At 35.6% G+C, this 72,089-nt stretch overlaps 1 protein-coding gene across 3 annotated transcripts; it reads right to left on the bottom strand.

Moving 5' to 3' along the window:
* Positions 1-19,674: 19,674 nt before the first annotated feature.
* Positions 19,675-38,802, bottom strand: LOC139886498 (uncharacterized). 3 transcript variants are annotated; one of them, XR_011772478.1, is made up of 2 exons: positions 35,574-38,802; positions 19,675-20,265 (listed from the first exon to the last, which is right to left on the bottom strand). XR_011772478.1 is itself a non-coding variant. In XM_071870336.1 (2 exons), exon 2 carries the CDS (start codon positions 38,137-38,139, stop codon positions 36,922-36,924), a length of 1,218 nt encoding a protein of 405 aa, XP_071726437.1. In that variant the 5' UTR covers positions 38,140-38,348; positions 38,579-38,802; the 3' UTR covers positions 32,894-36,921. The 3 variants fall into 3 exon arrangements, 2 of the variants coding, with proteins under 2 accessions (XP_071726437.1, XP_071726436.1); XM_071870336.1 differs by lacking the exon at positions 19,675-20,265 and having other exon boundaries at positions 32,894-38,348; positions 38,579-38,802; XM_071870335.1 differs by lacking the exon at positions 19,675-20,265 and having other exon boundaries at positions 32,894-38,466; positions 38,579-38,802.
* Between the last annotated feature and the right edge of the window lie 33,287 nt (positions 38,803-72,089).

The raw sequence follows: 72,089 nt of genomic DNA on the forward strand, positions 1-72,089 counted from the left end.
TGTTTCTGTAACCGTGTTAACACAAATGGTTTCATCTTTGCTCGACTCGGAACCTAAGCGTTGATCGAGGCGAATACCCCCACACTCAACACTTTGATAGATTTTATCCATGTCTATAGTATCCTCTACCATTTCTTCACTAACTACTTTATTTGTGTTAACCTCTTGTATCCCAAGCATCATACAATATCCCTCATCAAATTCTCTCTTCTCTATATATGCCGAAGGAAAACGCATATTTTCCGAATTACAAAATCTAAAAGTTCCGTTTCCTCCTTCAAAAGTGATAGAACCTGCACCCGGGTCTATTTTACAATCCGCGGTTGCAATGAATCCACGCCCGAATAGCAATGGAACATCTTCATCCGTAGGCATATCAAAAATGGTGAATGGTACTTCAAGGAAGACACCTTTCACACTAACCATCACATCACGAAGTACACCAAGTGCCTGACACTTAGTATTGTTGCCAAGTGTGATGACCGCATCGGATTTAGTCAACGAACATAAAGAACATTTGTCATGAAATAATCGCTTGTACATCACGTATGACATGATATTAATTGTAGACCCCGTATCGGTAATCACCTTGAATTCACGATGATCGTTAGCAAAATGGGGTAAGACCCCAATGAAACTCAATTCGAACAATACTTCCCCTGGATCTTCTTCTTGACGACGGAACTCCGGCCTTCCCTTAACATCTTCTTCCAATGACAACTTTTCATCAAACTCATCAAAACATTCATCTGAAATAACCTCAGACACCTCGTCCTCGGGCGCATCATCAAATCGCCCATCATCATCCCAAACGTCACAATTGGGCATACGACTAATATTAACATTTTGATCAAGCCACGCATCAATATTCTCTTTACTAACATAATTATTTGATTCATTAACCCGAATTGTTCTAAGTTGATGGACTTTCATTGGTTCAAACCGAATTGTTTCAACTACCCTAGCATCACCAAGCGACAAACCGGAAGCAATTTTCAATCGTTGCCCATTAACTAAGAACGGTTCCCCACCTTTTGGATCTTTTATTTCAATTGCCCCATACGGAGTAACCTTGGTAACCACATAGGGACTGTTCCACTTACTTCTCAACTTACCCGCAAATAACTTTAGCCTTGAATTAAACAACCACACACTTTGCCCCACTTCAAACATCCGCCTTACGATTTGCTTATCATGAAACGCTTTCATTTTCTCTTTGTAAATTATTGAACTTTTCTTAAGCATCGCGTCTCAACTCATCCAGCGCCAATAGGTCTAACTTTCTTGCTTTTCCTGCCTCATCCATGTTCATGTTCACCTGTCTAATAGCCCACTCTGCACGATGCTCAATTTCAACAGGTAAGTGACATGCCTTCCCATAAACAAGTCGATAAGGTGAAGTACCAATAGGGGTTTTATAAGCTGTCCGGTAAGCCCAAAGCGCATCGTCTAGTCTTAAAGACCAATCTTTGCGATTAGGATTTACGGTTTTTTCTAAAATCCTTTTTAATTCCCTATTAGATACTTCCAGTTGCCCACTTGTTTGGGGATGGTAAGGCGTAGCAATTCGGTGATTTACCCCATAATCCCTTAAAAGTTTAGCAAAGTGCGAGTTCTTAAAGTGCGAACCCCCATCACTAATTATAGCCTTCGGTACACCATGATGACAAAAAATATTTTTCTTAACAAACTTTAGGACAACTTTGTGGTCATTGGTCCGAGTAGCCTCAGCCTCCACCCACTTGGAGACATAATCAACGGCTACTAGTATATACTCAAACCCAAAAGAAGGTGGAAAGGGTCCCATAAAATCTATGTCCCAAACATCAAAGATTTCACAAACCAAAATCGGGTTCATAGGCATTTCATTACGCTTATAGATTCCCCCCATCCTTTGACACCTAGCACAATTTTTTACATACTCACACGCGTATTTAAAAATAGTAGGCCAAAAGAAACCTGAGTCGAGTACTTTGTACCCGGTTTTCTTGACTCCGTAATGTCCTCCACATGAAAAAGTATGACAATGAGCTAGAATGTTCTTATGTCCATCTTCTGCCACACATCTTCTTATGATTTGGTCGGGTCCAATTCGGTAAAGAATCGGGTCCTCCCAAATATAATGCTTAACCTGCGATAAAAAGTAATCCCTCTTGTGCTTGTTCCAATGCTCCGGTATTTTTTTAGTCACCAAATAATTAACAATATGCGCGAACCAAGGTACCTGCACAACACTAAACAAACACTCGTCCGGGAAATTCTCCTGGATCGGTTTAGCAGGGTCAAATGGTGGCGGGGGTATCCTAGATAAATGGTCGGCTACCACATTCTCTATACCCTTTTTATCCCTTATTTCCAAGTCAAACTCCTGTAGCAACAAAATCCACCTAATTAATCTAGGCTTAGACTCTTTCTTCTCAAGCAAGTGCCTTAGGGCACTATGGTCCGAAAAGACAACTACCTTAGACCCCCACAAATACGATCTAAATTTGTCTAAGGCAAACACTACTGCTAATAATTCTTTTTCGGTTGTGGTATAATTCACTTGGGCATCCGAGAACGTCTTACTAGCATAATAGATAACAACCGGTTTCCTATCAACTCTTTGACCCAAAACAGCCCCAGCTGCAAAATCACTAGCGTCGCACATAATTTCAAATGGTTTGGTCCAATCGGGTGATTGTAAAATGGGTGCGTCGGTCAACTTACGCTTAAGGGTATTAAAGGCCTCCTTACATTGGTCATCAAAGTCAAAAGAGGCGTCCTTTAATAACAAATTACATAATGGTTTAGAAATAACGCTAAAATCTTTGATAAACCTACGATAGAATCACGCATGTCCTAAAAATGATCTTACCCCCTTAACATTGGTCGGTGGAGGTAATGTAGCAATAAGTTGAACTTTTGCTCTATCGACTTCGAATCCCCGTTCGAACACAATATGTCCCAAAACCACCCCTTCCCTTACCATGAAATGGCTCTTTTCCCAACTAAGGACAAGGTTGGTCTCGGTACACCTTTTTAAAACTTTTTCCAACATATTCAAACACGACTCAAAAGACTTGCCAAATATTGAAAAATCATCCATGAAAATTTCTAAAGACTCGCCTATTAACTCTGAGAAAATACTCATCATACGCCTTTGAAAAGTAGCAGGTGCATTACATAAACCAAAAGGCATTCGTCTAAAAGCATAAGTTCCATAAGGACAAGTAAAAGTCGTTTTTTATTTGTCATTAGGGTGAATAGGTATTTGATTATATCCCGAATACCCATCTAAGAAACAATAAAATTTCTGACCTGACAACTTTTCGATGATTTGATCAATAAAAGGCAAGGGAAAGTGATCCTTTGAAGTTGCAGCATTCAACTTCCTGTAGTCAATACATACCCGCCAACCCGTCACGGGACGGGTTGTGATCTTTTCACCTTCCTCCGTTTCCATTACTGTTATCCCAGCTTTCTTTGGCACTGTTTGCGTGGGGCTTACCCACTGACTATCTGAAATAGGTGTAGTGACCCGAACTTTTCCATGTTTATATATATTAATTGAGATTGATATTTACATGATTAAATGTTTCCAACATGTTAAGCAATCAAACTTGTTAAGACTTGATTAATTAAAATATGTTTCATATAGACAATTGACCACCCAAGTTGACCGGTGATTCACGAACGTTAAAACTTGTAAAAATTATATGATGACATATATATGGATATATATATAGTTAACATGATACTATGATAAGTAAACATATCATTAAGTATATTAACAATGAACTACATATGTAAAAACAAGACTACTAACTTAATGATTTTTAAACGAGACATATATGTAACGATTATCGTTGTAAAGAAATTTAATGTATATATATATATCATATTAAGAGATATTCATACATGATAATATCATGATAATATAATAATTTAAAATCTCATTTGATATTATAAACATTGGGTTAACAACATTTAACAAGATCGTTAACCTAAAGGTTTCAAAACAACACTTACATGTAACGACTAACGATGACTTAACGACTCAGTTAAAATGTATATACATGTAGTGTTTTAATATGTATTTATACACTTTTGAAAGACTTCAATACACTTATCAAAATACTTCTACTTAACAAAAATGCTTACAATTACATCCTCGTTCAGTTTCATCAACAATTCTACTCGTATGCACCCGTATTCGTACTCGTACAATACACAGCTTTTAGATGTATGTACTATTGGTATATACACTCCAATGATCAGCTCTTAGCAGCCCATGTGAGTCACCTAATGAAATGTCCCGTTCTTATTGATTAAAAACGTTCCATATTAATTGATTTCGTTGCGAGGTTTTGACCTCTATATGAGACGTTTTTCAAAGACTGCATTCATTTTAAAACAAACCATAACCTTTATTTCATCAATAAAGGTTTAAAAAGCTTTACGTAGATTATCAAATAATGATAATCTAAAATATCCTGTTTACACACGACCATTACATAATGGTTTACAATACAAATATGTTACAACAAAATAAGTTTCTTGAATGCAGTTTTTACACAATATCATACAAGCATGGACTCCAATTCTCGTCCTTATTTAAGTATGCGACAGCGGAAGCTCTTAATAATTACCTGAGAATAAACATGCTTAAAACGTCAACAAAAATGTTGGTGAGTTATAGGTTTAACCTATATATATCAAATCATAATAATAGACCACAAGATTTCATATTTCAATACACATCCCATACATAGAGATAAAAATCATTCATATGGTGAACACCTGGTAACCGACAATGACAAGATGCATATATAAGAATATCCCCATCATTCCGGGACACCCTTCGGATATGATATAAATTTCGAAGTACTAAAGCATCCGGTACTTTGGATGGGGTTTGTTAGGCCCAATAGATCTATCTTTAGGATTCGCGTCAATTAGGGTGTCTGTTCCCTAATTCTTAAATTACCAGACTTAATAAAAAGGGGCATATTCGATTTCGATAATTCAACCATAGAATGTAGTTTCACGTACTTGTGTCTATTTTGTAAATCATTTATAAAACCTGCATGTATTCTCATCCCAAAAATATTAGATTTTAAAAGTGGGACTATAACTCACTTTCACAGATTTTTACTTCGTCGGGAAGTAAGACTTGGCCACTGGTTGATTCACGAACCTATAACAATATATACATATATATCAAAGTATGTTCAAAATATATTTACAACACTTTTAATATATTTTGATGTTTTAAGTTTATTAAGTCAGCTGTCCTCGTTAGTAACCTACAACTAGTTGTCCACAGTTAGATGTACAGAAATAAATCGATAAATATTATCTTGAATCAATCCACGACCCAGTGTATACGTATCTCAGTATTGATCACAACTCAAACTATATATATTTTGGAATCAACCTCAACCCTGTATAGCTAACTCCAACATTCACATATAGAGTGTCTATGGTTGTTCCGAAATATATATAGATGTGTCGACATGATAGGTCGAAACATTGTATACGTGTCTATGGTATCTCAAGATTACATAATATATAATACAAGTTGATTAAGTTATGGTTGGAATAGATTTGTTACCAATTTTCACGTAGCTAAAATGAGAAAAATTATCCAATCTTGTTTTACCCATAACTTCTTCATTTTAAATCCGTTTTGAGTGAATCAAATTGCTATGGTTTCATATTGAACTCTATTTTATGAATCTAAACAAAAAAGTATAGGTTTCTAGTCGGAAAAATAAGTTACAAGTCGTTTTTGTAAAGGTAGTCATTTCAGTCGAAAGAACGACGTCTAGATGACCATTTTAGAAAACATACTTCCACTTTGAGTTTAACCATAATTTTTGGATATAGTTTCATGTTCATAATAAAAATCATTTTCTCAGAATAACAACTTTTAAATCAAAGTTTATCATAGTTTTTAATTAACTAACCCAAAACAGCCCGCGGTGTTACTACGACGGCGTAAATCCGGTTTTACGGTGTTTTTCGTGTTTCCAGGTTTTAAATCATTAAGTTAGCATATCATATAGATATAGAACATGTGTTTAGTTGATTTTAAAAGTCAAGTTAGAAGGATTAACTTTTGTTTGCGAACAAGTTTAGAATTAACTAAACTATGTTCTAGTGATTACAAGTTTAAACCTTCGAATAAGATAGCTTTATATGTATGAATCGAATGATGTTATGAACATCATTACTACCTTAAGTTCCTTAGATAAACCTACTGGAAAAGAGAAAAATGGATCTAGCTTCAATGGATCCTTGGATGGCTCGAAGTTCTTGAAGCAGAATCATGACACGAAAACAAGTTCAAGTAAGATCATCACTTGAAATAAGATTGTTATAGTTATAGAAATTGAACCAAAGTTTGAATATGATTATTACCTTGTATTAGAATGATAACCTACTGTAAGAAACAAAGATTTCTTGAGGTTGGATGATCACCTTACAAGATTGGAAGTGAGCTAGCAAACTTGAAAGTATTCTTGATTTTATGAAACTAGAACTTTTGGAATTTATGAAGAACACTTAGAACTTGAAGATAGAACTTGAGAGAGATCAATTAGATGAAGAAAATTGAAGAATGAAAGTGTTTGTAGGTGTTTTTGGTCGTTGGTGTATGGATTAGATATAAAGGATATGTTATTTTGTTTTCATGTAAATAAGTCATGAATGATTACTCATATTTTTGTAATTTTATGAGATATTTCATGCTAGTTGCCAAATAATGGTTCCCACATGTGTTAGGTGACTCACATGGGCTGCTAAGAGCTGATCATTGGAGTGTATATACCAATAGTACATACATCTAAAAGCTGTGTATTGTACGAGTACGAATACGGGTGCATACGAGTAGAATTGTTGATGAAACTGAACGAGGATGTAATTGTAAGCATTTTTGTTAAGTAGAAGTATTTTGATAAGTGTCTTGAAGTCTTTCAAAAGTGTATGAATACATATTAAAACACTACATGTATATACATTTTAACTGAGTCGTTAAGTCATCGTTAGTCGTTACATGTAAATGTTGTTTTGAAACCTTTAGGTTAACGATCTTGTTAAATGTTGTTAACCCAATGTTTATAATATCAAAAGAGATTTTAAATTATTATATTATCATGATATTATGATGTACGAATATCTCTTAATATGATATATATACATTAAATGTCGTTACAACAATAAATGTTACATATATGTCTCGTTTCAAAATCATTAAGTTAGTAGTCTTGTTTTTACATATGTAGTTCATTGTTAATATAATTAATGATATGTTTACTTATCATAATATCATGTTAACTATATATATAACCATATATATGTCATCATATAGTTTTTTTACAAGTTTTAACGTTCGTGAATCACCAGTCAACTTGGGTGGTCAATTGTCTATATGAAACCTATTTCAATTAATCAAGTCTTAACAAGTTTGATTGCTTAACATGTTGGAAACATTTAATCATGTAAATATCATTCTCAATTAATATATATAAACATGGAAAAGTTCGGGTCACTACAGTACCTACCCGTTAAATAAATTTCGTCCCGAAATTTTAAGCTGTTGAAGGTGTTGACGAATCTTCTGGAAATAGATGCGGGTATTTCTTCTTCATCTGATCTTCCCGCTCCCAGGTGAACTCGGGTCCTCTACGAGCATTCCATCGAACCTTAACAATTGGTATCTTGTTTTGCTTAAGTCTTTTAACCTCACGATCCATTATTTCGACGGGTTCTTCGATGAATTGAAGTTTTTCGTTGATTTGGATTTCATCTAACGGAATAGTGAGATCTTCTTTAGCAAAACATTTTTTCAAATTCGAGACGTGGAAAGTGTTATGTACAGCCGCGAGTTGTTGAGGTAACTCAAGTCGGTAAGCTACTGGTCCGACACGATCAATAATCTTGAATGGTCCAATATACCTTGGATTTAATTTCCCTCGTTTACCAAATCGAACAACGCCTTTCCAAGGTGCAACTTTAAGCATGACCATCTCTCCAATTTCAAATTCTATATCTTTTCTTTTAATGTCAGCGTAGCTCTTTTGTCGACTTTGGGCGGTTTTCAACCGTTGTTGAATTTGGATGATCTTCTCGGTAGTTTCTTGTATAATCTCCGGACCCGTAATCTGTCTATCCCCCACTTCACTCCAACAAATTGGAGACCTGCACTTTCTACCATAAAGTGCTTCAAACGGCGCCATCTCAATGCTTGAATGGTAGCTGTTGTTGTAGGAAAATTCTGCTAATGGTAGATGTCGATCCCAACTGTTTCCAAAATCAATAACACATGCTCGTAGCATGTCTTCAATCGTTTGTATCGTCCTTTCGCTCTGCCCATCAGTTTGTGGATGATAGGCAGTACTCATGTCTAGACGAGTTCCTAATGCTTGCTGTAATGTCTGCCAGAATCTTGAAATAAATCTACCATCCCTATCAGAGATAATAGAGATTGGTATTCCATGTCTGGAGACGACTTCCTTCAAATACAGTCGTGCTAACTTCTCCATCTTGTCATCTTCTCTTATTGGTAGGAAGTGTGCTGATTTGGTGAGACGATCAACTATTACCCAAATAGTATCAAAACCACTTGCAGTCCTTGGCAATTTAGTGATGAAATCCATGGTAATGTTTTCCCATTTCCATTCCGGGATTTCGGGTTGTTGAAGTAGACCTGATGGTTTCTGATGCTCAGCTTTGACCTTAGAACACGTCAAACATTCTCCTACGTATTTAGCAACATCGGCTTTCATACCCGGCCACCAAAAATGTTTCTTGAGATCCTTGTACATCTTCCCCGTTCCAGGATGTATTGAGTATCTGGTTTTATGAGCTTCTCTAAGTACCATTTCTCTCATATCTCCAAATTTTGGTACCCAAATCCTTTCAGCCCTATACCGGGTTCCGTCTTCCCGAATATTAAGATGCTTCTCCGATCCTTTGGGTATTTCATCCTTTAAATTTCCCTCTTTTAAAACTCCTTGTTGCGCCTCCTTTATTTGAGTAGTAATGTTATTATGAATCATTATATTCATAGATTTTACTCGAATGGGTTCTCTATCCTTCCTGCTCAAGGCATCGGCTACCACATTTGCCTTCCCCGGGTGGTAACGAATCTCAAAATCGTAATCATTCAATAATTCAATCCACCTACGCTGCCTCATATTCAGTTGTTTCTGATTAAATATGTGTTGAAGACTTTTGTGGTCGGTATATATAATACTTTTGACCCCATATAAGTAGTGCCTCCAAGTCTTTAATGCAAAAACAACCGCGCCTAATTCCAAATCATGCGTCGTATAATTTTGTTCGTGAATCTTCAATTGTCTAGACGCATAAGCAATCACCTTCGTTCGTTGCATTAATACACAACCGAGACCTTGCTTTGATGCGTCACAATAAATCACAAAATCATCATTCCCTTCAGGCAATGACAATATAGGTGCCGTAGTTAGCTTTTTCTTCAATAACTGAAACGCTTTCTCTTGTTCATCATTCCATTCAAATTTCTTCCCTTTATGCGTTAATGCAGTCAAGGGTTTTGCTATTCTGGAAAAGTCTTGGATGAACCTTCTGTAGTAACCAGCTAGTCCTAAAAACTGGCGTATGTGTTTCGGAGTTTTCGGGGTTTCCCACTTTTCAACAGTTTCTATCTTTGCCGGATCCACCTTAATACCTTCTTTGTTCACTATGTGACCGAGGAATTGAACTTCTTCCAACCAAAATGCACACTTTGAAAACTTAGCGTACAATTCTTCCTTCCTCAATACTTCTAACACCTTTCTCAAATGTTCACCGTGTTCTTGGTCATTCTTTGAGTAAATAAGTATGTCATCAATGAAAACAATGACAAACTTGTCAAGGTATGGTCCACACACTCGGTTCATAAAGTCCATGAACACAGCTGGTGCATTAGTTAAACCAAACGGCATGACCATAAACTCGTAATGACCGTAACGTGTTCTGAAAGCAGTCTTTGGAATATCATCTTCTTTCACCCGCATTTGATGATACCCGGAACGTAAGTCAATCTTTGAATAAACAGACGAGCCTTGTAGTTGATCAAATAAGTCGTCGATTCTCGGTAGTGGGTAGCGGTTCTTGATGGTAAGTTTGTTCAACTCTCGGTAGTCGATACACAACCTGAATGTACCATCTTTCTTCTTGACAAACAAAACAGGAGCTCCTCACGGTGATGTGCTTGGTCGAATGAAACCACGCTCTAAAAGTTCTTGTAATTGGCTTTGCAGTTCTTTCATCTCGCTGGGTGCGAGTCTGTAAGGAGCACGAGCTATTGGTGCAGCTCCTGGTACAAGATCTATTTGAAATTCAACGGATCGATGTGGGGGTAATCCCGGTAATTCTTTCGGAAATACATCGGGAAATTCTTTTGCAATGGGAACATCATTGATGCTCTTTTCTTCAGTTTGTACTTTCTCGACGTGTGCTAGAACAGCATAGCAACCTTTTCTTATTAGTTTTTGTGCCTTCAAATTACTAATAAGATGTAGCTTCGTGTTGCCCTTTTCTCCGTACACCATTAAGGGTTTTCCTTTTTCTCGTATAATGCGAATTGCATTTTTGTAACAAACGATCTCCGCTTTCACTTCTTTCAACCAGTCCATACCGATTATCACATCAAAACTCCCTAACTCTACTGGTATCAAATCAATCTTAAATGTTTCGCTAACCAGTTTAATTTCTCGATTCCGACATATATTATCTGCTGAAATTAATTTACCATTTGCTAATTCGAGTAAAAATTTACTATCCAAAGGCGTCAATGGACAACTTAATTTAGCACAAAAATCTCTACTCATATAGCTTCTATCCGCACCCGAATCAAATAAAACGTAAGCAGATTTATTGTCAATAAGAAACGTACCCGTAACAAGCTCCGGGTCTTCCTGTGCCTCTACCGCATTAATATTGAAAACTCTTCCATGGCCTTGTCCATTCGTGTTCTCCTGGTTCGGGCAATTTCTAATAATGTGGCCTGGTTTTCCACATTTATAACAAACTACATTGGCATAACTTGCTCCGACACTACTCGCTCCGCCATTACTCGTTCCGACACCATTTGTTCCTTTCGTTCTATTAACCCCTGGTCCGTAGACCTCACACTTCGCCGCGCTATGACCATTTCTTTTACACTTGTTGCAAAATTTGGTGCAGAACCCCGAGTGATTCTTTTCACACCTTTGGCATAGTTGCTTCTGATTGTTGTTGTTGTTGCGGTTATTATTGTTGTTGGGATGATTGTTGTAGTTGCTGTTGTTGTTGTTGTTGTTGTTGTTGTTGGGCCGTTTGTTGTAGTTGCGATTGATGTTGCGATTGTTGGGATAATTGTTGCGATTATTGTTGTAATTGCTGTTGTTGTTGTATTGGTGATTCTTATCACCGTTTTCCTCCCACTTTCTTTTGACTTGCTTCACATTGGCCTCTTCAGCAGTCTGTTCTTTAATTCTTTCTTCAATCTGGTTCACTAGTTTGTGAGCCATTCTACATGCCTGTTGTATGGAGGCGGGCTCGTGTGAACTTATATCTTCTTGGATTCTTTCCGGTAATCCTTTCACAAACGCGTCGATCTTCTCTTCCTCATCTTCGAATGCTCCCGGACACAATAGGCACAATTCTGTGAATCGTCTTTCGTACGTGGTAATATCAAATCCTTGGGTTCGTAACCCTCTAAGTTCTGTCTTGAGCTTATTTACCTCGGTTCTGGGACGGTACTTCTCGTTCATCAAGTGCTTGAATGCTGACCACGGTAGTGCGTACGCATCATCTTGTCCCACTTGCTCTAGATAGGTATTCCACCATGTTAACGCAGAACCTGTGAAGGTATGCGTAGCGTACTTCACTTTGTCCTCTTCAGTACACTTACTTATGGCAAACACCGATTCAACCTTCTCGGTCCACCGTTTCAATCCGATCGGTCCTTCGGTTCCATCAAATTTCAAAGGTTTGCAGGCAGTGAATTCTTTGTAGGTGCATCCTACACGATTTTCTGTACTGCTAGATCCAAGGTTATTGTTGGTATGTAGCGCAGCCTGTACTGCGGCTATGTTTGAAGCTAGAAAAGTACGGAATTCCTCTTCATTCATATTCACGGTGTGTCGAGTAGTCGGTGCCATTTCCTTCAAAATAGTTAAATGGAACAAGTTAATCATACAGAATATTAAGAGTAGTTAATAGTATTTCGTAGCATAATATGAACTCATTTATAAAAGCTTTTTCTTCATATTAGCGTTTTATAAGTTTAAATTCGGGTAGTACCTACCCGTTAAGTTCATACTTAGTAGCTAATATACAATTCAACTACTACAATTCTATATGAAAAACTGATTGTAATAATATTTCGCGTTCAAACTTTTATACAATATTTTACAAACTTACAATACCGCTTATTTTACATAAAGCATGAAATATAGCACACAATAACTTTGATACAAGATAGTTGTGAAGACAATTCTAGCTAGTACACAAGTCGTTCGGCAAAGGCAATAAAGACACGTAATTCATACGTCCAGAAACAAGTCATGCATTCTGGTTTTACTAGGACTACTTCCCATCCTTGGTCTTGTGCAACATAACCGTTATGGCCGTTGATAAGACAGCGTGTTGTAACGTCATCAAAGGGACGAGGGTTACGTAATGTCCAACAGTCCCGTAATAATCTAAAAACCTCATTTCTTACCCCAATTACCGACTCCATCACTTGTGGAAACGTTTTGTTTAATAGTTGTAGCCCGATGTTCTTGTTCTCACTTTGGTGAGAAGCGAACATTACTAATCCGTAAGCATAACATGCTTCTTTATGTTGCATGTTAGCCGCTTTTTCTAAATCACGAAGTCCAATATTCGGATATATTGAGTCAAAATAATTTCTTAACCCGTTGCGTAAAATAGCATTTGGGTTCCCCGCAATATATGCGTCAAAGTAAACACATCGTAACTTATGGGTTTCCCAATGTGATATCCCCCATCTTTCAAACGAAAGTCTCTTATAAACCAAGACATTCTTGGAACGTTCTTCGAATGTCTTACAAACTGATCTCGCCTTAAATAGTTGTGCCGAAGAATTCTGGCCGACTCTAGACAAGATTTCATCAATCATGTCTCCGGGTAGGTCTCTTAAAATATTGGGTTGTCTATCCATTTTGTGTTTTTAAACTGTAAAATAGACAAGAGTTAGATTCATAAAAAAAAATACTTATTAATACAAGCAATTTTTACATATATCATAAAGCATAAGAACACTATATTCCATATATTACACCACACGAATACAACTATCTTATTCCGACTCGCTCGTTTCTTCTTCTTCGGTTTTGGTTCGTTTTGCCAAGTTTCTAGGGATATATGATGTTCCCCTAATACGAGCCGTCGTTGTCCACATTGGTTTAGAAAAACCTGGTGGTTTAGAGGTTCCCGGGTCATTGTTACAACTTAAGGACTTCGGGGGTTGACGATACATATAAAGTTCATCGGGGTTGGAATTAGATTTCTCTATTTTTATGCCCTTTCCCTTATTATTTTCTTTTGCCTTTTTAAATTCAGTTGGGGTAATTTCTATAACATCATCGGAATTCTCGTCGAAATCCGATTCATCGGAGAATTGGTAATCCTCCCAATATTTTGCTTCCTTGGCGGAAACACCATTGACCATAATTAACTTTGGTCGGTTGGTTGAGGATTTTCTTTTACTTAACCGTTTTATTATTTCCCCCACCGGTTCTATTTCTTCATCCGGTTCCGATTCTTCTTCCGGTTCCGATTCTTCTTCCGGTTCCGACTCTTCTTCCGGTTCCTCTTCGGGAACTTGTGAATCAGTCCACAAATCATTCCAATTTACATTTGACTCTTCATTATTATTAGGTGAGTCAATGGGACTTGTTCTAGAGGTAGACATCTATCACATAATATTAAACACGATAAGAGATTAATATATCACATAATATTCATATGTTAAAAATATATAGTTTCCAACAAAAATGTTAAGCAATCATTTTTAAAGAAAACACGGTCGAAGTCCAGACTCACTAATGCATCCTAACAAACTCGATAAGACACACTAATGCAAATTTTCTGGTTCTCTAAGACCAACGCTCGGATACCAACTGAAATGTCCCGTTCTTATTGATTAAAAACGTTCCATATTAATTGATTTCGTTGCGAGGTTTTGACCTCTATATGAGACGTTTTTCAAAGACTGCATTCATTTTAAAACAAACCATAACCTTTATTTCATCAATAAAGGTTTAAAAAGCTTTACGTAGATTATCAAATAATGATAATCTAAAATATCCTGTTTACACACGACCATTACATAATGGTTTACAATACAAATATGTTACAACAAAATAAGTTTCTTGAATGCAGTTTTTACACAATATCATACAAGCATGGACTCCAATTCTCGTCCTTATTTAAGTATGCGACAGCGGAAGCTCTTAATAATTACCTGAGAATAAACATGCTTAAAACGTCAACAAAAATGTTGGTGAGTTATAGGTTTAACCTATATATATCAAATCATAATAATAGACCACAAGATTTCATATTTCAATACACATCCCATACATAGAGATAAAAATCATTCATATGGTGAACACCTGGTAACCGACAATGACAAGATGCATATATAAGAATATCCCCATCATTCCGGGACACCCTTCGGATATGATATAAATTTCGAAGTACTAAAGCATCCGGTACTTTGGATGGGGTTTGTTAGGCCCAATAGATCTATCTTTAGGATTCGCGTCAATTAGGGTGTCTGTTCCCTAATTCTTAGATTACCAGACTTAATAAAAAGGGGCATATTCGATTTCGATAATTCAACCATAGAATGTAGTTTCACGTACTTGTGTCTATTTTGTAAATCATTTATAAAACCTGCATGTATTCTCATCCCAAAAATATTAGATTTTAAAAGTGGGACTATAACTCACTTTCACAGATTTTTACTTCGTCGGGAAGTAAGACTTGGCCACTGGTTGATTCACGAACCTATAACAATATATACATATATATCAAAGTATGTTCAAAATATATTTACAACACTTTTAATATATTTTGATGTTTTAAGTTTATTAAGTCAGCTGTCCTCGTTAGTAACCTACAACTAGTTGTCCACAGTTAGATGTACAGAAATAAATCGATAAATATTATCTTGAATCAATCCACGACCCAGTGTATACGTATCTCAGTATTGATCACAACTCAAACTATATATATTTTGGAATCAACCTCAACCCTGTATAGCTAACTCCAACATTCACATATAGAGTGTCTATGGTTGTTCCGAAATATATATAGATGTGTCGACATGATAGGTCGAAACATTGTATACGTGTCTATGGTATCTCAAGATTACATAATATATAATACAAGTTGATTAAGTTATGGTTGGAATAGATTTGTTACCAATTTTCACGTAGCTAAAATGAGAAAAATTATCCAATCTTGTTTTACCCATAACTTCTTCATTTTAAATCCGTTTTGAGTGAATCAAATTGCTATGGTTTCATATTGAACTCTATTTTATGAATCTAAACAAAAAAGTATAGGTTTCTAGTCGGAAAAATAAGTTACAAGTCGTTTTTGTAAAGGTAGTCATTTCAGTCGAAAGAACGACGTCTAGATGACCATTTTAGAAAACATACTTCCACTTTGAGTTTAACCATAATTTTTGGATATAGTTTCATGTTCATAATAAAAATCATTTTCTCAGAATAACAACTTTTAAATCAAAGTTTATCATAGTTTTTAATTAACTAACCCAAAACAGCCCGCGGTGTTACTACGACGGCGTAAATCCGGTTTTACGGTGTTTTTCGTGTTTCCAGGTTTTAAATCATTAAGTTAGCATATCATATAGATATAGAACATGTGTTTAGTTGATTTTAAAAGTCAAGTTAGAAGGATTAACTTTTGTTTGCGAACAAGTTTAGAATTAACTAAACTATGTTCTAGTGATTACAAGTTTAAACCTTCGAATAAGATAGCTTTATATGTATGAATCGAATGATGTTATGAACATCATTACTACCTTAAGTTCCTTAGATAAACCTACTGGAAAAGAGAAAAATGGATCTAGCTTCAATGGATCCTTGGATGGCTCGAAGTTCTTGAAGCAGAATCATGACACGAAAACAAGTTCAAGTAAGATCATCACTTGAAATAAGATTGTTATAGTTATAGAAATTGAACCAAAGTTTGAATATGATTATTACCTTGTATTAGAATGATAACCTACTGTAAGAAACAAAGATTTCTTGAGGTTGGATGATCACCTTACAAGATTGGAAGTGAGCTAGCAAACTTGAAAGTATTCTTGATTTTATGAAACTAGAACTTTTGGAATTTATGAAGAACACTTAGAACTTGAAGATAGAACTTGAGAGAGATCAATTAGATGAAGAAAATTGAAGAATGAAAGTGTTTGTAGGTGTTTTTGGTCGTTGGTGTATGGATTAGATATAAAGGATATGTTATTTTGTTTTCATGTAAATAAGTCATGAATGATTACTCATATTTTTGTAATTTTATGAGATATTTCATGCTAGTTGCCAAATAATGGTTCCCACATGTGTTAGGTGACTCACATGGGCTGCTAAGAGCTGATCATTGGAGTGTATATACCAATAGTACATACATCTAAAAGCTGTGTATTGTACGAGTACGAATACGGGTGCATACGAGTAGAATTGTTGATGAAACTGAACGAGGATGTAATTGTAAGCATTTTTGTTAAGTAGAAGTATTTTGATAAGTGTCTTGAAGTCTTTCAAAAGTGTATGAATACATATTAAAACACTACATGTATATACATTTTAACTGAGTCGTTAAGTCATCGTTAGTCGTTACATGTAAATGTTGTTTTGAAACCTTTAGGTTAACGATCTTGTTAAATGTTGTTAACCCAATGTTTATAATATCAAAAGAGATTTTAAATTATTATATTATCATGATATTATGATGTACGAATATCTCTTAATATGATATATATACATTAAATGTCGTTACAACGATAAATGTTACATATATGTCTCGTTTCAAAATCATTAAGTTAGTAGTCTTGTTTTTACATATGTAGTTCATTGTTAATATAATTAATGATATGTTTACTTATCATAATATCATGTTAACTATATATATAACCATATATATGTCATCATATAGTTTTTTTACAAGTTTTAACGTTCGTGAATCACCAGTCAACTTGGGTGGTCAATTGTCTATATGAAACCTATTTCAATTAATCAAGTCTTAACAAGTTTGATTGCTTAACATGTTGGAAACATTTAATCATGTAAATATCAATCTCAATTAATATATATAAACATGGAAAAGTTCGGGTCACTACACCTAACACACGTGGAAACCATCATTTGGCAACTAGCATGAAATATCTCATAAAATTACAAAAATATGAGTAATCATTCATGACTTATTTACATGAAAACAAAATTACATATCCTTTATATCTAATCCATACACCAACGACCAAAAACACCTACAAACACTTTCATTCTTCAATTTTCTTCATCTAATTGATCTCTCTCAAGTTCTAAGTGTTCTTCATAAATTCCAAAAGTTCTAGTTTCATAAAATCAAAAATACTTTCAAGTTTGCTAGCTCACTTCCAATCTTGTAAGGTGATCATCCAACCTCAAGAAATCTTTGTTTCTTACAGTAGGTTATCATTCTAATACAAGGTAATAATCATATTCAAACTTTGGTTCAATTTCTATAACTATAACAATCTTATTTCAAGTGATGATCTTACTTGAACTTGTTTTCGTGTCATGATTCTGCTTCAAGAACTTCGAGCCATCCAAGGATCCGTTGAAGCTAGATCCATTTTTCTCTTTTCCAGTAGGTTTATCCAAGGAACTTAAGGTAGTAATGATGTTCATAACATCATTCGATTCATACATATAAAGCTATCTTATTCGAAGGTTTAAACTTGTAATCACTAGAACATAGTTTAGTTAATTCTAAACTTGTTCGCAAACAAAAGTTAATCCTTCTAACTTGACTTTTAAAATCAACTAAACACATGTTCTATATCTATATGATATGCTAACTTAATGATTTAAAACCTGGAAACACGAAAAACACCGTAAAACCGGATTTACGCCGTCGTAGTAACACCGCGGGCTGTTTTGGGTTAGTTAATTAAAAACTATGATAAACTTTGATTTAAAAGTTGTTATTCTGAGAAACTGATTTTTATTATGAACATGAAACTATATCCAAAAATTATGGTTAAACTCAAAGTGGAAGTATGTTTTCTAAAATGGTCATCTAGACGTCGTTCTTTCGACTGAAATGACTACCTTTACAAAAACGACTTGTAACTTATTTTTCCGACTATAAACCTATACTTTTTCTGTTTAGATTCATAAAATAGAGTTCAATATGAAACCATAGCAATTTGATTCACTCAAAACGGATTTAAAATGAAGAAGTTATGGGTAAAACAAGATTGGATAATTTTTCTCATTTTAGCTACGTGAAAATTGGTAACAAATCTATTCCAACCATAACTTAATCAACTTGTATTGTATATTATGTAATCTTGAGATACCATAGACACGTATACAATGTTTCGACCTATCATGTCGACACATCTATATGTATTTCGGAACAACCATAGACACTCTATATGTGAATGTTGGAGTTAGCTATACAGGGTTGAGGTTGATTCCAAAATATATATAGTTTGAGTTGTGATCAATACTGAGATACGTATACACTGGGTCGTGGATTGATTCAAGATAATATTTATCGATTTATTTCTGTACATCTAACTGTGGACAACTAGTTGTAGGTTACTAACGAGGACAGCTGACTTAATAAACTTAAAACATCAAAATATATTAAAAGTGTTGTAAATATATTTTGAACATACTTTGATATATATGTATATATTGTTATAGGTTCGTGAATCAACCAGTGGCCAAGTCTTACTTCCCGACGAAGTAAAAATCTGTGAAAGTGAGTTATAGTCCCACTTTTAAAATCTAATATTTTTGAGATGAGAATACATGCAGGTTTTATAAATGATTTACAAAATAGACACAAGTACGTGAAACTACATTCTATGGTTGAATTATCGAAATCGAATATGCCCTTTTTTATTAAGTCTGGTAATCTAAGAATTAGGGAACAGACACCCTAATTGACGCGAATCCTAAAGATAGATCTATTGGGCCTAACAAACCCCATCCAAAGTACTGGATGCTTTAGTACTTCGAAATTTATATCATATCCGAAGGGTGTCCCGGAATGATGGGGATATTCTTATATATGCATCTTGTTAATGTCGGTTACCAGGTGTTCACCATAAACTAAAGTGCAGTTGAAAAGATTGAAATGTAAACAGTGAGAATAAAGCCTTTACCCTTTCACAATTCCAATTTCACATGTATTCATTCACACAAGCATTATGTTTATCAACTGTTGATCAAATCTCATAGACAAGACTTCTTGAGTTCATTAATTCTATTATCTTGGGATTAAACTATGTAATCTAGACAAAGTGTCTTTATCCCTAATCTAATTAACACTAAGTTGGATCAAGAACACGCTGTTAAATCACAATAATTTAACTTGCAATAACAAAATATAGAACTTGCATTAATCAACAATCAACTTGATTCATAACATCATAATCCAAAAGTATTAAACATTACAATTCACATAATCTTGCATAAAATCATACATGTTTAATTGTTCATGGAGAGGATAAAGATTAGAAAACTAGCCAAGCATGGTGGTGATGATAATCAATGAGTTTCTTGATGATTGCATGATGAATAGCACCTTGATCTTGACTTAAATCCTTGAGTAATGGTGATTAGATGATGTTGTTAGGTGTTGCGGAATGTTTTCTGCTGCCAAAACTGATGTGAAAAAGGTTTTGTTTCGTAAGCCTAAAGCTCTCCTTAAATAGGGGTTAGAAAACTTGATCCAAAAGCTAATTTCGTATTTCCCGCCATCCAAAATTTTGGCCTGGCGTAATTTACGCCAATGTAAATGTTCCTTGGCGTATTTTTACGCCTAAAATTGACCTTCTGAACTGCACGTATTTGAGACCTGGCGTAATTTACGCCAAAAGTGGCGTATTTTACGCCTGTACACTTTTCCTGCCCACTTTTTAAGCTCCTCAAATCTCATCAATAATCCACTTTAACTCGCCGTTTTGTACCATATTTCGCACCAACATCTTTTTACCTATAGAACACAAAACCACATCAAAGTATCTCCTTTTTCACTCACACATAGTTAATTTTGCGTATTTAATCATAAATAATCGTGACAAATAAGGAACGATCAGATGCCTATGGGTGCGAGTTCTGCGTTTATTTCTCTTATTCCAAAAGTTAGTAATCCGGTGATTATTAATGATTTTAGACCTATTTCGTTGATTGGAGTTGTGTATAAGATAATTGCCAAGATTTTGACTAATCGATTGACTGGTATTATTAGTAAAATAACAAGTCCAGTTCAGTCTGCTTTTATTGCTGGTAGACAGATTTTAGATGGCCCTCTTATTCTCAGCGAGGTGATTTCTTGGTTCAAGAAGAGAAATCAACAAATGTTGTTATTTAAGGTTGATTTTGAGAAGTCGTACGATTCCGTTAGTTGGGAATATTTGAATTTCATGCTATCTTCCCTCGGGATTGGAAATAAATGGTGCAGGTGGATAAATGGGTGCTTGGAGTCGGCCAGAACATCGGTTCTTATTAACGGGAGCCCGACCAAAGAGTTCCCGATCAAGAGAGGCTTACGTTAAGGAGATCCTTTAAGTCCTTTTCTTTGCATCATTGTCATGGAGGGATTGCATTTGGCGTTCAATAAAGCGGTTTCATCTAATCTTATTCATGGAATTAATATTGGTGGTAATATCAATTTATCTCATCTTATATATGCCGATGATGTTATTATCATGTCAAAATGGTGTAGTGATGATTTGGAGAACATTTTGCGTGTCCTAAAGGTGTTCTATTTGGTTTCGGGTCTAAAAATTAATGTGGTGAAATCTAATGTATTCGGTGTTGGGGTTTCTAATGAAGATGTGTCCACGCTAGCATCGATTACGGGTTGTCAAGTTGGGTCATTTCCAACGACTTATCTTGGAGTTACGATCGGAGTAAATATGAAATTGGCTAATTATTGGCAAACACTTGTTAATAGATTCCGAAACAAACTTTCTTCTTGGAAGGCTAACCTTCTTTCGATTGGTGGAAGGTTTACTTTAGTGACATCGGTGTTGGGAAGTCTCGCGATTTATCCTATGTCAATATTAAAAGTGCCCGGATACCGTTGTTAAATATCTTGAATCGCTTCGGGCACAATTATTTTGGGGTGGACATGGAGACACTAGAAAGATTCCTTGGTTGAAATGGGATAGCGTCTTATCATCTCATGACAAGGGTGGTCTCAATATCGGGAGCATTAAGGCTTTTAACTTATCGCTTCTTCATAAATGGTGTTGGAGATACCATAAGTCGGATGATTCCCTTTGGACACAAGTCATAAAAAGTATTCATGGCTCGATATTTGAATCGACTAGGATGAATGGTGCTTGGCATGATATAGTTTCAGTGTGTAAGTCGTCAATCAGCGATGGTTTGATACCTCCTGATTCTTTACGACTTGTTGTGGGGGATGGAAAAAAGGTTCGTTTTTGGCTTGATCATTGGATCGGAAATGCTACTCTAGCTTCTCGATACAATAGATTATTTCATTTAGAGTCACATAAAGAGGTGTTGGTGGCGGATAGATTGGTCGATGACATTTGGAAGTGGGAATGGAATCGTAATGGAATAGGCTGTAGGAATGAAGTTATTCTTCAATCGTTGATGGCCGAATTACAAAACGTTCATCTTCGTGATCAACCGGATACATGGCAATGGTTTTTGACTACTGACATAATGTTTCCGGTGAAGTCAATGCGTGATAATATTGACAAGGTTGTCTTGCCTTCGATTGAACCTTCTACTATCTGGTTTATGTCACTTCCTCGCAAATTGAATGTGTTATTGTGGCGTGTACGTCTTGATCGGTTACCTCATAGGATCAACTTAGCAATCGAAGGTATTTCTTTACCTTCTGCTGCTTGTCCACGATGCAATCTAGTTGGGGAAGACGTTCAACACGTGTTTTTCGAGTGCCAAAGTTCATTGGACCTGTGGCATTTACTTCGAATATGGCTTAGTTGTAATATGCCTAGCTTTGGTTCCTGGACTGAATTTGAATGCTGGTTCAATTCATGGTCGTCAGATGTTGACTCTAAGTTGAAGGTGATGGTTTCGGTGGTCTCCTTACTTTGGATTATTTGGCGTTATCGTAACTGCGTGGTCTTCAACGACACATCAGTTAATATGAGTAATTTATTTGATTTGATTAGAATGTACTCTTTTAATTGGCTAAAAAACAGAAGCAAATTAGTTTCAAATTGAAACTCTTGGCTTCTGAGCCCTTTGTAATTTTCTAGCTTCTTGCTAGTCTTTTTTTAATAAAATTTCTGCCGTTCAAAAAAAAAAAAAAAGCACTTCCCTCTTAATGATGATCCTTAATTTCAATTTCACTCAATAATCAAGAACAATAATTCACTAGCCACAAACAAATAAAATAAGAATGCACACGATTTTTTTTTATTTTTTTTTTTTGAAAAGCAAGTAGAAACTTTTATTGATAACTCAAAAAAGTACATGGACCTAAAATCTATACAATATTTTACCATGCGACGGAAGTAAATTGAAATTAATACAATCGGAAGCCTATACTAAACATGGTCGAGGGGCCACCGACACCACGGCACTTGTATAGTACTAGCTGAAAAGGGAGCAACCAACAGTACCGCACTTGCGATGACAAAGCTGGAGGCTGTAGCGACCCCGACAAATCGTCAAGTGACGGCGTCGGCTACGTGGGTCCCATTACCTGATTATAAGTCTTTAAGATAACGTTTGACCGAAATATGTCGCCTTCATTTCAAAATAAAGATTGTTTCAAAGTTTACAAGAATTGTTCAACCAAAAGTTAAGTTACAACGTTATAAGTACGATTGAAATCTAGGCGACACGGTTTAAAGTAAAGTCAAAAGACGCTCCATGAAATGCATGTATACTCGACATCCAATGCAAGTATCAAATAATGAGCGGAAGCATGTATCGCAAATCGTGCAAAACCTGAGAAAAACATAGAAATCTGTCAACGAAAAACGTTGGTGAAATCATAGGTTTAGTAAGTAAATTGTATTGAACCACAAGGTTCTTTAAGAATTGTTCAACCAGAATCGTTCACATCCCAAAATAGTATTTGTATCACGAGCACCCAATTATCAAGGCTTAACCGAATCTTCCCTCTGAATTTTGAATTTAGTGTTAGAACTTACACTATACATTGTTGAAATTATATTTCATTCACTAACGGTAGCGAACCGTCTGAATGAGGGTTTGTTAAACCCGTATGGCCACACAACATAATCACTCGCTTACACTTACACCCTGCAAGTGGAACTAATGATAATTGGATTGAGGACTTTTGTTCTAACTCGTCAGTATCTTTGCTCTTGTATTCGCATTTGTATCCAAAGTATGAAAGTATAAACCGTATAAATGTATATAAAGTATATGTTTCTCAGCCCACGATTTAAAAGTATAAAAGTATTTGCAAAGGTGGGACTATGATCTCACCTCGTGTGCAAGAGTTAATAAAGTACTTCAACAAGTAAACGCGTGCGAAGACAAAGCTAGTCTTGACCTAAACAATTAGGTTGTATCAAATAACGGTAAACACGATCGGTCAAAGTTGTTCAATTAGTCCTATGGCTCGTTACGACTCGATTAAGTAGCATGTGAATCAAATTGTCAAGTTTCATGCAAGATACAAGTAAATAAGCATGTTAGAAAGGTTGTATAAGTATTTGGTTAAGTTTGATTAAAAGTCAACTTGGTCGGGTCAAAGTCAACAGAAAAGTCAACGGGGTCGGGTTGGGTATCCGACAATTTTTCTAAGTTATAAAATCATATATGAGCATGTTGGCCAAGTTTCCTGTTAATCGGAGGTCCGTAGCATAGCAAACATTTTTATGTCAAATGACCAAAGTAACAGCCGGTTTTAGTGTATCAGGACGGCGTCCCAATTTCCAGGACGGCGTCCTGATATGAAGAGTGGGACGGCGTCCCAATTGCCAGGACGGCGTCCTGGTATAAAGGATGGGACGGCGTCTAGGTGTTTGGGACGGCGTCCCAAAAGACTTACAGATCCTGTTTGCAGAAAACACAAGACACGAGCCAAACTTCAATCAATCCTAGTTTATGATCCGCAAACAATCAAGACATGTAATTTATATCACCGGAAAGCTCTTTCGACAAGGAACACAACTAGATACATTTCCTAAATCAAATTTATCATTTTAGACAACAAAATCTCGTCGAAAGTTCGTTAAACGTTCCAAAACAAGGTTTCAAGTTCATCAATTGCAATTCAAGTTTCGGGAATCCAATTTATACATATGATATGCCGTTTTGAAGGTAATGAAACATGTAATACAACTAAACACTTACTAACAACATTTCATGGCATTCAAATCATCAAAAGTTCATTTAAAGTCTATCAACTCTAACGAACATTCACAAAAATCAATAGTCATGAGTTTGATGTTTCCTTAATCAACCTATACATCAAAACGAAGCTAAAGATACTAGTAACACTTTTAAAACATGCACTTTAACAATCTAACAACATTTGATCATCCAAAATCAAAGATTTAGCAAGCAATTTTCATAATGAACTAGTTACACCAAAAACAACAAATCGAGCATACAAATTACATACACGACATCACAATGAGCCATAGACACTAATGAACACACTTTTAAGTCAAGAACACGAATTTAAAGAAATCTAGAGTTTTAGAAATGTTACCCAAAATCAATGAAGTTAGTATCAAATCGAAGAGGATGATGAGAGGATCAAGAATATGTAGTCGGATTTGTTGTGAGCTTCCAAGATTGAATTTAGATGATGAATGAATGGAATGGGTTTTTGTGTGTGTGTTCTTGGTAGAGAGAAAGAGAGAGAGAGATGATGAAATGAAAAATGGGGTGACTAGTTGACCTAGTCAACTAGTTTGCCCATTTGGCAACTCCGGTCCCTCGAGTTTCAAAGCGGGTGCGGGATTTAACCGATCGAATATTTTAAGTTACACGGGAGTACGGGAGATATTGAAATTCGATAACGAGAATATTTAAAACGTTACATAACAAAGGATACGAATCTAGATACGAAGGGCATTATTTAGAAAGAAAAAGACGGGCGTTAAAATAGTTTAACGGAAAAATGCGGGATGTTACATTATCCACACCTCAAAAGAAATTTCGTCCCGAAATTTAGTTGGAAGTAGTAGTCGATATCTCTTACTCGAGACTTAGAGTAGTAACTCTACGAATGAGTGAAGGTACTTTCTTGGACATTCCACGAATCCGGATAGTCGGGGTGTTACGTTGTATTAAGGTTCGGTTTTTACGATACCTGGTTTCAACTGGTTTTCCTATGAAGAGAAGTTTGTCATCGGTAGTTGATGTATCTAGTAGGATTGCACGTTCCTGTTCCACAGGACACGTTTCTAAGTTTGTTACATGGTACACAGGGTAAGCGGAAACTTAATTGAGTCAGAAGTTCCAAATACGCCCCAAGGTTTCAAAAGGGTTAACGTGTCGCGAGTTTAACTTTCCCTGATTCCCGAAACGGATTACACCTTTCCAAGGTGCGGGTTCTCAATATTACACTGTTACAGGGATTTTGTGAGGTTTTCATCTAAGTTTGGTATAACTCTTTTGGGCGACTACGGGTCGTCTCGAGCCCTTCTCGGACTTGAACGATCTCAATTGTTGTTTCCTGATGTAGTTCAGATTTCGGTGTTTGCTTGCCACATGCGTTGGTCCAACGAATAGGGGTATGACATTTGCGGTCATATAGGGTTTCGGAAGTGCGGCGTTAGTACAAGAACGGTAACTATCGTAGTATGAGGGATCAACTAAAAGCGACCATGCAAGTTTGAAACATGCCTTTCGAAGACGTAAATCGTTCGTTTGTTCGGTTCGTCTGTTTGTGGGAGATACACGGTACATGTGTCTAAGCGGGTTCCCAAGGTCTCTTGTAACGCTAGAAGTGAAACGAGTATTTCGATACAGGATAAATGACGAAGATACACCGTGTTGGAATAGAATCTCTTAAGATACGTTTGAACAAGTTAGTTAGGGTTCGAAAAATGTTCGTTAGGACTATTCACCCTCATGGCGAATACTAATGTAATATGAGGAATTTCTCTATCCATGGAGAAATGTTCAAGGAGTTTCTTTAAACGAAAATGCGAGCGATAAAGATAGGAGTGAAATGAGGACTTAGAATAGGATGAGCTTGCATCTCGAGGTTGCCATAACGTGCCTCTAGTTGTCAAAAGTTGAAGTCTGAAAGAGAAACGAGGTAGTACACGTAGTTGTATAGTTCGGGGTTGAATAATAGTTGACCGATTATCAGAAACACAAGGGCGTTAAGTCAAAGAAGAGTGAAGTATCGTTGGATTGTGTGTTATCTTAAATTCCAGTAATATCAGACGGTAATGGTGAAATATCAGAGGTATGTAGTGTGGTACGTGATGACGAGAAAATTGATCGGATCCACAATTTAGTATTCGACTTCTTCGTGCAAAATAACGAATTTAACTAGAAATGTTGGTGTGAAGAATCACGCTCATGATTCGGGCACGTAGAGGTTTATGGTTTTTCCTTAGTGAGTTAACAAGTTTAAAAGTCGTGTAACACGAGAAAAGTCAGAAATGAGTCTTTGGTAATAACAGACGAGGTCTAAGATTTTACGAATACAAGTCTGAGTGGGGAGAGTTTCCTGATTACATGTGGCTTGATCTCGAGATTGATTGAAATGCCTTGACCATTAACATTATGGTCTAGAAAATTGGACTTCGTTCAACAGAAATTCTCACTCGGAGAATTTGGTATAAAGTTGCTCTTTTCTCAAAAGTTCGAGCGTAAGATAGTGATGTTGTTCGTTTTCCTTCTTTACTTAAATAAGTTAAGACGTCATCTATAAATACGATAACAGATTTGTCTAGATAAGTTGCATACGTGATTTAGGAGGTTCATGAGTACGGACGGAGTCCTAAATAACTCAAACGGTACTAAGAGAGATTTACAACTAACGTTGCGAGTTCGGAAATGGCTTAGGAGACATCGTCTCCCTTAACCCCCAATTGATGATAACCGGAACGGAGGTCGTTTTGGAATACACACGGGATTCATGCAAGAAATCATGAGGTCACGGATGCGAGGGAGAGGGTATCGGTTTCCAACCGAAAATTACTCAGTTCACAATAATCTATACAAGATGATGGGGAAACATTTTTTTTTTTTTTTTTTTTTTTTTTTTTTTTTTTTTTTTACGAATAGGTTTCGAGCTCCCTAGTTCTATAGGTGTCAAGTCAAAAGTCTTAACGTATATCCTCCAATAAAATTTATAGGCACACAATATTTTCCGTTGGTCACTTAAATTGCCTAAGTAGTGTCTAGGGGAAAAAGGTGGAGTGCAAAGGGTACGAGTCAAAGTCTTGTTTATAAAACGTCTAACGGTAATCGAATCAAATAAGTATGAAATATACGGTTTGTTGTGAAGAAACGTACCCGTGACTAGTCCATCGTCGTCTCGGGCATCCTAGGTGTCGATGTTGAAAGTTCAACGGCGTGCGTTGGGGTTGATTTTCTTATTTGGGCACGCACTCCTAAAATGTCCCGGTTGGCCACATTCAAAACAAACACCCGTCTTGGGTGCATTGTGCTCCTTTTGGGCGACGGGAGTGGTATTCCTACAATCGTGGGCTACATGGCCACTCCTTTGACACTTCAAGCAAAATGGTTTGCCACATTCGCCTAAATGATGTTTGTAGCACTCGTTACAATACGGTAGGTGTCCGGTATAACCCCTCTTGCCGTCGGAGGTGTAAGGCTTCTTAGCAAAGTTGTTGTTGCTTGATTGAGAGGGTTCCCACTTTCTTTTGTTGCCGCCCGATTTATCCTCGGCCTTAGGTGCCGGAACTACGATTTCGTCAACCGTTTCAATTAGTTGGCGAGCCATGTTCATAGCGGCTTGATGAGTAGTGGGTTTGGATGACATCACCCCTTGTTTGATGCTTTTTGGAAGACCGAGCATGTAGAGCTCAATCCTTTGAGATTCGGGGTTAACAAGATTAGGACACATCAAGGATAGTTCGGCGAAGCGTTGATTATAAGCCTTAAGATCGTTTCCGACCGCTTTCAAAGCTCTTAGTTCTTCCTCAAGCTTTCGGGTTTCTTCGCGCGGAAAATATTCAACAATCATCTTTTCCTTTAGATCGGCCCAAGAGAGGGCATGAGCTTCATCGGTACCCACCGATTGAACATAGGTGTTCCACCATGTTAGAGCAATTCCGGAGAAAGTGTGAGTGGAGTATTTGACCTTGTCTTGGTCCCGACAACCGCTTATGCTAAAGACGGCTTCCGTTTGCTCAAACCATCGGGTGAGCACGACCGGTCCCCCGGTCCCATCAAAAGTGTGAGGTTTGCACCCCATGAAAGCTTTATAGGAGCATCCCTCGTTTGAGTTTCCGGCTCCATTGTTGTTGTTGTTGTCGTTGTTGTTATTGTTATTATTGTTGTTGGATGAGTGACCGGCCATGGCCGCATCTACGGCGGTAGCTATCATCCGTTCGAGAGCTTGTTCGGGAGTTTCATTGCGGCGTACACGACGAGGAGCCATTGTTCCTTCAAGACACAAGAATATCGTTGGTTAGTATTTTCAACAATACTAACCGGAGTATGGATTAAGGATAGAGAGAAAATTTTCCTTGACTCGCCCTAAATTCTTTATGTCATAATGTCGGAACGTCCATGTGAATCACCGTAATATAATCCCGGAAATTATATTACCCTGATTCTCATGTGCATTTAACATTACTTCATAAAGTCAAGGTGGCGCATCAACAAAATTTATCAACGTAAGATCAAGATCGAATACGAGTTAGATATGATAGAAGAGTTCGAGTATAAATGCACAAATAGTCAAGTAATTCCTACTTCAGTCTATATGCCGGTTGTAGTCTAGATTCACCTATGTACCCTATGACTCGGGGTGGACACAAATGAACTCTAAATCCCTACAACCAAGGCTCTGATACCAACTGTAGCGACCCCGACAAATCGTCAAGTGACGGCGTCGGCTACGTGGGTCCCATTACCTGATTATAAGTCTTTAAGATAACGTTTGACCGAAATATGTCGCCTTCATTTCAAAATAAAGATTGTTTCAAAGTTTACAAGAATTGTTCAACCAAAAGTTAAGTTACAACGTTATAAGTACGATTGAAATCTAGGCGACACGGTTTAAAGTAAAGTCAAAAGACGCTCCATGAAATGCATGTATACTCGACATCCAATGCAAGTATCAAATAATGAGCGGAAGCATGTATCGCAAATCGTGCAAAACCTGAGAAAAACATAGAAATCTGTCAACGAAAAACGTTGGTGAAATCATAGGTTTAGTAAGTAAATTGTATTGAACCACAAGGTTCTTTAAGAATTGTTCAACCAGAATCGTTCACATCCCAAAATAGTATTTGTATCACGAGCACCCAATTATCAAGGCTTAACCGAATCTTCCCTCTGAATTTTGAATTTAGTGTTAGAACTTACACTATACATTGTTGAAATTATATTTCATTCACTAACGGTAGCGAACCGTCTGAATGAGGGTTTGTTAAACCCGTATGGCCACACAACATAATCACTCGCTTACACTTACACCCTGCAAGTGGAACTAATGATAATTGGATTGAGGACTTTTGTTCTAACTCGTCAGTATCTTTGCTCTTGTATTCGCATTTGTATCCAAAGTATGAAAGTATAAACCGTATAAATGTATATAAAGTATATGTTTCTCAGCCCACGATTTAAAAGTATAAAAGTATTTGCAAAGGTGGGACTATGATCTCACCTCGTGTGCAAGAGTTAATAAAGTACTTCAACAAGTAAACGCGTGCGAAGACAAAGCTAGTCTTGACCTAAACAATTAGGTTGTATCAAATAACGGTAAACACGATCGGTCAAAGTTGTTCAATTAGTCCTATGGCTCGTTACGACTCGATTAAGTAGCATGTGAATCAAATTGTCAAGTTTCATGCAAGATACAAGTAAATAAGCATGTTAGAAAGGTTGTATAAGTATTTGGTTAAGTTTGATTAAAAGTCAACTTGGTCGGGTCAAAGTCAACAGAAAAGTCAACGGGGTCGGGTTGGGTATCCGACAATTTTTCTAAGTTATAAAATCATATATGAGCATGTTGGCCAAGTTTCCTGTTAATCGGAGGTCCGTAGCATAGCAAACATTTTTATGTCAAATGACCAAAGTAACAGCCGGTTTTAGTGTATCAGGACGGCGTCCCAATTTCCAGGACGGCGTCCTGATATGAAGAGTGGGACGGCGTCCCAATTGCCAGGACGGCGTCCTGGTATAAAGGATGGGACGGCGTCTAGGTGTTTGGGACGGCGTCCCAAAAGACTTACAGATCCTGTTTGCAGAAAACACAAGACACGAGCCAAACTTCAATCAATCCTAGTTTATGATCCGCAAACAATCAAGACATGTAATTTATATCACCGGAAAGCTCTTTCGACAAGGAACACAACTAGATACATTTCCTAAATCAAATTTATCATTTTAGACAACAAAATCTCGTCGAAAGTTCGTTAAACGTTCCAAAACAAGGTTTCAAGTTCATCAATTGCAATTCAAGTTTCGGGAATCCAATTTATACATATGATATGCCGTTTTGAAGGTAATGAAACATGTAATACAACTAAACACTTACTAACAACATTTCATGGCATTCAAATCATCAAAAGTTCATTTAAAGTCTATCAACTCTAACGAACATTCACAAAAATCAATAGTCATGAGTTTGATGTTTCCTTAATCAACCTATACATCAAAACGAAGCTAAAGATACTAGTAACACTTTTAAAACATGCACTTTAACAATCTAACAACATTTGATCATCCAAAATCAAAGATTTAGCAAGCAATTTTCATAATGAACTAGTTACACCAAAAACAACAAATCGAGCATACAAATTACATACACGACATCACAATGAGCCATAGACACTAATGAACACACTTTTAAGTCAAGAACACGAATTTAAAGAAATCTAGAGTTTTAGAAATGTTACCCAAAATCAATGAAGTTAGTATCAAATCGAAGAGGATGATGAGAGGATCAAGAATATGTAGTCGGATTTGTTGTGAGCTTCCAAGATTGAATTTAGATGATGAATGAATGGAATGGGTTTTTGTGTGTGTGTTCTTGGTAGAGAGAAAGAGAGAGAGAGATGATGAAATGAAAAATGGGGTGACTAGTTGACCTAGTCAACTAGTTTGCCCATTTGGCAACTCCGGTCCCTCGAGTTTCAAAGCGGGTGCGGGATTTAACCGATCGAATATTTTAAGTTACACGGGAGTACGGGAGATATTGAAATTCGATAACGAGAATATTTAAAACGTTACATAACAAAGGATACGAATCTAGATACGAAGGGCATTATTTAGAAAGAAAAAGACGGGCGTTAAAATAGTTTAACGGAAAAATGCGGGATGTTACAGAGGCTACTTTTCATTTAACCAAGTGAGAGTGGAGACCCTAAACTAGTTTAAAATAGGCATGTGGATAAACCTGTATGGTCCGATATTGACGAAAAGATCTTGAGTTATCCAATTCCCGATCTATATACGTTTGGGGGATGTGTAGTAGGATGGGTTAATTAACCATTGGTGCCACACTATTGGTGATTTTTTTGTTCTTTTTGATATCCATTCGAATGTTTGAGTTTGGATCTCGGATAGTATAGTGGTGGCGTTCCATTCCTTTTTGTTGAAGACTTTGATGTTACGATATTTCCAAATGATGTAGATCGATGCCCACTTAGTGGCTTGCCAAATACGTGCACCGATTTGAGTTGTAGCAAAGGGTTGATCGCCTAGTGTAATGTCGTGGAATGTGATGAAGGAATTAATGGGTTGATTCCACCATTTTAATATAGATGTCCAGACGGTTGTAGTAGATGGACAATGATAGAGAATGTGATCAATGGTTTCGCTGTGCGAGTTGCAAAGTGGGCAAAGAAGAGAGTCAAGATCTATGTTGCGCTTGTCGAGTTCTGCGCGCGTTGGAATTCTACCGCGAATTATACGCCACAAAAAGATATTGATTTTTTGTGGTATTAGTTTGTTTCTAGGTGTCGCTATATGGTTGGTGGGGTTTTGGAGTTTTAGGTTGTCGAGGAGTGAAGCAAGAACTTTTGTTGTGAAGATTCCGGATTGGTCTAAGTTCCATTTCCATGTGTCAGGTTTGTCAGTTAGCTTAATGGAAGTCAGGAGATTATTTAGTTCCGTTAATTCGTTGAGAGCCCTTCCGTTTGGTGGTCGTGTCCAATTCCATGAGATGGTTGTCGAAGATTCGTTTGATGTGAGTCGATCCGATACCTTTGCTACTTTGTTGGATTCAAGCATGAAGAGTCTTCGAAATTGTGTACAAAACTTTTCCGTTCCGCACCAGTTATCTACCCAGAAATTTGTTTCTTTTCCATTACCGATGCTTTTGGAGATCGAAGAGGAGAAGTTAGCTCCAAGGTTGTCTGCTATTTTTCCGGCTTTAATGATCTCGTTCCAAATTGTGCGACCTGTAACATTTCTGGATAAAACATTAGTACAAACCCCGCCCCCACCCCCCTCCCCCCCGTATATGCTTGATATGATTTTAACCCAAAGTGCATTCTTCTCATTGTGAAATCTCCACCACCATTTGCATAGTAGGGATAAATTTTTACAAAAAAGCGACCCGATGTTTAACCCCCCTTTATCATATGGCAATAAAGCGTGTTCCCATTTAATCCAGTTAATTTTATTTTCCGTACCCGAACCACCCCAGAAAAATAATCTTCTCTTAGATTCAAGTGAGTTAATGATTTTGATAGGCGCGTGGAATAACGAGAAATAGTACAGGGGGTACTGGATAGGATAGATTTGATTAGGGTGAGACGCCCTCCATATGACATGGATTTGGCTTTCCAGTCAGAGAGGCGTTTATCAAATTTTTCAATGATAAGCTGCCAGGAGGAGGCTTTTGTAGTGGGGGCGCCAACTGGGAGACCGAGGTATGTAAAGGGGGTTGAACCCGCTGAACACTCGATGTAGTTGGCCATCTCCGCAACCTCGTTATGTGAGACCCCGATTCCATATAGGTTACTTTTTTTAAGATTAACTTTTAGGCCGGATATATTTTCGAAACATTTTAAGAGTTTGGATATATTTTTTGCGTTTTGTCTACTCCATTCGCCAAAGAAGATAGTGTCATCCGCATATTGGAGGTGGGATACCACAATCTTGTCGTGACCAATACAAATACCACGGAGTCGATCATTTGCGATGGCGCGTTTGGCGAGGATATTTAGACCTTCCGCCGCGATGATGAAAAGGAAAGGAGAGATTGGATCTCCTTGACGAATGCCCCTACCAGGAATAAATTCCGATATCGGGGAACCGTTGATGAGAATGGATATGGAGGAAGACGTGAGGCATGCATGGATGAATTTGATCCATTTAGGACCGAATCCCATACATTTCATAGTTTCAAAAAGGAAATCCCATTCGATACAATCGAATGCCTTTTCGAAATCTACTTTAAAGATGATGCCTTTTTGTTTTTTTTCTTTTTAGTTCATCAATAATTTCATTTGCAATCAGGATGCTATCAAGAATGTTTCTACCTTTTAAGAAAGCGGTTTGTTCAATGCCGATTATTTTATGGATAACTTTTGAAAGTCGATGGGAAAGGATTTTAGTGAGGATTTTATAATAGCTTCCGATTAAACAAATGGGGCGATATTCGTTGAGACCGGTTGGGTTTGACTTTTTCGGAATTAAAGTGAAAAAGGAGGCATTGCAACCCTTAGAAATTTCGGAGTTGAGCCAAAACCATTCTAAGGCATTTATGAGATCCTCTTTAATTAGCCACCAATATTTTTTGAAGAATTTCATGTTGAATCCGTCAGGACCGGGGGATTTTGAGCTATCACAGTCTTGAAGTGCATTCCATACTTCGTCTTCCGAGAAGCGGGCTTCGAGGATAAGGTTGTCATCTTGTGTGATATATGAACGATGAGGATCATTATCGAAGGGGAAACAACCTTTACGTTTTTTGGATTTGAAGAGTGTTTCAAAATATTTGAGTGCTTCAGATTTAATTGTAGCTGGGTCTTCCGACCATGACCCATTGTGTGAGATTCCACGGATATTATTTTTATTTGCTCGTCTTTTGATGGAGTTATGGAAGTATTTAGAGTTTTCGTCTCCTTCTAGGTTCCATTTAATACGAGCCTTTTGTTTTAACATGTTTGCTTTCTTTTTTTCTTTTTCGATGTGTAGCATTTTGTCGTTAACCCAAGTATTTCTTTCGGATTCGGTTAGTGGTCTAGACTCGGCGATTTTTTCCCATTCATTAGAAGTGTTGAGATGTGATTTGATTTCAGTGTCGAGATTATTTAGATGGAGACTACATTTTTTAAGTTCAAATTTGACATTTTTTAGTTTGTTTCGGAGGATACAGTCAGGACAATTGCCACTAACAGGTAAGCACCATGTTTTTTTTATGATTTCGTCTGCGTTTTCTAGTTTTAGCCAAGCGTTAAAGACACGTGTAGGTTTAGGACCAAAGTCAACGAAAGAGTTTTTTAGGATGATTGGGCAATGGTCGGATAGATCTCGGTCGAGAGTTTTGGAAGAGACATCAGGCCAGAGGTGTAGGATATTTTCAGAGACAAGGAAGCGATCTAGTTTACTAAATTTAAGTTTGTTGAAGCAAATTCTTGTATACTTTTTCCCGCCAAGTGGGAGTTCGATGAGATTATTGTTGTTTATGAAATTATTAAAGTTATCCGCCCATGTTTGTTTAAAGATGCAATTAAGACGTTCAGATTTCGTTCTTACTTCGTTAAAATCGCCAAAGATAATGTGGGGGACATCGATGGAGTCGATAAGTTTTGAGAGTTCGGATCAAAATCTAAGTTTTTTCTGATGATTATGTGGACCATATACATTAATGATGACCATATCGGAGGCATACCCCGACCATTTGCCTTTAATGGCAATAAAGAATTCCCCCTCAATGGCAAGGTCGAAAATAAAAGTGGATGGATCCCAAATTAAAAGTAACCCTCCCGAGGCACCAATTGCATCTTTTTGGACAAATTTAAGGTTTGAATTATACCAAAACGCTTCAATTAGCGAATCAGGTGAATTACCGCATTTGGTTTCTTGTAGTCCGAGAACTATCGGATTTTCTTTATTACAAATACTTTTGAGCCAACTGATTTTACCCGATTGACCCAAACCCCGAATATTAAGTGAAATGCAACTCATTAGAAGACTTACAATGCGATGGGATGAAACGGAGATCAGTGATCGGAGTTCCACTGGATGCCGAGAAAATCACCAAATTCCTTTGTGTTGATGGAATTGCTTTGGCCTATGTTTGCAGTAGTATCATCAACGCTTTTTGAAGATGTCTTTGAAGAATTGCCCGAGGTTTTTGGATGAGATGTTCGTTTTGCGGTTAAGTTGAGAGAATTTTAGCTTTTGACCGCTTCTAGCACAATGTTTGATGTATAAAAATTTAGATCTTGTTCCTGTTTTTGATGTAATCGAAGGAGGTTTGGGGATGGTTGTTAACTTCGAAGGTGAATTAGGAGCAGGTTGGTCACGTGTACTTTGTTTGAAACTTTTGTCGTAGGGGTAGACGTTGGTCTTTTTCTTATAGGATGCAGGTTTCGTTATCTTTCTTTTGGTCTTGAGATTAATAGATGATGGAATATTCTGTGATTCTGGAACGACATCAACATCGGTTTTGGACGGTATCAGATCAGCATCGTCGGTAACAGAATTAAGGTTTTGTGTCGAGGGCATATTGGGGTGTTCATGGTCTAAAGTTTGAATGTTGCTAAGAGGAGCATCATTGTTGCACTTTTTAGATAGGATCGAGCTTATGATATCGTGTGGGCTTGGAGGTGGTAAATTGATAGGAGTAGATGGGTCGACATTTTCAGTTTCGGTGATGTCATGTGAGTTTGGAGGTGAGAAACAATTGTGAACAGGAGAATCAATTTTTTTCTTGTTCGTTGGTGACCGATGTGCTAGGGTTCGACACATTGATAGGTACAGGTGTTTCGATATTTTCAGACACGTGCGAGTAGTTTGATGTATCGATAGCATGGGGAACGGGTTCTGTGGTAGCAACATGTTCGACATGGTTATTTGGCGTTTCTGAAATATGACAATCAAAATCAGTTTGTCCATTGGAATTATGACAATCGTTATGGCAAGATGGAACACTAACTGTTTCGATTCGCTTAGATAATGAGGATTGTTCGTGGACATTATGGTATGAATCGTTGTCGGGTTTTGCACGGTGGTTTGCTGAATTTTGTGGCCCGTTGGAATCGTTATGATCAACATCGTCCATGAATGAGTCAACGTCGGAGCCGTGGTCATCCGATTGGTAATCATCCTCCCAGACAGAGGAGTTATTATCCGTGGAGTTGAAATCCACAGTTTGATCAACACTTTCAGTCACAAAGGCAGAGGCAAATTTGGAGTCGTGAAAAATGTGTACGTGACCGATAATGGGAGCAAAAGACTTTGTATTAATAAGGATCTTACCCACAGAAAAGTCTTGTGATTCCTTATCTTCGAAAGAACAATTTTGTGTTACGATGACCTCGTCTCAACACTTAGCAATTTTACAAAATGTAGATTCAAACCAACATGTAATAGGAACCCCTTTAACGTCAATCCAAACTAGTCGACTGTGAATGGAGTTTTCCTCCGGGTCCCATGATTTTATATCGTCGAACCAATTCCAAAGGGGATGTTTTTTACCAAAACCTTGCGGGTTAAGGACATCAAGACCGTTACGGATGTCATCGAATAAGAGTAGGACTTGCTTGCCCCCTAAGTACTTGGGTACGAATCCTGTAAGGTTTTCGGATTTACAAATTTCATCGAAGTATTCTAAGTGTTCAATGTTTTTGATTACTCCGATGAGGGCATGACCAAGGAGATCGATAAGCTTGTCGTCCTTTGGTATTTTAATCGAGAATTCTTTGTTAACATTGTTTATAGCAAAAACAGGAGATGGTTGTGGTGTATGGGTACCGTTGAGAATGTCAGTGAACTTTCGGTTATCAACAAAGCTATCGGAACCATGTTTAGGCGTATCATTAGACATGTGTGGTTTGTTGTTCGATGGGTATGGGTCAGGAGGGTTATTACGATGAGTATTACGGTTATGAGCCTTATAAACGACAAGAAGTTTACCTTCAATCTCAATCATACTAAGTTTGCGTGCCATTGTATCCACGAGATGATTCGGAATGTTTTTGTATCGAACAAACCCAAAGCGACTTCCGTTCTTCAGCCTTTTTTTAGGAATATACACCTCTGAGATATCGCCATATGTTTTGAATAACCCCCATAACTTCAATGAATTCCATGAATCAGGAAAGTTAAAAAATAGGAAGGAGGTTACCGATTTATTTTCTGGTTTGAGCGAGGAAGGAGAGGCTGCTGATATTCCGAATTTATTGATGAGTTTTCTGGCATTTTCCTGGCTTTTGAACCGTTGGTATATAGAATAGCTTGCAGCATTAAGGTTCGTAAAAATTGAAGGTTTGCTATTAGGGATTGCAGACTTAGGGTTGCTGTGTAAGGGAGGATTAGGGATTGAAGATGACGGGTTCAAAAGTGGGAATTCTTCTGCGATAGGTGTTGCTGATTGGCGATCAATCTGACGTTTCCCGTTTCTATCAACCTTAACCCAGATCCCGACGTTATCGGGTTGATATTTGATGCCGTTTATCATATTATTAGATCTAGATTGTGTATAGTTTTTCTTCGATGATGGTATACCAGGTGTGAAAGGGGAAGTGGGAATAGAATACATTATGATGATGATGAAAAAGACAGCAAAGAAAACAAGAAAAGAGGAAAACAGTAAAAATAAACAAGATCGGCGAGATTGATTACCGGAATTTGGCCGGGAATTGTAGCAGTTGCCGGAGAGAGAAAGAGCGAAGAGAGAGCATTTTTTTTTTTTTTTTTTTAAAACTATCGAGCATAAAACAATTACGCATGAACGATTAACAACAAGATCTGTAATATAACAGAATGAATTTCAAGTTTTACTAAAACAATAGCATTAATTGATCAAGTTGCTAAACAATTAGAGCTACAGGACACCAGATCGAAGCAAATAATTCATCAGATCTAACTGAAATATGCATGGACTAAACGAATCAAAAGTATAACAAGTTTATAACTGAACAGATCTGTAAAATGGAATCAATAATAATAGTAATGAATATATGTGAATTTAATCGTACCTTTTAACTGCAGCGAAGAAGAAAATGGAATCGGAAAAGAGATGGAGTTGTGATTAAACCCATGACGTACGTACCTGATCTAATCATACATGTCTTCACGAAGAGTCGATTCAAAAGTTTGATTAAAAAAAAAGATATTAAAGTTTGGTTCAAAAGTTTGGAGGACCAAATAGTGAGGTGAAATTCGTTGGAGGAAGTCCAGAGGAGAGAGAATATAAAACGTACGTATTGGGGAGGTTTAAGAATGCACACGACTGCAATCCCATTCACTTATTCCCATTCACCAACACAATTATAACATAATTTACTAGTTCCCTTGATATTTTGAATGTATATAACCATATAATCTAAAAATAAAAATTAAGAGAGATTAAGTGATGTACAAGAAACGAAGTGTTGAGCAATTGAGGGCAATTGAGAGAGGATCAAATGCCTAAACGAAAATTAGGTCAAAAGACTTGTGAGTTTAAAGATGATGAAAGAGGGTTAAACAAAAACAATTATAAATAAGGGCAATTTGGTAAGTTAAATTAGAGTGAGTTTATATAAGTGAAAGTAAAAATATCAATCATTTGTTAAATCCTCTTGCTATGCACATGAAAGGTAAAATCGTTTTTTTCTTTTACTATTCTCACATTCACCTTCTAGCTTCTTCCCATCCTCTTTTTTAATCCTCAAATTCATAAACCGTGACGTCAATCTAAAACAACACATCCAATTTTACCCAAATTGAATTTACATCGTAAATCGGAAAAAACTTTACCGTAAATTCATTAATTTGTACATATTAAATCACTTTCACATAAGTGGTATTCTAGAGTTACGAAAATTTTACTAAAAAATGCTTATGAAATGAAAGTATAAACAAAGCGAGGGTCAAAAAAAATTAGCGAGGATGCTTTGTCTGGTAGCGGTGGAGGTCTAGCTTGCCGTTTACCCCGGGTTTACCAACTAGAGGGGAGCCATTATGGCTCGTCGCTAGGGGGTTCCTTGTAAAAAAAAAAAAAAAAAAAATTAGCGAGGGACAAAAACTTCATGTGACCTGTAACCGGTTGATATTGCATATATACCACCTCTCATTTTGTACAAAAGTTTTTGTATGTTTTTTGTAAGTGTAGAATTTTCCTTCACATAAGCCTCACAATTAGGGAGGTTTAAAACAACAAGTATCGATTTATTGTCTATTTAATTGTTGTTTAGAGGCTAAATTGAAACTTCAGACATGTTTAATCTCATGTAAATTTAATTCTATCATTTTCATGGCGTCTCACACTTTTTTTAACCTACTTATTGACCGGAAGTTCATTCGAAAGCAATCTCCCTATCCATAGAACATTGAGAGAGAAGATTTTCTCTACTCTTGGGGTTTTTTACTCTGGGTGGAGAATTGACTCATCTTTATTTTAATAATTATCTACATTTTACCTCTCTCATACTCACTTATCTGGGATTGAATTTTGTTTTTTGTTTGTTATAAACCTCACATTCGTTCCACTACAAGATCTTAGAAACTTAAGAATTCACTTGTTCAACGATCGAATCTTGACCACAACGGTGTAATAAATGTTTTTATGAACACTAAATGCCCAAGTACTATTTTCCCAAACTACTGAAAAGATTGAAGAACATAAGTAACAACAAATGCCGAATATCTTCCGTTCACCATCGCTTCCGGCTACTGCAATCGTACTTATCTCCGAAAAAGGACAATGGTAATTATAGTTTTATACTAGTCTTCGATATGCGTATTGTAATTGTAAACTTTTAGAATAATGTTTAATATATAATATATATTATAAAATTATTATGTATTGCTGCAAACGATTTTCATAACACGTCATATTTTTTAACTAGTTATAAACTATCCGTTTAAGTCTCATCATGTGCGATGAGGATGTTTTAGTCTTCTATAGTTCTTCCCTTCTCATACTTTTACTCCATCAAATACATTAACTAACTAATATATTAAATGAGATTTACTCTTCATGATGACAATATGGAAAATACCTCAACTTTGGGGGTATTTTGATAAACATTTTTTTTTTACTTTTTTAATTATACTTTTATTACTTAAAACATTTTTTAATTATACTTTTATTACTTTCTTTTTACCATTTTTTTTACTCATTTACTTTTTTAAACATTTAGTAGCCTGACGGTTAACCGTTTTTTACCGTTCAATTAATCGAGCGTTCACCGACCCGTTAACCTTTTTTTAACCGACCAAAACTACCCCGCAGTGAAGCGCGAGCTCGATCTGTATCCTCGTTTTCATCAAAGTTGATGTGAATCACCACCACTTCATGGATATACCTATAATTAATAAATGCATACCTTTCATTAATTATTTACGGAGTGGCTTTCATTTAACTTCCTGGATATTTTCATAAGGGTGATGATATGTACACAATCACTTTTTATATATACACAACCAAACATGCTTTACAGTGTTGTACAGTATAACACTGTAAAACATATTTAGTTGTATATGTGTAAAAAGTGATTGTGTAAATATCACTCCCCTTTTCATAAAGAGGAAAATAACATGCAACACAAATTAATTTATTTTGCATAATGTTAGGGTTTTGTTATTGTTTTTTTTTTTTTAAGCAAAATTTTTTTAGAAAACCTGGAAAAAATTGATTGTGATTTTTAGGTCTGACATAAAGAAATAGTACTCCGTCCCAAATCTATTGTTCCCAGACAAAAAACACACAGTTTAAGAAATAGTACCTGACGCATGTACTTTTCTGTTAACTTTTTTACCCTTTACTTTTTACATACTCCCTCCGTCCCATATTAATAGTCCAGTATTCCATTTCGGGATGTCCCAAATTAATAGTCCACTTACATAAATAGAAAAGAATAAGAAGTTTAAGTTCTATTATGCCATTAATGTATGTGGATAGGATTAAAGGAGAAAGAAAAGGTAAGGGTAAAACTGGAAAGTAAACAGAAAGTACAGTACTTTTATGACATTTTCTTAAACTGTGTGTTTTTTATCTGTGGACTATTAATATGGGACGGAGGGAGTATCTTTTAGTCTTACATATATAAAGTAGGGGCACAAAAGAATTTTATCACATTATTATTTTTTTATTTATAGATAGAAGTGAACAATTAATTTGAGACATTGAAAAAATGAATACCGAACGATAGATATGGGATGAAAGGAGTACCTAGCAAAAACTAAAGTAGGAGTGAACAATACGATATGATTGTATCGACGGGTGATATTAAGAGCATGCTGAGTGGAATGGGCTCCAAATAAAGTTATAGTCCGAAACTTTGCCGTATTAGCTTTATCTATTCAAAACTCGATGTTTATTTTTTTTTTATTTATTTATTTATTTATTTTTTTATTTTTTTCACATTTTATGATTAGCTTTAAACCTTGTTATCATGTTTTAATAACTAGTGAACACTTTTGACAAATTTTTTTTTTTTTTTTTTTGGGAAAAGAACACTGTCTTGACTGTTGACCGATGTATCCGTGGTGTATATATTCGTATTAGTATTAGGTGGGTGTGTGAGTTTACCTTTTAAAAAAGTGTAATTTAAAATAAGAGTTGTTCTAAACATAACCCTAAGAGCTATGCTTAAGAAAAGATTGCATGCATGAATACTAGTACAAATTTTGTAGGGAGGTAGTTATTAACTATTTACAACTGTGTAATACGTCTTTTTTTTTGGACAGCGATTGTGATCACTCGAGGGGGACTAAACCACCTGTTGCGATCATCTCCCGTTTCGACTATGTCGATGTAGCGATAATAACCCCGCCCCCATCGCTGCCCGGGAGAAAACCTTGAAACCGATCCAAGGGCACGGCCAAGTAAAACCCCCATCCCATTTACCCCCCCAAACGATATGGGAAAGGTGCCATGGTTGGATACTTCATGACAGTGATGAAATTGTGTTTTTAATATGTAGTCAACGGGGGTCGAACTCCTGACCTCTCCTAAAAGAAGCAGGCCACCAACCGCTGGACCACATCACAACTTCTGTAATACATGTCTTAAAGGCAATATATGTAGTGACCCGAACTTTTTCATGTTTATATATATTAACTGAGATTGATATTTATATGATTAAAAGTTTCCAACATGTTAAGCAATCAAACTTGTTAAGACTTGATTAATTGAAATAGGTTTCATATAGACAATTGACCACCCAAGTTGACCGGTGATTCACGAACGCTAAAACTTGTAAAAACTATATGATGACATATATATGGATATATATATAGTTAACATGATACTATGATAAGTAAACATATCATTAAGTATATTAACAATGAACTACATATGTAAAAACAAGACTACTAACTTAATGATTTTTAAACGAGACATATATGTAACGATTATCGTTGTAAAGACATTTAATGTATATGTATCATATTAAGAGATATTCATACATGATAATATCATGATAATATAATAAATTAAAATCTCATTTGATATTATAAACATTGGGTTAACAACATTTAACAAGACCGTTAACCTAAAGGTTTAAAAACAACACTTACATGTAACGACTAACGATGACTTAACGACTCAGTTAAAATGTATATACATGTAGTGTTTTAATATGTATTTATACACTTTTGAAAGACTTCAATACACTTATCAAAATACTTCTACTTAACAAAAATGCTTACAATTACATCCTCGTTCAGTTTCATCAACAATTCTACTCGTATGCACCCGTATTCGTACTCGTACAATACACAGCTTTTAGATGTATGTACTATTGGTATATACACTCCAATGATCATCTCTTAGCAGCCCATGTGAGTCACCTAACACATGTGGGAACCATCATTTGGCAACTAGCATGAAATATCTCATAAAATTACAAAAATATGAGTAATCATTCATAACTTATTTACATGAAAACAAAATTACATATCCTTTATATCTAATCCATACACCAACGACCAAAAACACCTACAAACACTTTCATTCTTCAATTTTCTTCATCTAATTGATCTCTCTCAAGTTCTATCTTCAAGTTCTAAGTGTTCTTCATAAATTCCAAAAGTTCTAGTTTCATAAAATCAAGAATACTTTCAAGTTTGCTAGCTCACTTCCAATCTTGTAAGGTGATCATCCAACCTCAAGAAATCTTTGTTTCTTACAGTAGGTTATCATTCTAATACAAGGTAATAATCATATTCAAACTTTGGTTCAATTTCTATAACTATAACAATCTTATTTCAAGTGATGATCTTACTTGAACTTATTTTCGTGTCATGATTCTGCTTCAAGAACTTCGAGCCATCCAAGGATCCATTGAAGCTAGATCCATTTTTCTCTTTTCCAGTAGGTTTATCCAAGGAAATTAAGGTAGTAATGATGTTCATAACATTATTCGATTCATACATATAAAGCTATCTTATTCGAAGGTTTAAACTTGTAATCACTAGAACATAGTTTAGTTAATTCTAAACTTGTTCGCAAACAAAAGTTAATCCTTCTAACTTGACTTTTAAAATCAACTAAACACATGTTCTATATCTATATGATATGCTAACTTAATGATTTAAAACCTGGAAACAAGAAAAACACCGTAAAACCGGATTTACGCCGTCGTAGTAACACCGCGGGCTGTTTTGGGTTAGTTAATTAAAAACTATGATAAACTTTGATTTAAAAGTTGTTATTCTGAGAAAATGATTTTTATTATGAACATGAAACTATATCCAAAAATTATGGTTAAACTCAAAGTGGAAGTATGTTTTCTAAAATGGTCATCTAGACGTCGTTCTTTCGACTGAAATGACTACCTTTACAAAAACGACTTGTAACTTATTTTTCCGACTATAAACCTATACTTTTTCTGTTTAGATTCATAAAATAGAGTTCAATATGAAACCATAGCAATTTGATTCACTCAAAACGGATTTAAAATGAAGAAGTTATGGGTAAAACAAGATTGGATAATTTTTCTCATTTTAGCTACGTGAAAATTGGTAACAAATCTATTCCAACCATAACTTAATCAACTTGTATTGTATATTATATAATCTTGAGATACCATAGACACGTATACAATGTTTCGACCTATCATGTCGACACATCTATATATATTTCGGAACAACCATAGACACTCTATATGTGAATGTTGGAGTTAGCTATACAGGGTTGAGGTTGATTCCAAAATATATATAGTTTGAGTTGTGATCAATACTGAGATACGTATACACTGGGTCGTGGATTGATTCAAGATAATATTTATCGATTTATTTCTGTATATCTAACTGTGGACAACTAGTTATAGGTTACTAACGAGGACAGCTGACTTAATAAACTTAAAACATCAAAATATATTAAAAGTGTTGTAAATATATTTTGAACATACTTTAATATATATGTATATATTGTTATAGGTTCGTGAATCAACAGTGGCCAAGTCTTACTTCCCGACGAAGTAAAAATCTGTGAAAGTGAGTTATAGTCCCACTTTTAAAATCTAATATTTTTGGGATGAGAATACATGCAGGTTTTATAAATGATTTACAAAATAGACACAAGTACGTGAAACTACATTCTATGGTTGAATTATCGAAATCGAATATGCCCCTTTTTATTAAGTCTGGTAATCTAAGAATTAGGGAACAGACACCCTAATTGACGCGAATCCTAAAGATAGATCTATTGGGCCTAACAAACCCCATCCAAAGTACCGGATGCTTTAGTACTTCAAAATTTATATCATATCCGAAGGGTGTCCCGGAATGATGGGGATATTCTTATATATGCATCTTGTTATTGTCGGTTACCAGGTGTTCACCATATGAATGATTTTTATCTCTATGTATGGGATGTGTATTGAAATATGAAATCTTGTGGTCTATTATTATGATTTGATATATATAGGTTAAACCTATAACTCACCAACATTTTTGTTGACGTTTTAAGCATGTTTATTCTCAGGTGATTATTAAGAGCTTCCGCTGTCGCATACTTAAATAAGGACGAGATTTGGAGTCCATGCTTGTATGATATTGTGTAAAAACTGCATTCAAGAAACTTATTTTGTTGTAACATATTTGTATTGTAAACCATTATGTAATGGTCGTGTGTAAACAGGATATTTTAGATTATCATTATTTGATAATCTACGTAAAGCTTTTTAAACCTTTATTGATGAAATAAAGGTTATGGTTTGTTTTAAAATGAATGCAGTCTTTGAAAAACGTCTCATATAGAGGTCAAAACCTCGCAACGAAATCAATTAATATGGAACGTTTTTAATCAATAAGAACGGGACATTTCAGTTGGTATCAGAGCGTTGGTCTTAGAGAACCAGAAAATTTGCATTAGTGTGTCTTATCGAGTTTGTTAGGATGCATTAGTGAGTCTGGACTTCGACCGTGTTTTCTTTAAAAATGATTGCTTAACATTTTTGTTGGAAACTATATATTTTTAACATATGAATATTATGTGATATATTAATCTCTTAACGTGTTTGATATTATGTGATAGATGTCTACCTCTAGAACAAGTCCCATTGACTCACCTAATAATAATGAAGAGTCAAATGTAAATTGGAATGATTTGTGGACTGATTCACAAGTTCCCGAAGAGGAACCGGAAGAAGAGTCGGAACCGGAAGAAGAATCGGAACCGGAAGAAGAATCGGAACCGGATGAAGAAATAGAACCGGTGGGGGAAATAATAAAACGGTTAAGTAAAAGAAAATCCTCAACCAACCGACCAAAGTTAATTATGGTCAATGGTGTTTCCGCCAAGGAAGCAAAATATTGGGAGGATTACCAATTCTCCGATGAATCGGATTCCGACGAGAATTCCGATGATGTTATAGAAATTACCCCAACTGAATTTAAAAAGGCAAAAGAAAATAATAAGGGAAAGGGCATAAAAATAGAGAAATCTAATTCCAACCCCGATGAACTTTATATGTATCGTCAACCCCCGAAGTCCTTAAGTTGTAACAATGACCCGGGAACCTCTAAACCACCAGGTTTTTCTAAACCAATGTGGATAACGACGGCTCGTATTAGGGGAAAATCATATATCCCTAGAAACTTGGCAAAACGAACCAAAACCGAAGAAGAAGAAACAAGCGAGTCGGAATAAGATAGTTGTATTCATGTGGTGTAATATATGTAATGTAGTGTGCTTATGCTTTATGATATATGTAAAAATTGCTTGTATTAATAAGTATTTTTTTTTATGAATCTAACTCTTGTCTATTTTACAGTATAAAAACGCAAAATGGATAGACAACCCAATATTTTAAGAGACCTACCCGGAGACATGATTGATGAAATCTTGTCTAGAGTCGGTCAGAATTCCTCGGCACAACTATTTAAGGCGAGATCAGTTTGTAAGACATTCGAAGAACGTTCCAAGAATGTCTTGGTTTATAAGAGACTTTCGTTTGAAAGATGGGGGATATCACATTGGGAAACCCATAAGTTACGATGTGTTTACTTTGACGCATATATTGCGGGGAACCCAAATGCTATTTTACGCAATGGGTTAAGAAATTATTTTGACTCAATATATCCGAATATTGGACTTCGTGATTTAGAAAAAGCGGCTAACATGCAACATAAAGAAGCATGTTATGCTTACGGATTAGTAATGTTCGCTTCTCACCAAAGTGAGAACAAGAACATCGGGCTACAACTATTAAACAAAACGTTCCTACAAGTGACGGAGTCGGTAATTGGGGTAAGAAATGAGGTTTTTAGATTGTTACGGGACTGTTGGACATTACGTAACCCTCGTCCCTTTGACGACGTTACAACACGCTGTCTTATCAACGGCCATAACGGTTATGTTGCACAAGACCAAGGATGGGAAGTAGTCCTAGTAAAACCAGAATGCATGACTTGTTTCTGGACGTATGAATTACGTGTCTTTATTTCCTTTGCTGAACGACTTGTGTACTAGCTAGAATTATCTTCACAACTATCTTGTATCAAAGTTATTGTGTGCTATATTTCATGCTTTATGTAAAATAAGCGGTATTGTAAGTTTGTAAAATATTGTATAAAAGTTTGAACAATATTATTATAATCAGTTTTTCATATAGAATTGTAGTAGTTGAATTGTATATTAGCTACTAAGTATGAACTTAACGGGTAGGTACTACCCGAATTTAAACTTATAAAACGCTAATATGAAGAAAAAGCTTTTATAAATGAGTTCATATTATGCTACGAAATACTATTAACTACTCTTAATATTCTGTATGATTAACTTGTTCCATTTAACTATTTTGAAGGAAATGGCACCGACTACTCGACACACCGTGAATATGAATGAAGAGGAATTCCGTACTTTTCTAGCTTCAAACATAGCCGCAGTACAGGCTGCGCTACATACCAACAATAACCTTGGATCTAGCAGTACAGGAAATCGTGTAGGATGCACCTACAAAGAATTCACTGCCTGCAAACCTTTGGAATTTGATGGAACCGAAGGACCGATCGGATTGAAACGGTGGACCAAGAAGGTTGAATCGGTGTTTGCCATAAGTAAGTGTACTGAAGAGGACAAAGTGAAGTACGCTACGCATACCTTCACAGGTTCTGCGTTAACATGGTGGAATACCTATCTAGAGCAAGTGGGACAAGATGATGCGTACGCACTACCGTGGTCAGCATTCAAGCACTTGATGAACGAGAAGTACCGTCCCAGAACCGAGGTCAATAAGCTCAAGACAGAACTTAGAGGGTTACGAACCCAAGGATTTGATATTACCACGTACGAAAGACGATTCACAGAATTGTGCCTATTGTGTCCGGGAGCATTCGAAGATGAGGAAGAGAAGATCGACGCGTTTGTGAAGGGATTACCGGAAAGAATCCAAGAAGATATAAGTTCACACGAGCCCGCCTCCATACAACAGGCATGTAGAATGGCTCACAAACTAGTGAACCAGATTGAAGAAAGAATTAAAGAACAGACTGCTGAAGAGGCCAATGTGAAGCAAGTCAAAAGAAAGTGGGAGGAAAACGGTGATAAGAATCACCAATACAACAACAACAGCAATTACAACAATAATCGCAACAATTATCCCAACAATCGCAACATCAATCGCAACTACCACAAACGGCCCAACAACAACAACAACAACAACAACAGCAACTACAACAATCATCCCAACAACAATAATAACCGCAACAACAACAACAATCAGAAGCAGCTATGCCAAAGGTGTGAAAAGAATCACTCGGGGTTCTGCACCAAATTTTGCAACAAGTGTAAAAGAAATGGTCATAGCGCGGCGAAGTGTGAGGTCTACGGACCAGGGGTTAATAGAACGAAAGGAACAAATGGTGTCGGAACGAGTAATGGCGGAGCAAGTAGTGTCGGAGCAAGTTATGCCAATGTAGTTTGTTATAAATGTGGAAAACCAGGCCACATTATTAGAAATTGCCCGAACCAGGAGAACACGAATGGACAAGGCCGTGGAAGAGTTTTCAATATTAATGCGGTAGAGGCACAGGAAGATCCGGAGCTTGTTACGGGTACGTTTCTTATTGACAATAAATCTGCTTACGTTTTATTTGATTCGGGTGCGCATAGAAGCTATATGAGTAGAGATTTTTGTGCTAAATTAAGTTGTCCATTGACGCCTTTGGATAGTAAATTTTTACTCGAATTAGCAAATGGTAAATTAATTTCAGCAGATAATATATGTCAGAATCGAGAAATTAAACTGGTTAGCGAAACATTTAAGATTGATTTGATACCAGTAGAGTTAGGAAGTTTTGATGTGATAATCGGTATGGACTGGTTGAAAGAAGTGAAAGCGGAGATCGTTTGTTACAAAAATGCAATTCGCATTATACGAGAAAAAGGAAAACCCTTAATGGTGTACGGAGAAAAGGGCAACACGAAGCTACATCTTATTAGTAATTTGAAGGCACAAAAACTAATAAGAAAAGGTTGCTATGCTGTTCTAGCACACGTCGAGAAAGTACAAACTGAAGAAAAGAGCATCAATGATGTTCCCATTGCAAAAGAATTTCCCGATGTATTTCCGAAAGAATTACCGGGATTACCCCCACATCGATCCGTTGAATTTCAAATAGATCTTGTACCAGGAGCTGCACCAATAGCTCGTGCTCCTTACAGACTCGCACCCAGCGAGATGAAAGAACTGCAAAGCCAATTACAAGAACTTTTAGAGCGTGGTTTCATTCGACCAAGCACATCACCGTGGGGAGCTCCTGTTTTGTTTGTCAAGAAGAAAGATGGTACATTCAGGTTGTGTATCGACTACCGAGAGTTGAACAAACTTACCATCAAGAACCGCTACCCACTACCGAGAATCGACGACTTATTTGATCAACTACAAGGCTCGTCTGTTTATTCAAAGATTGACTTACGTTCCGGGTATCATCAAATGCGGGTGAAAGAAGATGATATTCCAAAGACTGCTTTCAGAACACGTTACGGTCATTACGAGTTTATGGTCATGCCGTTTGGTTTAACTAATGCACCAGCTGTGTTCATGGACCTTATGAACCGAGTGTGTGGACCATACCTTGACAAGTTTGTCATTGTTTTCATTGATGACATACTTATTTACTCAAAGAATGACCAAGAACACGGTGAACATTTGAGAAAGGTGTTAGAAGTATTGAGGAAGGAAGAATTGTACGCTAAGTTTTCAAAGTGTGCATTTTGGTTGGAAGAAGTTCAATTCCTCGGTCACATAGTGAACAAAGAAGGTATTAAGGTGGATCCGGCAAAGATAGAAACTGTTGAAAAGTGGGAAACCCCGAAAACTCCGAAACACATACGCCAGTTTTTAGGACTAGCTGGTTACTACAGAAGGTTCATCCAAGACTTTTCCAGAATAGCAAAACCCTTGACTGCATTAACGCATAAAGGGAAGAAATTTGAATGGAATGATGAACAAGAGAAAGCGTTTCAGTTATTGAAGAAAAAGCTAACTACGGCACCTATATTGTCATTGCCTGAAGGGAATGATGATTTTGTGATTTATTGTGATGCATCAAAGCAAGGTCTCGGTTGTGTATTAATGCAACGAACGAAGGTGATTGCTTATGCGTCTAGACAATTGAAGATTCACGAACAAAATTATACGACGCATGATTTGGAATTAGGCGCGGTTGTTTTTGCATTAAAGACTTGGAGGCACTACTTATATGGGGTCAAAAGTATTATATATACCGACCACAAAAGTCTTCAACACATATTTAATCAGAAACAACTGAATATGAGGCAGCGTAGGTGGATTGAATTATTGAATGATTACGACTTTGAGATTCGTTACCACCCGGGGAAGGCAAATGTGGTAGCCGATGCCTTGAGCAGGAAGGACAGAGAACCCATTCGAGTAAAATCTATGAATATAATGATTCATAATAACATTACTACTCAAATAAAGGAGGCGCAACAAGGAGTTTTAAAAGAGGGAAATTTAAAGGATGAAATACCCAAAGGATCGGAGAAGCATCTTAATATTCGGGAAGACGGAACCCGGTATAGGGCTGAAAGGATTTGGGTACCAAAATTTGGAGATATGAGAGAAATGGTACTTAGAGAAGCTCATAAAACCAGATACTCAATACATCCTGGAACGGGGAAGATGTACAAGGATCTCAAGAAACATTTTTGGTGGCCGGGTATGAAAGCCGATGTTGCTAAATACGTAGGAGAATGTTTGACGTGTTCTAAGGTCAAAGCTGAGCATCAGAAACCATCAGGTCTACTTCAACAACCCGAAATCCCGGAATGGAAATGGGAAAACATTACCATGGATTTCATCACTAAATTGCCAAGGACTGCAAGTGGTTTTGATACTATTTGGGTAATAGTTGATCGTCTCACCAAATCAGCACACTTCCTACCAATAAGAGAAGATGACAAGATGGAGAAGTTAGCACGACTGTATTTGAAGGAAGTCGTCTCCAGACATGGAATACCAATCTCTATTATCTCTGATAGGGATGGCAGATTTATTTCAAGATTCTGGCAAACATTACAGCAAGCATTAGGAACTCGTCTAGACATGAGTATTTCCTATCATCCACAAACTGATGGGCAGAGCGAAAGGACGATACAAACGCTTGAAGACATGCTACGAGCATGTGTTATTGATTTCGGAAACAGTTGGGATCGACATCTACCGTTAGCAGAATTTTCCTACAACAACAGCTACCATTCAAGCATTGAGATGGCGCCGTTTGAAGCACTTTATGGTAGAAAGTGCATGTCTCCGATTTGTTGGAGTGAAGTGGGGGATAGACAGATTACGGGTCCGGAGATTATACAAGAAACTACCGAGAAGATCATCCAAATTCAACAACGGTTGAAAACCGCCCAAAGTCGACAAAAGAGCTACGCTGACATTAAAAGAAAAGATATAGAATTTGAAATTGGAGAGATGGTCATGCTTAAAGTTGCACCTTGGAAAGGCGTTGTTCGATTTGGTAAACGAGGGAAATTAAATCCAAGGTATATTGGACCATTCAAGATTATTGATCGTGTCGGAACAGTAGCTTACCGACTAGAATTACCTCAACAACTCGCGGCTGTACATAACACTTTCCACGTCTCGAATTTGAAGAAATGTTTTGCTAAAGAAGATCTCACTATTCCGTTAGATGAAATCCAAATCAACGAAAAACTTCAATTCATCGAAGAACCCGTCGAAATAATGGATCGTGAGGTTAAAAGACTTAAGCAAAACAAGATACCAATTGTTAAGGTTCGATGGAATGCTCGTAGAGGACCCGAGTTCACCTGGGAGCGTGAAGATCAGATGAAGAAGAAATACCCGCATCTATTTCCAGAAGATTCGTCAACACCTTCAACAGCTTAAAATTTCGGGACAAAATTTATTTAACGGGTAGGTACTGTAGTGACCCGAACTTTTCCATGTTTATATATATTAACTGAGATTGATATTTATATGATTAAAAGTTTCCAACATGTTAAGCAATCAAACTTGTTAAGACTTGATTAATTGAAATAGGTTTCATATAGACAATTGACCACCCAAGTTGACCGGTGATTCACGAACGCTAAAACTTGTAAAAACTATATGATGACATATATATGGATATATATATATAGTTAACATGATACTATGATAAGTAAACATATCATTAAGTATATTAACAATGAACTACATATGTAAAAACAAGACTACTAACTTAATGATTTTTAAACGAGACATATATGTAACGATTATCGTTGTAAAGACATTTAATGTATATGTATCATATTAAGAGATATTCATACATGATAATATCATGATAATATAATAATTTAAAATCTCATTTGATATTATAAACATTGGGTTAACAACATTTAACAAGACCGTTAACCTAAAGGTTTAAAAACAACACTTACATGTAACGACTAACGATGACTTAACGACTCAGTTAAAATGTATATACATGTAGTGTTTTAATATGTATTTATACACTTTTGAAAGACTTCAATACACTTATCAAAATACTTCTACTTAACAAAAATGCTTACAATTACATCCTCGTTCAGTTTCATCAACAATTCTACTCGTATGCACCCGTATTCGTACTCGTACAATACACAGCTTTCAGATGTATGTACTATTGGTATATACACTCCAATGATCAGCTCTTAGCAGCCCATGTGAGTCACCTAACACATGTGGGAACCATCATTTGGCAACTAGCATGAAATATCTCATAAAATTACAAAAATATGAGTAATCATTCATGACTTATTTACATGAAAACAAAATTACATATCCTTTATATCTAATCCATACACCAACGACCAAAAACACCTACAAACACTTTCATTCTTCAATTTTCTTCATCTAATTGATCTCTCTCAAGTTCTATCTTCAAGTTCTAAGTGTTCTTCATAAATTCCAAAAGTTCTAGTTTCATAAAATCAAGAATACTTTCAAGTTTGCTAGCTCACTTCCAATCTTGTAAGGTGATCATCCAACCTCAAGAAATCTTTGTTTCTTACAGTAGGTTATCATTCTAATACAAGGTAATAATCATATTCAAACTTTGGTTCAATTTCTATAACTATAACAATCTTATTTCAAGTGATGATCTTACTTGAACTTATTTTCGTGTCATGATTCTGCTTCAAGAACTTCGAGCCATCCAAGGATCCATTGAAGCTAGATCCATTTTTCTCTTTTCCAGTAGGTTTATCCAAGGAAATTAAGGTAGTAATGATGTTCATAACATTATTCGATTCATACATATAAAGCTATCTTATTCGAAGGTTTAAACTTGTAATCACTAGAACATAGTTTAGTTAATTCTAAACTTGTTCGCAAACAAAAGTTAATCCTTCTAACTTGACTTTTAAAATCAACTAAACACATGTTCTATATCTATATGATATGCTAACTTAATGATTTAAAACCTGGAAACAAGAAAAACACCGTAAAACCGGATTTACGCCGTCGTAGTAACACCGCGGGCTGTTTTGGGTTAGTTAATTAAAAACTATGATAAACTTTGATTTAAAAGTTGTTATTCTGAGAAAATGATTTTTATTATGAACATGAAACTATATCCAAAAATTATGGTTAAACTCAAAGTGGAAGTATGTTTCTAAAATGGTCATCTAGACGTCGTTCTTTCGACTGAAATGACTACCTTTACAAAAACGACTTGTAACTTATTTTTCTGACTATAAACCTATACTTTTTCTGTTTAGATTCATAAAATAGAGTTCAATATGAAACCATAGCAATTTGATTCACTCAAAACGGATTTAAAATGAAGAAGTTATGGGTAAAACAAGATTGGATAATTTTTCTCATTTTAGCTACGTGAAAATTGGTAACAAATCTATTCCAACCATAACTTAATCAACTTGTATTGTATATTATATAATCTTGAGATACCATAGACACGTATACAATGTTTCGACCTATCATGTCGACACATCTATATATATTTCGGAACAACCATAGACACTCTATATGTGAATGTTGGAGTTAGCTATACAGGGTTGAGGTTGATTCCAAAATATATATAGTTTGAGTTGTGATCAATACTGAGATACGTATACACTGGGTCGTGGATTGATTCAAGATAATATTTATCGATTTATTTCTGTATATCTAACTGTGGACAACTAGTTATAGGTTACTAACGAGGACAGCTGACTTAATAAACTTAAAACATCAAAATATATTAAAAGTGTTGTAAATATATTTTGAACATACTTTAATATATATGTATATATTGTTATAGGTTCGTGAATCAACAGTGGCCAAGTCTTACTTCCCGACGAAGTAAAAATCTGTGAAAGTGAGTTATAGTCCCACTTTTAAAATCTAATATTTTTGGGATGAGAATACATGCAGGTTTTATAAATGATTTACAAAATAGACACAAGTACGTGAAACTACATTCTATGGTTGAATTATCGAAATCGAATATGCCCCTTTTTATTAAGTCTGGTAATCTAAGAATTAGGGAACAGACACCCTAATTGACGCGAATCCTAAAGATAGATCTATTGGGCCTAACAAACCCCATCCAAAGTACCGGATGCTTTAGTACTTTGAAATTTATATCATATTCGAAGGGTGTCCCGGAATGATGGGGATATTCTTATATATGCATCTTGTTATTGTCGGTTACCAGGTGTTCACCATATGAATGATTTTTATCTCTATGTATGGGATGTGTATTGAAATATGAAATCTTGTGGTCTATTATTATGATTTGATATATATAGGTTAAACCTATAACTCACCAACATTTTTGTTGACGTTTTAAGCATGTTTATTCTCAGGTGATTATTAAGAGCTTCCGCTGTCGCATACTTAAATAAGGATGAGATTTGGAGTCCATGCTTGTATGATATTGTGTAAAAACTGCATTCAAGAAACTTATTTTGTTGTAACATATTTGTATTGTAAACCATTATGTAATGGTCGTGTGTAAACAGGATATTTTAGATTATCATTATTTGATAATCTACGTAAAGCTTTTTAAACCTTTATTGATGAAATAAAGGTTATGGTTTGTTTTAAAATGAATGCAGTCTTTGAAAAACGTCTCATATAGAGGTCAAAACCTCGCAACGAAATCAATTAATATGGAACGTTTTTAATCAATAAGAACGGGACATTTCAATATAGCCCTTAGGGCTATCCTTAGAAAAACTCAATAACATTGATGACAATCAATATAACTTACTTTTAATATATAATAATACGTGTGTGTATATGTGTTTGTGTGTATGTGTGTGTGCGCGCGCGCGCTCGCGTTATCACGCATATGAAATATGCGTCATAAGTTGTACAAATATAAGTTGCAAAAGTAACAAATAGTTGCACAAGAATTAACAAACGATCGCCGTAAGAATTGACGGATGACTCGCCAAGCAGATAGTGCGCAAGATTTATTTTATAACAAAGTGCAGTCCGCATAAAATCAGGAAACTATAAATAAGGGTTCGTGATTTTTACTTGAAGGTTGTTGAACTTTAGTTCTCTGAAAGCATATTATTGCCATATCAAGTTAATACGATATTATTCAAGATAATCCAAAGTTTCAAAACTGGGACATGGTAATTGATGATTTAAAATAATGATATTATGAATAATAAACGATTATAAGGTCTTTAAAATATATTAACAACACCAATCCCTCATTGCATTCGATCTTAATTGAATTCCTATTAAACTTAGGCTCGCTCAATATTTTAGAATTTTTTTCAGGCATCAAGATCACATGAAAATATGAACTTTTAGAAAAGACACTTTGTTATGAATGTTATTATTTTGGCCGGAAAACGCTGGAAGAAAAAAATAAAAACATGCATCATGAGTAATATTATTAATCTGAGTTTTTTTTAAGGTTAAAAAATTAGGGTTTAGTAATTAGGGTTTAGAAATTATGGTTCAAAAATTAGGTTTAGCTATTAGGGTTTAGAAATTAGGGTCTAGGGTTTAGAAATTAGGGTTTAGAGTTTAGAAATTAGGGTTTAGATTGAATTTTTAACACGAAAGGTTTAGAGTTTATGATATTGGGTTTTGGGTTTAGGGACTAAACCCTAAACTCTAAATCGGGCTAAATTTTGAAAAAAAAAAAACTTCAGATAAAATGAAAGAAAACAACGTTCCAAAAATATTATTCAGAATAACATTACCCACGATGAATGTTATCAATTATTTCTTCGATCATTTTCCCGCATAAATAATAACATTCATCACAAAGTGTCTTTTTTAAATGTTAATATTATCACCTAAACTTGATGCATGAAAAAACAAATTAAAAAAAACGAAAAAATTTTAATTCCCCCCAAAAAAGTGCTTCCCTCTTGATTATGACCACACACACACACACACACACACATATACATATATATATATATATATATATATATATATATATATATATATATATATATATATATATATATATATATATATATATATATATATATATATATATATATATATGGAGAGGATCCAGTGAGAACTTTTTTAGTGTGAGAACTCTAGGAACTCAAAAATACACTGAAATTCGAGCAAAAAAAGTGGCGGACGAGAAAAAAAAAGAAATGCGAGCAAAAAAGACGAAATTCGAGCAAAAAAACAAACACGGACGAACAATTTTTTTTTGTTCGAATTACAAAAATGTAGAACACAATTTTGTTCAAATTTCAATAGTTTTGTTCGACTACCCGCGTGTTCTACATTTTTTTTGTTCGAATTTCATAAATGTAGAACACATTTTTGTTCGAATATCACAATTTTTGTTCGAATATCACGTTTTTGTTCGCCCGCCTTTTTCTGTTCGAATTTAACTTTTTTTGCTCGAATTTCACGTTTTCTGCTCGTCCACCACTTTTTTGCTCTAATTTCAGTGTATTTTAGAGTTCTCAGGTTTCTCACACAAAAAAGTTCTCATTTGATCCCTTTACTATATATATATATATATATATATATATATATATATATATATATATATATATATATATATATATATATATATATATTGAAATAATTTTATATTAATACTCATAGTCATCTAATACAAATATGTTTGAATCCCTTTGTTTTATGTACTAACATTTAATATTAATATAATATGAGGAATATTCAAATAAAAATGACTTTTAAGTTAAAATCTAAGAGACCAATCAGAGTGCAACATGTGGCTTGACAATCACATGTATTGAATTTATTATTTTTTTCTTCAAATTTTTATTTTCTGTCACATGTAGGGATGACAATGGATATCCCATCCAGTGGATATCCACCCGATCCACCCGATTATTCGTAGATATGGACGATCTAAATGGATATGGATGAACCGAAATGGATATGGATATGGATGAAAAATTTTATCCATGGATGAACCCGCTTTCACCCGAAATAACTAAATATATAAATTTATCACTCGAATTAATATCATTTATGTATTGATATTTCATTAATTATAGTCATCTTTCTTTATATTTTCTCTAAAAATATAAAAATTTTCTTATATTTTGTTTTGTTTAAATTATTAAATGTATTTATCGTACTTTGGTGGTTTAAATGTGATTTCATGTAACTAAAAAGTAAGCAATTTACAGGTAATCGATATCTTTATACATTTAATGGCTATTTGTTGACTATTTATTATATAAATTAGTAAAAATGTGACTTTCAGTCGCATAAACTATTAAGAAATATTACTTTTGATCGTATACAGTGAATCACCGCTTATAATTGCTAAATATAAAATAAATTTAAATGGATATGGATGATTATTCATTAACCCGCTTCACTCAACGGATATGGATATGAATGGATGAAATTTTTATAAATGGATATGGATATGGATATGGATTAAAAAATAAATAAATGGATATGGATATAGATACAACATCACCCGATCCATATCCGATTCATTGCCATCCGTAGTCACATGTGATTGAATTTGATATACAATAATCACATGTGATTCTGCATGTCAATCACATGTGATTGTAAAACTTAATCACACATGATTCTGCATGTCAAATTCAATCACATGTGATTGAAAAAAATTTGAAATTTTTTATTTATTTTTTTCTATCACATGTGATTGTCGTGTCACATGTCGCTTAATCCCTTGGATTTCAAAAATATTGTTAGATTCACATGATTACAACTCAATATAATATAATATAATATAATTTCAAATGTATAATTATACATGATATACGGAGTATAATATATCATACTAAATAGAGTAGATATATGGTTCTCTTTTGACAATACCATACTTATTTAAGTTACTTTTCATATAGCTGAATAAAATATACTAAACATAAATGTAACTAATGAAAAACTAATAACATTGATTGTTTTAGTTAAGCGAATACTAACATTTATGGCTTTAATTGACATAACAACAAAAAGGTTAGGAAGCATTATAGTCCAAAACTCAGAAGTCTTATATGATGGATTGAAAGAGTCTTGTAATATGTTCCATATAAAAAATGAGTTTCCCGTTGCTTAGAACACTTGTAGTAGTAGTAGTATTGCTCTCGATCACCTGTAGGGGTAAGAACCATAACACTATTATATAATTCTGTTCTTTTTGATAAATTCTAATATCAATTATTGTGTTATTCTTATAACCGTATAACTAAAAATCGATGGATTTTCTATAAACATTTCAGGAGAAGATATAACGACAGATAAGAAGAAGTGGTGTGATTTGCCGAAATGGACTAGGAAACTTTGTGACGATAATGTATGCGATTCAGAATGCGGACAAGCTGGCTTTGACGAAGGTTTTTGCAAAAAAAAGGGATCGTTTCATACGTGTATATGTCGTGATCCATGTTGAAATCATGTTGTTTCCATTTAATCGTTAAATAACATAATAAGATGTTTCGCTCCGGCCATTTAATCAAACACCGATGGACTAACTTTTTTTTTCTTGAACATCAGTTTAGGATCACTCAAGGAGATTAAACCACAAGCACGATCATTTTTCGCTGTGGCATAATCCTCTCCGAACTGCTGACTGAAAAAATCCGAACCAATCCGAAGACATGGTATAACACCAACCATTTTTTTAAATAACACAGCAAAAGCTATATATGTAGAAACACATTAGTAATTGCTAAAGACACGTCAACAATCACACGTAATTAAGTTATAATTTACAAACGATGTTACTTAAATCCATAGATAATCATTACAAAAAGACATCAGAGTCTACGTCTGTCAAACATATCTTCACCATTCAATTCCCTTCTATCATCATGCAACATATCTAAATCTGCAAGGAAAGAATGTGGGAGATTAACACGAAGTTAAGTGAACGGAATCTATCTAACAAAAAATTATAAGCATCAAACATGCATCGACAAGCAAACAAACAACAACAATATGAGGATCATCGGCTTGTACGGGTCTGCAACCACTAGCTAATCGAGCTAGAGTTTACATATAGTCCTTCCTGCTGAATCAACTGCATAACCCTCCAGACGCAACACATGCATCATTCTATGCTATACTAAACAAATAGTAGGACCTGACCCAACCCCTGCGGCTCGATTAACCTCACACGGACCTTAACCTTTCTGACTCGGTGGGTCCCTAACCTTTTTACTTCAGTTGGTTGCAACAACAAGTGCACTTAACATCACACATATCATCTAAGCATAGCAACGATAACAAGCTAAGCATGGCATTAAACAATAGCATGGTAATTCTTTCTGCTCAGTGAAATGTCCCGTTCTTATTGATTAAAAACGTTCCATATTAATTGATTTCGTTGCGAGGTTTTGACCTCTATATGAGACGTTTTTCAAAGACTGCATTCATTTTTAAACAAACCATAACCTTTATTTCATCAATAAAGGTTTAAAAAGCTTTACGTAGATTATCAAATAATGATAATCTAAAATATCCTGTTTACACACGACCATTACATAATGATTTACAATACAAATATGTTACAACAAAATAAGTTTCTTGAATGCAGTTTTTACACAATATCATACAAGCATGGACTCCAAATCTTGTCCTTATTTAAGTATGCGACAGCGGAAGCTCTTAATAATCACCTGAGAATAAACATGCTTAAAACGTCAACAAAAATGTTGGTGAGTTATAGGTTTAACCTATATATATCAAATCGTAACAATAGACCACAAGATTTCATATTTCAATACACATCCCATACATAGAGATAAAAATCATTCATATGGTGAACACCTGGTAACCGACAATAACAAGATGCATATATAAGAATATCCCCATCATTCCGGGACACCCTTCGGATATGATATAAATTTCGAAGTACTAAAGCATCCGGTACTTTGGATGGGGTTTGTTAGGCCCAATAGATCTATCTTTAGGATTCGCGTCAATTAGGGTGTCTGTTCCCTAATTCTTAGATTACCAGACTTAATAAAAAGGGGCATATTCGATTTCGATAATTCAACCATAGAATGTAGTTTCACGTACTTGTGTCTATTTTGTAAATCATTTATAAAACCTGCATGTATTCTCATCCCAAAAATATTAGATTTTAAAAGTGGGACTATAACTCACTTTCACAGATTTTTACTTCGTCGGGAAGTAAGACTTGGCCACTGGTTGATTCACGAACCTATAACAATATATACATATATATCAAAGTATGTTCAAAATATATTTACAACACTTTTAATATATTTTGATGTTTTAAGTTTATTAAGTCAGCTGTCCTCGTTAGTAACCTACAACTAGTTGTCCACAGTTAGATGTACAGAAATAAATCGATAAATATTATCTTGAATCAATCCACGACCCAGTGTATACGTATCTCAGTATTGATCACAACTCAAACTATATATATTTTGGAATCAACCTCAACCCTGTATAGCTAACTCCAACATTCACATATAGAGTGTCTATGGTTGTTCCGAAATATATATAGATGTGTCGACATAATAGGTCGAAACATTGTATACGTGTCTATGGTATCTCAAGATTACATAATATATAATACAAGTTGATTAAGTTATGGTTGGAATAGATTTGTTACCAATTTTCACGTAGCTAAAATGAGAAAAATTATCCAATCTTGTTTTACCCATAACTTCTTCATTTTAAATCCGTTTTGAGTGAATCAAATTGCTATGGTTTCATATTGAACTCTATTTTATGAATCTAAACAAAAAAAGTATAGGTTTCTAGTCAGAAAAATAAGTTACAAGTCGTTTTTGTAAAGGTAGTCATTTCAGTCGAAAGAACGACGTCTAGATGACCATTTTAGAAAACATACTTCCACTTTGAGTTTAACCATAATTTTTGGATATAGTTTCATGTTCATAATAAAAATCATTTTCTCAGAATAACAACTTTTAAATCAAAGTTTATCATAGTTTTTAATTAACTAACCCAAAACAGCCCGCGGTGTTACTACGACGGCGTAAATCCGGTTTTACGGTGTTTTTCGTGTTTCCAGGTTTTAAATCATTAAGTTAGCATATCATATAGATATAGAACATGTGTTTAGTTGATTTTAAAAGTCAAGTTAGAAGGATTAACTTTTGTTTGCGAACAAGTTTAGAATTAACTAAACTATGTTCTAGTGATTACAAGTTTAAACCTTCGAATAAGATAGCTTTATATGTATGAATCGAATGATGTTATGAACATCATTACTACCTTAAGTTCCTTGGATGAACCTACTGGAAAAGAGAAAAATGGATCTAGCTTCAATGGATCCTTGGATGGCTCAAAGTTCTTGAAGCAAAATCATGACACGAAAACAAGTTCAAGTAAGATCATCACTTGAAATAAGATTGTTATAGTTATAGAAATTGAACCAAAGTTTGGATATGATTATTACCTTGTATTAGAATGATAACCTACTGTAAGAAACAAAGATTTCTTGAGGTTGGATGATCACCTTACAAGATTGGAAGTGAGCTAGCAAACTTGAAAGTATTCTTGATTTTATGAAACTAGAACTTTTGGAATTTATGAAGAACACTTAGAACTTGAAGATAGAACTTGAGAGAGTTCAATTAGATGAAGAAAATTGAAGAATGAAAGTGTTTGTAGGTGTTTTTGGTCGTTGGTGTATGGATTAGATATAAAGGATATGTAATTTTGTTTTCATGTAAATAAGTCATGAATGATTACTCATATTTTTGTAATCTTATGAGATATTTCATGCTAGTTGCCAAATGATGGTTCCCACATGTGTTAGGTGACTCACATGGGCTGCTAAGAGCTGATCATTGGAGTGTATATACCAATAGTACATACATCTAAAAGCTGTGTATTGTACGAGTACGAATACGGGTGCATACGAGTAGAATTGTTGATGAAACTGAACGAGAATGTAATTGTAAGCATTTTTGTTAAGTAGAAGTATTTTGATAAGTGTATTGAAGTCTTTCAAAAGTGTATAAATACATATTAAAACACTACATGTATATACATTTTAACTGAGTCGTTAAGTCATCGTTAGTCGTTACATGTAAGTGTTGTTTTGAAACCTTTAGGTTAACGATCTTGTTAAATGTTGTTAACCCAATGTTTATAATATCAAAAGAGATTTTAAATTATTATATTATCATGATATTATGATGTACGAATATCTCTTAATATGATATATATACATTAAATGTCGTTACAACGATAAACGTTACATATATGTCTCGTTTCAAAATCATTAAGTTAGTAGTCTTGTTTTTACATATGTAGTTCATTGTTAATATAATTAATGATATGTTTACTTATCATAATATCATGTTAACTATATATATAACCATATATATGTCATCATATAGTTTTTTTACAAGTTTTAACGTTCGTGAATCACCGGTCAACTTGGGTGGTCAATTGTCTATATGAAACCTATTTCAATTAATCAAGTCTTAACAAGTTTGATTGCTTAACATGTTGGAAACATTTAATCATGTAAACATCAATCTCAATTAATATATATAAACATGGAAAAGTTCGGGTCACTACAGTACCTACCCGTTAAATAAATTTCGTCCCGAAATTTTAAGCTGTTGAAGGTGTTGACGAATCTTCTGGAAATAGATGCGGGTATTTCTTCTTCATCTGATCTTCACGCTCCCAGGTGAACTCGGGTCCTCTACGAGCATTCCATCGAACCTTAACAATTGGTATCTTGTTTTGCTTAAGTCTTTTAACCTCACGATCCATTATTTCGACGGGTTCTTCGATGAATTGGAGTTTTTCGTTGATTTGGATTTCATCTAACGGAATAGTGAGATCTTCTTTAGCAAAACATTTCTTCAAATTCGAGACGTGGAAAGTGTTATGTACAGCCGCGAGTTGTTGAGGTAACTCAAGTCGGTAAGCTACTGGTCCGACACGATCAATAATCTTGAATGGTCCAATATACCTTGGATTTAATTTCCCTCGTTTACCAAATCGAACAACGCCTTTCCAAGGTGAAACTTTAAGCATGACCATCTCTCCAATTTCAAATTCTATATCTTTTCTTTTAATGTCAGCGTAGCTCTTTTGTCGACTTTGGGCGGTTTTCAACCGTTGTTGAATTTGGATGATCTTCTCGGTAGTTTCTTGTATAATCTCCGGACTCGTAATCTGTCTATCCCCCACCTCATTCCAACAAATCGGAGACCTGCACTTTCTACCATAAAGTGCTTCAAACGGCGCCATCTCAATGCTTGAATGGTAGCTGTTGTTGTAGGAAAATTCTGCTAACGGTAGATGTCGATCCCAACTGTTTCCGAAATCAATAACACATGCTCGTAGCATGTCTTCAAGCGTTTGTATCGTCCTTTCGCTTTGCCCATCAGTTTGTGGATGATAGGCAGTACTCATGTCTAGACGAGTTCCTAATGCTTGCTGTAATGTCTGCCAGAATCTTGAAATAAATCTGCCATCCCTATCAGAGATAATAGAGATTGGTATTCCATGTCTGGAGACGACTTCCTTCAAATACAGTCGTGCTAACTTCTCCATCTTGTCATCTTCTCTTATTGGTAGGAAGTGTGCTGATTTGGTGAGACGATCAACTATTACCCAAATAGTATCAAAACCACTTGCAGTCCTTGGCAATTTAGTGATGAAATCCATGGTAATGTTTTCCCATTTCCATTCCGGGATTTCGGGTTGTTGAAGTAGACCTGATGGTTTCTGATGCTCAGCTTTGACCTTAGAACACGTCAAACATTCTCCTACGTATTTAGCAACATCGGCTTTCATACCCGGCCACCAAAAATGTTTCTTGAGATCCTTGTACATCTTCCCCGTTCCAGGATGTATTGAGTATCTGGTTTTATGAGCTTCTCTAAGTACCATTTCTCTCATATCTCCAAATTTTGGTACCCAAATCCTTTCAGCCCTATACCGGGTTCCGTCTTCCCGAATATTAAGATGCTTCTCCGATCCTTTGGGTATTTCATCCTTTAAATTTCCCTCTTTTAAAACTCCTTGTTGCGCCTCCTTTATTTGAGTAGTAATGTTATTATGAATCATTATATTCATAGATTTTACTCGAATGGGTTCTCTATCCTTCCTGCTCAAGGCATCGGCTACCACATTTGCCTTCCCCGGGTGGTAACGAATCTCAAAATCGTAATCATTCAATAATTCAATCCACCTACGCTGCCTCATATTCAGTTGTTTCTGATTAAATATGTGTTGAAGACTTTTGTGGTCGGTATATATAATACTTTTGACCCCATATAAGTAGTGCCTCCAAGTCTTTAATGCAAAAACAACTGCGCCTAATTCCAAATCATGCGTCGTATAATTTTGTTCGTGAATCTTCAATTGTCTAGACGCATAAGCAATCACCTTCGTTCGTTGCATTAATACACAACCGAGACCTTGCTTTGATGCGTCACAATAAATCACAAAATCATCATTCCCTTCAGGCAATGACAATATAGGTGCCGTAGTTAGCTTTTTCTTCAATAACTGAAACGCTTTCTCTTGTTCATCATTCCATTCAAATTTCTTCCCTTTATGCGTTAATGCAGTCAAGGGTTTTGCTATTCTGAAAAAGTCTTGGATGAACCTTCTGTAGTAACCAGCTAGTCCTAAAAACTGGCGTATGTGTTTCGGAGTTTTCGGGGTTTCCCACTTTTCAACAGTTTCTATCTTTGCCGGATCCACCTTAATACCTTCTTTGTTTACTATGTGACCGAGGAATTGAACTTCTTCCAACCAAAATGCACACTTTGAAAACTTAGCGTACAATTCTTCCTTCCTCAATACTTCTAACACCTTTCTCAAATGTTCACCGTGTTCTTGGTCATTCTTTGAGTAAATAAGTATGTCATCAATGAAAACAATGACAAACTTGTCAAGGTATGGTCCACACACTCGGTTCATAAGGTCCATGAACACAGCTGGTGCATTAGTTAAACCAAACGGCATGACCATAAACTCGTAATGACCGTAACGTGTTCTGAAAGCAGTCTTTGGAATATCATCTTCTTTCACCCGCATTTGATGATACCCGGAACGTAAGTCAATCTTTGAATAAACAGACGAGCCTTGTAGTTGATCAAATAAGTCGTCGATTCTCGGTAGTGGGTAGCGGTTCTTGATGGTAAGTTTGTTCAACTCTCGGTAGTCGATACACAACCTGAATGTACCATCTTTCTTCTTGACAAACAAAACAGGAGCTCCCCACGGTGATGTGCTTGGTCGAATGAAACCACGCTCTAAAAGTTCTTGTAATTGGCTTTGCAGTTCTTTCATCTCGCTGGGTGCGAGTCTATAAGGAGCACGAGCTATTGGTGCAGCTCCTGGTACAAGATCTATTTGAAATTCAACGGATCGATGTGGGGGTAATCCCGGTAATTCTTTCGGAAATACATCGGGAAATTCTTTTGCAATGGGAACATCATTGATGCTCTTTTCTTCAGTTTGTACTTTCTCGACGTGTGCTAGAACAGCATAGCAACCTTTTCTTATTAGTTTTTGTGCCTTCAAATTACTAATAAGATGTAGCTTCGTGTTGCCCTTTTCTCCGTACACCATTAAGGGTTTTCCTTTTTCTCGTATAATGCGAATTGCATTTTTGTAACAAACGATCTCCGCTTTCACTTCTTTCAACCAGTCCATACCGATTATCACATCAAAACTCCCTAACTCTACTGGTATCAAATCAATCTTAAATGTTTCGCTAACCAGTTTAATTTCTCGATTCCGACATATATTATCTGCTGAAATTAATTTACCATTTGCTAATTCGAGTAAAAATTTACTATCCAAAGGCGTCAATGGACAACTTAATTTAGCACAAAAATCTCTACTCATATAGCTTCTATCCGCACCCGAATCAAATAAAACGTAAGCAGATTTATTGTCAATAAGAAACGTACCCGTAACAAGCTCCGGGTCTTCCTGTGCCTCTATCGCATTAATATTGAAAACTCTTCCACGGCCTTGTCCATTCGTGTTCTCCTGGTTCGGGCAATTTCTAATAATGTGGCCTGGTTTTCCACATTTATAACAAACTACATTGGCATAACCTGCTCCGACACTACTTGCTCCGCCATTACTCGTTCCGACACCATTTGTTCCTTTCGTTCTATTAGCCCCTGGTCCGTAGACCTCACACTTCGCCGCGCTATGACCATTTCTTTTACACTTGTTGCAAAATTTGGTGCAGAACCCCGAGTGATTCTTTTCACACCTTTGGCATAGTTGCTTCTGATTGTTGTTGTTGTTGTTGCGGTTATTATTGTTGTTGGGATGATTGTTGTAGTTGTTGTTGTTGTTGTTGTTGTTGTTGTTGTTGTTGGGCCGTTTGTTGTAGTTGCGATTGATGTTGCGATTGTTGGGATAATTGTTGCGATTATTGTTGTAATTGCTGTTGTTGTTGTATTGGTGATTCTTATCACCGTTTTCCTCCCACTTTCTTTTGACTTGCTTCACATTGGCCTCTTCAGCAGTCTGTTCTTTAATTCTTTCTTCAATCTGGTTCACTAGTTTGTGAGCCATTCTACATGCCTGTTGTATGGAGGCGGGCTCGTGTGAACTTATATCTTCTTGGATTCTTTCCGGTAATCCTTTCACAAACGCGTCGATCTTCTCTTCCTCATCTTCGAATGCTCCCGGACACAATAGGCACAATTCTGTGAATCGTCTTTCGTACGTGGTAATATCAAATCCTTGGGTTCGTAACCCTCTAAGTTCTGTCTTGAGCTTATTGACCTCGGTTCTGGGACGGTACTTCTCGTTCATCAAGTGCTTGAATGCTGACCACAGTAGTGCGTACGCATCATCTTGTCCCACTTGCTCTAGATAGGTATTCCACCATGTTAACGCAGAACCTGTGAAGGTATGCGTAGCGTACTTCACTTTGTCCTCTTCAGTACACTTACTTATGGCAAACACCGATTCAACCTTCTCGGTCCACCGTTTCAATCCGATCGGTCCTTCGGTTCCATCAAATTCCAAAGGTTTGCAGGCAGTGAATTCTTTGTAGGTGCATCCTACACGATTTCCTGTACTGCTAGATCCAAGGTTATTGTTGGTATGTAGCGCAGCCTGTACTGCGGCTATGTTTGAAGCTAGAAAAGTACGGAATTCCTCTTCATTCATATTCACGGTGTGTCGAGTAGTCGGTGCCATTTCCTTCAAAATAGTTAAATGGAACAAGTTAATCATACAGAATATTAAGAGTAGTTAATAGTATTTCGTAGCATAATATGAACTCATTTATAAAAGCTTTTTCTTCATATTAGCGTTTTATAAGTTTAAATTCGGGTAGTACCTACCCGTTAAGTTCATACTTAGTAGCTAATATACAATTCAACTACTACAATTCTATATGAAAAACTGATTATAATAATATTTCGCGTTCAAACTTTTATACAATATTTTACAAACTTACAATACCGCTTATTTTACATAAAGCATGAAATATAGCACACAATAACTTTGATACAAGATAGTTGTGAAGACAATTCTAGCTAGTACACAAGTCGTTCAGCAAAGGCAATAAAGACACGTAATTCATACGTCCAGAAACAAGTCATGCATTCTGGTTTTACTAGGACTACTTCCCATCCTTGGTCTTGTGCAACATAACCGTTATGGCCGTTGATAAGACAGCGTGTTGTAACGTCATCAAAGGGACGAGGGTTACGTAATGTCCAACAGTCCCGTAATAATCTAAAAACCTCATTTCTTACCCCAATTACCGACTCCGTCACTTGTGGAAATGTTTTGTTTAATAGTTGTAGCCCGATGTTCTTGTTCTCACTTTGGTGAGAAGCGAACATTACTAATCCGTAAGCATAACATGCTTCTTTATGTTGCATGTTAGCCGCTTTTTCTAAATCACGAAGTCCAATATTCGGATATATTGAGTCAAAATAATTTCTTAACCCGTTGCGTAAAATAGCATTTGGGTTCCCCGCAATATATGCGTCAAAGTAAACACATCGTAACTTATGGGTTTCCCAATGTGATATCCCCCATCTTTCAAACGAAAGTCTCTTATAAACCAAGACATTCTTGGAACGTTCTTCGAATGTCTTACAAACTGATCTCGCCTTAAATAGTTGTGCCGAAGAATTCTGGCCGACTCTAGACAAGATTTCATCAATCATGTCTCCGGGTAGGTCTCTTAAAATATTGGGTTGTCTATCCATTTTGTGTTTTTAAACTGTAAAATAGACAAGAGTTAGATTCATAAAAAAAATACTTATTAATACAAGCAATTTTTACATATATCATAAAGCATAAGAACACTATATTCCATATATTACACCACACGAATACAACTATCTTATTCCGACTCGCTCGTTTCTTCTTCTTCGGTTTTGGTTCGTTTTGCCAAGTTTCTAGGGATATATGATGTTCCCCTAATACGAGCCGTCGTTGTCCACATTGGTTTAGAAAAACCTGGTGGTTTAGAGGTTCCCGGGTCATTGTTACAACTTAAGGACTTCGGGGGTTGACGATACATATAAAGTTCATCGGGGTTGGAATTAGATTTCTCTATTTTTATGCCCTTTTCCTTATTATTTTCTTTTGCCTTTTTAAATTCAGTTGGGGTAATTTCTATAACATCATCGGAATTCTCGTCGGAATCCGATTCATCGGAGAATTGGTAATCCTCCCAATATTTTGCTTCCTTGGCGGAAACACCATTGACCATAATTAACTTTGGTCGGTTGGTTGAGGATTTTCTTTTACTTAACCGTTTTATTATTTCCCCCACCGGTTCTATTTCTTCATCCGGTTCCGATTCTTCTTCCGGTTCCGATTCTTCTTCCGGTTCCGACTCTTCTTCCGGTTCCTCTTCGGGAACTTGTGAATCAGTCCACAAATCATTCCAATTTACATTTGACTCTTCATTATTATTAGGTGAGTCAATGGGACTTGTTCTAGAGGTAGACATCTATCACATAATATCAAACACGTTAAGAGATTAATATATCACATAATATTCATATGTTAAAAATATATAGTTTCCAACAAAAATGTTAAGCAATCATTTTTAAAGAAAACACGGTCGAAGTCCAGACTCACTAATGCATCCTAACAAACTCGATAAGACACACTAATGCAAATTTTCTGGTTCTCTAAGACCAACGCTCGGATACCAACTGAAATGTCCCGTTCTTATTGATTAAAAACGTTCCATATTAATTGATTTCGTTGCGAGGTTTTGACCTCTATATGAGACGTTTTTCAAAGACTGCATTCATTTTTAAACAAACCATAACCTTTATTTCATCAATAAAGGTTTAAAAAGCTTTACGTAGATTATCAAATAATGATAATCTAAAATATCCTGTTTACACACGACCATTACATAATGGTTTACAATACAAATATGTTACAACAAAATAAGTTTCTTGAATGCAGTTTTTACACAATATCATACAAGCATGGACTCCAAATCTTGTCCTTATTTAAGTATGCGACAGCGGAAGCTCTTAATAATCACCTGAGAATAAACATGCTTAAAACGTCAACAAAAATGTTGGTGAGTTATAGGTTTAACCTATATATATCAAATCGTAACAATAGACCACAAGATTTCATATTTCAATACACATCCCATACATAGAGATAAAAATCATTCATATGGTGAACACCTGGTAACCGACAATAACAAGATGCATATATAAGAATATCCCCATCATTCCGGGACACCCTTCGGATATGATATAAATTTCGAAGTACTAAAGCATCCGGTACTTTGGATGGGGTTTGTTAGGCCCAATAGATCTATCTTTAGGATTCGCGTCAATTAGGGTGTCTGTTCCCTAATTCTTAGATTACCAGACTTAATAAAAAGGGGCATATTCGATTTCGATAATTCAACCATAGAATGTAGTTTCACGTACTTGTGTCTATTTTGTAAATCATTTATAAAACCTGCATGTATTCTCATCCCAAAAATATTAGATTTTAAAAGTGGGACTATAACTCACTTTCACAGATTTTTACTTCGTCGGGATGTAAGACTTGGTCACTGGTTGATTCACGAACCTATAACAATATATACATATATATCAAAGTATGTTCAAAATATATTTACAACACTTTTAATATATTTTGATGTTTTAAGTTTATTAAGTCAGCTGTCCTCGTTAGTAACCTACAACTAGTTGTCCACAGTTAGATGTACAGAAATAAATCGATAAATATTATCTTGAATCAATCCACGACCCAGTGTATACGTATCTCAGTATTGATCACAACTCAAACTATATATATTTTGGAATCAACCTCAACCCTGTATAGCTAACTCCAACATTCACATATAGAGTGTCTATGGTTGTTCCGAAATATATATAGATGTGTCGACATGATAGGTCGAAACATTGTATACGTGTCTATGGTATCTCAAGATTACATAATATATAATACAAGTTGATTAAGTTATGGTTGGAATAGATTTGTTACCAATTTTCACGTAGCTAAAATGAGAAAAATTATCCAATCTTGTTTTACCCATAACTTCTTCATTTTAAATCCGTTTTGAGTGAATAAAATTGCTATGGTTTCATATTGAACTCTATTTTATGAATCTAAACAAAAAAAGTATAGGTTTCTAGTCAGAAAAATAAGTTACAAGTCGTTTTTGTAAAGGTAGTCATTTCAGTCGAAAGAACGACGTCTAGATGACCATTTTAGAAAACATACTTCCACTTTGAGTTTAACCATAATTTTTGGATATAGTTTCATGTTCATAATAAAAATCATTTTCTCAGAATAACAACTTTTAAATCAAAGTTTATCATAGTTTTTAATTAACTAACCCAAAACAGCCCGCGGTGTTACTACGACGGCGTAAATCCGGTTTTACGGTATTTTTCGTGTTTCCAGGTTTTAAATCATTAAGTTAGCATATCATATAGATATAGAACATGTGTTTAGTTGATTTTAAAAGTCAAGTTAGAAGGATTAACTTTTGTTTGCGAACAAGTTTAGAATTAACTAAACTATGTTCTAGTGATTACAAGTTTAAACCTTCGAATAAGATAGCTTTATATGTATGAATCGAATGATGTTATGAACATCATTACTACCTTAAGTTCCTTGG

This window comes from Rutidosis leptorrhynchoides, chromosome 1, assembly GCF_046630445.1.
Source record: "Rutidosis leptorrhynchoides isolate AG116_Rl617_1_P2 chromosome 1, CSIRO_AGI_Rlap_v1, whole genome shotgun sequence".
NCBI lineage: Eukaryota > Viridiplantae > Streptophyta > Magnoliopsida > Asterales > Asteraceae > Rutidosis > Rutidosis leptorrhynchoides.

Coding starts and splice junctions, on each gene's coding strand:
- LOC139886498 (XM_071870336.1), bottom strand. CDS start 38,139: ATGTATTCTATTCCCACTTCCCCTTTCACACCTGGTATACCATCATCG.